Source organism: Thunnus maccoyii, chromosome 1 (genome assembly GCF_910596095.1).
Source record: "Thunnus maccoyii chromosome 1, fThuMac1.1, whole genome shotgun sequence".
NCBI lineage: Eukaryota > Metazoa > Chordata > Actinopteri > Scombriformes > Scombridae > Thunnus > Thunnus maccoyii.
In genome coordinates, this window is record NC_056533.1 from 35,502,742 (window position 1) to 35,556,663 (window position 53,922).

At 38.8% G+C, this 53,922-nt stretch overlaps 7 protein-coding genes across 9 annotated transcripts; 2 read left to right on the forward strand and 5 right to left on the reverse strand.

Moving 5' to 3' along the window:
- Positions 1-1,981: 1,981 nt before the first annotated feature.
- On the reverse strand, positions 1,982-6,240 carry ndufs3 (NADH:ubiquinone oxidoreductase core subunit S3). Its single transcript, XM_042411787.1, has 7 exons — positions 6,106-6,240; positions 4,765-4,830; positions 4,293-4,390; positions 3,751-3,900; positions 3,184-3,309; positions 2,927-3,046; positions 1,982-2,287 (listed from the first exon to the last, which is right to left on the reverse strand). Exons 1-7 carry the CDS (start codon positions 6,158-6,160, stop codon positions 2,117-2,119), a joined length of 786 nt encoding a protein of 261 aa, XP_042267721.1. The 5' UTR covers positions 6,161-6,240; the 3' UTR covers positions 1,982-2,116.
- A 2,617-nt stretch (positions 6,241-8,857) lies between these two features.
- Positions 8,858-13,625, reverse strand: ptpmt1 (protein tyrosine phosphatase mitochondrial 1). Its single transcript, XM_042411525.1, has 4 exons — positions 13,286-13,625; positions 11,593-11,673; positions 10,783-10,974; positions 8,858-10,109 (listed from the first exon to the last, which is right to left on the reverse strand). Exons 1-4 carry the CDS (start codon positions 13,454-13,456, stop codon positions 9,981-9,983), a joined length of 573 nt encoding a protein of 190 aa, XP_042267459.1. The 5' UTR covers positions 13,457-13,625; the 3' UTR covers positions 8,858-9,980.
- A 1,435-nt stretch (positions 13,626-15,060) lies between these two features.
- On the reverse strand, positions 15,061-25,178 carry prc1b (protein regulator of cytokinesis 1b). Of its 3 annotated transcripts, XM_042405497.1 has the most exons (15): positions 25,050-25,178; positions 24,303-24,435; positions 22,617-22,739; positions 22,121-22,354; positions 21,788-21,958; positions 21,456-21,605; positions 21,221-21,368; positions 20,994-21,130; positions 20,588-20,683; positions 20,334-20,480; positions 20,135-20,248; positions 19,907-20,020; positions 19,125-19,301; positions 18,952-18,986; positions 15,061-15,908 (listed from the first exon to the last, which is right to left on the reverse strand). In XM_042405497.1, the coding sequence occupies exons 1-15, from the start codon at positions 25,058-25,060 to the stop codon at positions 15,860-15,862; spliced, it is 1,839 nt and encodes a 612-aa protein (XP_042261431.1). In that variant the 5' UTR covers positions 25,061-25,178; the 3' UTR covers positions 15,061-15,859. The 3 variants fall into 3 exon arrangements, with proteins under 3 accessions (XP_042261431.1, XP_042261444.1, XP_042261439.1); XM_042405510.1 differs by lacking the exon at positions 18,952-18,986 and having other exon boundaries at positions 19,202-19,301; XM_042405505.1 differs by lacking the exon at positions 18,952-18,986 and having other exon boundaries at positions 25,050-25,177.
- A 515-nt stretch (positions 25,179-25,693) lies between these two features.
- Positions 25,694-34,629, reverse strand: vps33b (VPS33B late endosome and lysosome associated). The gene is made up of 24 exons (XM_042405525.1): positions 34,538-34,629; positions 34,121-34,239; positions 33,012-33,092; positions 32,835-32,896; positions 32,606-32,655; positions 31,793-31,860; positions 31,657-31,702; positions 31,476-31,570; positions 29,926-30,030; positions 29,724-29,814; positions 29,323-29,400; positions 29,174-29,247; positions 28,999-29,085; positions 28,826-28,916; positions 28,653-28,727; positions 28,483-28,547; positions 28,324-28,378; positions 28,194-28,240; positions 27,428-27,560; positions 27,216-27,289; positions 26,997-27,098; positions 26,808-26,883; positions 26,590-26,709; positions 25,694-25,943 (listed from the first exon to the last, which is right to left on the reverse strand). The coding sequence occupies exons 2-24, from the start codon at positions 34,214-34,216 to the stop codon at positions 25,864-25,866; spliced, it is 1,851 nt and encodes a 616-aa protein (XP_042261459.1). The 5' UTR covers positions 34,217-34,239; positions 34,538-34,629; the 3' UTR covers positions 25,694-25,863.
- On the forward strand, positions 34,578-36,158 carry hddc3 (HD domain containing 3). The gene is made up of 4 exons (XM_042405550.1): positions 34,578-34,792; positions 35,394-35,449; positions 35,542-35,782; positions 35,937-36,158. Exons 1-4 carry the CDS (start codon positions 34,681-34,683, stop codon positions 36,065-36,067), a joined length of 540 nt encoding a protein of 179 aa, XP_042261484.1. The 5' UTR covers positions 34,578-34,680; the 3' UTR covers positions 36,068-36,158.
- An 839-nt stretch (positions 36,159-36,997) lies between these two features.
- On the forward strand, positions 36,998-42,600 carry mfap1 (microfibril associated protein 1). Its single transcript, XM_042405541.1, has 8 exons — positions 36,998-37,204; positions 37,878-38,094; positions 38,215-38,353; positions 38,480-38,667; positions 39,645-39,914; positions 40,020-40,179; positions 40,994-41,083; positions 41,976-42,600. Exons 1-8 carry the CDS (start codon positions 37,123-37,125, stop codon positions 42,153-42,155), a joined length of 1,326 nt encoding a protein of 441 aa, XP_042261475.1. The 5' UTR covers positions 36,998-37,122; the 3' UTR covers positions 42,156-42,600.
- A 39-nt stretch (positions 42,601-42,639) lies between these two features.
- Positions 42,640-45,518, reverse strand: hypk (huntingtin interacting protein K). The gene is made up of 4 exons (XM_042405563.1): positions 45,288-45,518; positions 43,847-43,902; positions 43,611-43,662; positions 42,640-42,875 (listed from the first exon to the last, which is right to left on the reverse strand). Exons 1-4 carry the CDS (start codon positions 45,447-45,449, stop codon positions 42,780-42,782), a joined length of 366 nt encoding a protein of 121 aa, XP_042261497.1. The 5' UTR covers positions 45,450-45,518; the 3' UTR covers positions 42,640-42,779.
- Positions 45,519-53,922: the final 8,404 nt, after the last annotated feature.

Genomic DNA, 53,922 nt, shown 5'->3' on the forward strand with positions numbered 1-53,922 from the left:
TGCAAGATATATTTTTTAAATTAATCTAAAGACCCTGCAAACATCTCGATCAGCTTCTTATTGTGATAACATTTATTTATTTATTGCCAAAGTTGAACAGTTTTTGTTATTTCACATGAGAGATTAGTCACCTTTGTCTCTATTTTTCTCACTGGTGTGAAGTGTATAATAAAAATAATAATAGTAATATTAATAATAATAATAATAAACTTTATTTATAGAGCACGTTCATGACATAGAATGAAGCTCAAAGTGCTTTACAAAAGAAATATTAAAAGGAAAAAAAATAGACAAATATAATGTGATGTGATGTCACAACTTTCTTTCAGGATTTAGCAATATTTGAGTATTAGTTGGTTAGTTATGGGGCTGTTTGCCTATGTTGCCAGGCAACTGCCAATCAAATGTAATCAAACACCCATTACTAGGTCCTGATGAAGCAGATTAGCTGAGTTTATGAGTCTTAAAAGACACATTCATAATTTAAAACCCTCAACATGAAGCTGCCACCGATCCAGTCCACGGCCGGAGCCGTTCCAGTCCGGAACGAGAAAGGTGAGCCGTTAGTTAGCAAGCTAATGCTAACAGTAGTTTAGCGTAACCTCAACTTTAAATACAATTAGTGACACGATAAATGAGTCTGTAATCATGTAGAGAGATTAGCTACTTATGCTAGCTGCTTTATGCTGATATAGTATTTAGTATTTCCATTTTATGCTACTGCATACTTCTACTTAATTGCATGTCAGAGGGAAATGTGTTTTTTACTTCACTTCATTAAAGTCTTAAAACAGCCGTTAGGAGCCCGAATGAACATTGAAACGTTTTTTTTGGTGTATTCCGGTTCATACTGACCATTATAAGATACATTCATAATGTGCTTATAACGTAAGTGATGGGGGACAAAATCCGCAGTCGTCCTTCTGTGCAAAAATGTATTAAAAAGTTTATCTGAAGCTAATATGAAGCTTCATATCAAGTAGATATCTTTCAACGTTGCAGTCTTTTTAGTGCCAAAGTTCCTCGGGGAAACACTGTCCGAGGAAACACAAAGAGGGAATTTGATGCTAAAAAAGACTGTAAATGTGGCAGATATCCACTTGATATGACTAACTCAGACTTCTAAGCTTCATATGGTCGAGGCAGATGGCCGCCCACCCGGAGCCCGGCTCTGCTCGAGGTTCCTTCCTGTTAAAGGGGAGTTTTTCCTTTGCTGCTGTTGCCAAGTGCTGCTCCTGGGGGGGGGGGGGGGGATGTTGGGTCTCTGTAAATTAGAGAGTGCAGTCTAGACCTGCTCTAGGTGAAAAGTGCAGAGAGATAACTTCTGTTGTGATTTGGCGTTAAATAAATAAAATTGACTTGACTTGATGCAGACACCTGATTGTTGTTTTCAGACAGGCTTGAACGCATCCTTTCATTATCTGAGTGAAAGTTGTTTGATTCCAACATTGAAATCAGGAAAGCATAAAATGTTTCAAAAGGTATATTTAGACAGCAATTACTTGGACACCGCTTCTCTGGGTTTTCATGGTTTGGAGGACTTTAGTTCCAAACAAATCTTGTCAGAAAAGAAAATGTTCTTCGGGCACGCAGGCAGAGCGAGGAAGAAGTTATATTAAAAGCCTTTATTTAGTCGAGCATATTTGTTCAAACTCTGACTGGTTTCCAGCTCACAGGATCGGGGAAACAGTGAAAATGAGTGTTATATCACAGCATACAATGATATTTTAGTTTTATAACTGTGTGGCAACAGTCTGCACAAAGCCAGCTCCATAAAAAGTCGGTTTTCCCGGTTTGGTTTGAAAGAACTTGGCTCCGACCTCAACTCCATCCATCACCTTCAGGATGAACTGAACACTGACTCTGACATTGGGGCGTAATGTTTGGATGTCCACATACTTTTGGACATATAATGCACCCAAATTAGAACCATTCCATCCTGTAGTATTAAGAGCTGCTTCAAAGAAAACCTCCACAAAAATCATTTTAAGCTTGTTTTAATAGTATTGTTATTTACATAAATATTTCAGTTGGGTTTCTCGAAGGGGTTGGTACTCCCGGAACACAAACAGACAGAACATGATGATGATGTGTGTGTAGACTAAACAGAGGAAGATCACTTCTTCTCAGGAGCCTTGTCACCGGCCTCCAGTTTGGGTGCGGCCTCTTTGGGCTCTCGGTAGGCGGGGAAAACCTCCCAGGGTGTGTTGAGGTCAAACTTCCTGAACTCCTGCGACAGCTCCACGGGCTCGGCCACCACACGCTTCACCTCATCGTCGTAACGCACCTGCAAAGGAAAACACACACACACACACTTCAGTCTGCAAGCATTTTAAAGTCCATTTATTGTAGTATAGTATTTTTATGTCTGTAGGGGGAAATTATTTAAATGTTTTTCACGATTGGGACAAAAGAATGGCAGGTATGTTAGAAAATAACAGCAATCAAAGCTTCACATAAAAAGAAAAACCTTTCTTGTCTAGACAGCCTGATGAAATTATTCTAATCCTCAGGATGTGAAGTGTTCTTCCTCAGATAGACAGGAGTAAGGCAGAGGGGATGAATTTGACTGTGTTGAAATAAATAATTCATTTTTTTTTTCAAAGAAATCTATTTCATTTCAAAGTCTGCAGGACATATATTATTCTTTCTCAAGTCACAGGCTGTCAAGGTCTGTGGGAGCCCTGGATTTATGATAATGAACTCTAAAAAAAAAACAACAAAAAAAACAAAAAATCACAGGATCCAGCAGAGTTTGAGATCCAAAGCGTCTGGGCACAGCTTCCATCCTGTCTGTCTCACAGACTTCCTGCCAATACTACTACTACGTTCATATCTTAGAATTAAAAAAACAAACAAATGAATCACACGGAGCTGAATTAAGCCAGCTCTCGTACCGAGTGGACGTGCTGCTGGCAGAACTCACCTCCACGTATCCTGACAGAGGGAAGTCCTTCCTGAAGGGGTGACCCTCGAAGCCGTAGTCTGTCAGGATGCGCCTCAGGTCTGGGTGGTTGGCAAAGAACACGCCAAACATGTCCCATATCTGTAAAAAAAAAAAAAACACACTTTACTCTCAGTCTGCCTGCCAGTGAAAACACTACGACAGCTTGAAAGTTATGTGACATCACTGATTGAGCGTTGTTGTGAATTTAATATAGTAGCCTGCAGGTTGTGACTCACCTCCCTCTCGTACCAGTTGGCAGCCATGTGGACGGGAACGGCGGAGTCCACCGGTGTTAACTCGTCTGTGTACGTCTTGACGCGCATACGAGTGTTGTAGCGCAGCGACAGCAGGTTGTACACGATCTGTAAACCAGCACACATACACACACACACACACACACACACACACACACACACATCATCATCATCACTGTAAAATCACATACTATGAATTATTAATGACAGCCTATGCACAAAAATGTTAATTCTAACCATAAAGCATTTGGTTTTAGGGGAGAGCGTGAGTCCTAATATCGATACTGGAATACTTTCTTTTTCCTTCTGTTTTATTAATGAAGTGGCACACAAGTGGAAGCAGCCACAACAGTAAGTGTCGAGCATGGACTTCACTACACCTGGAACTATCTTCTAAGAACTCATTTTTGTCCCTGATTCCTCTGGTGAAAACACTGGTTTAGTTCCTGAGTTACTGTGACTATGACTGTAACAACACTATTACGATTACACTCATTCACTCTCATAGAAGCAATTTCTAGCAACAACAACGAAAAAAAAAGTTTGTACCTCAAAGCGGTTCTGCCGTGTTGGGATGTCGACAGCAGTCAGGTCGATCATGTTCCTGAACTGAGCGTTGGTGTGGTCCCTCAGGAACGTCAGCACGGGGACCACCCCGTCAGGATGGATCATCACCTCCAGCTCGTTGTAACAGGTCACCTACACACACACACACACAAACGAAATGTAATCACTCTAACTGGTCTCAGGAGATGAATTCAAGACCAAGTTATGTAAATCAGCAAAACAGGAGAAAGCAGACAGTTCCTAGTGGATTGAAGCAGGACTCTCTGCAGGTCTCTGCAGGTCTGCCTACATGCTGCTTTATGCATCACAACTATGTGCACCTGCAGGATTTCTTATTTACTTACTTTTTTCCCTCTAATATATTTGTATGTATGAATGAATTTAAGTAGGGCTGAAATTAATGATTATTTTCATTATTGATATTATTATAAATGCTCTGACACGAACTGAACATTTGAAGTCTCTCGGTCATTTCCATCGAGGCGAGGATGAGCTCAGAACTGGTTACAGGCACATGAACTGACCTGGACCTGCTGGATATATTTGGGCATCATCTCAGCCACGTATTCCCCAAACGCTGACAGCTGGTTGTGAGTGACAGCATCCTTGGGCCTGACGGTGGCTGTAGGAAGGACAAGAGAGGCAAGAGGTTTAAAAGTATTCAACCACACAGTGATCAAGACCTGTCCTGTCAAGTCTGACCTGACTTTTTTTTAACACTAACAATTCATTATTAAAATTGCAAAACAGGTTAGGAACATTCAGGCAGTTCACTGAAATGTTTTATAGAAATGCTGTTAAGTGACCTATTGAGATTTTAAAGATCATCTTAAAAACAGATTTATAACTCTGTGACTCAAATGTAATGATAATACATGGCACTAACTGCTATTTGTGTCCACTGATCAGCAGTCAAATAGGAGACAAAACAGCTCATCATATTTGACTGCTTATCAATCAACAAGCATCTTCTGTCAGCAGTCTGTCTGTACTCACGGCTGGTTTCTGTGGTGGAGCTCTGCAGTCTGCTCTGCTGCTGGAGGAGACATGAGGTCCTTGCAACTGGAAAAAGCAGAAGAGAGGGTCAAAAAATCTGTATAAACACTTTACAGATTACCAGTGTTGGAAGAAGTAAAGTTACTCAGACACTTTAAGTAAAAGTACCAATACAGCAATGTAGAAATACTCCATTACAAGTAAAAGTCCTGCATGAAGAATCCTACTACAGTAAAAGTATATAAGTATTATGAGCTTAATGTAGTTAAAGTATTGCAGTAAAAGTAATTGTTTAGTCCCTCTATCTGTGATATAATTATATATGACATCATTGGATTATTAATACTGAAGCATCAGTATTTTATATACAGTTAGCTAGTTTAGTCCAGTGGTTCCCAACCTAGGGGTCGGGCCCCTCCAAAGGGTCAGCAGATAAGTCTGAGGGGTCGTGAGATGATTAATGGGAGAGGAAAGAAGAAAAAACAAAGTTCTGATACACAAATCTGTTTTCAGTTTTTGGACTTTTTCTCTAATCTTTGATTTTTGCTGAAATATTGGATCATTTGAACATTTATTGAAATGAAAGCATGTGAGAAGTTTAGAGGGAAAAATCACTATTTGGTGGAGCTGTTAACGACTCATAGACATGTGAAATATGACCCCGACTACACACTGCTTTTTGTAAGACATCAAAAGCCAAAAAGGTTGGAAACCACTGGTTTCATCTTTAACAATGTGTTGTATTTTAAAAGCTTGTTATATTATCCATTGTGTCAAATCTTCATCTGAAAAGTAACTAAAGCTGTCAAATAAATGTAGTGGAGTAGAAAGTACAATATTTCGTGGAGTGGAAGTATAAAGTAGCCTCACATGAAAATACTCAAGTAAAGTACAAGTACTTTAAAATTGTACTTAGGCACAGTACTTGAGTAACTAAAATGTACCTAGTTACTTAACACCACTGTTGATTGCTGAATATACAGATCTGCAGAGGAACTGACAAAATGTTCACTAAATAGATGCTAACCGACAACATGAAGAAACGGCTAATCCTACATCCACTCTGAACACTTCTACACGATATATGTTAACAAAACAAACCATGAATGTATGAAGAAATAAAGCTGTCACAAAAACAATACAGACTCACTCTCCTGTCTGCTGTTCAGCTCCGTGCAGGCTAACACTAGCATTAGCTTAGCTAGAAGGTCAAACCGGAGACGTTTGACCGTTAAAATCGGACCGTGTCGTTTTCAGCAGCATGCAAAGACCCACCTTTTATAACGGACCATCGCAGCAACCAGCCTGTACAAGCAAAAAAAGTGTTTCGAATTAACTTACTGTTGAAGCTCTTTCCAAGACCTCCGCGGACAAACCGTACCAACGATGCCGCCATGTTTGCTCTGTTATGTTAGCCGGTTTTCTTCGGGTAGAAAGGCGCCTGTTGGCGGTCTATCGACTCCTGCAGGACCGGAGGAGAAACAACAACCTCTTCTTCTTTTCTTCTTTCTTTCTTTTTCTTTCTTTCTTTCTTTCTTTCTTTCTTTCTTTCTTTCTTTCTTTCTTTCTTTTTCCCTCTTCTTCTTCTTCTTCTTCTTCTTCATAATGTGCTTACAATTTAAGTGATGGGGGACAAAATCCACAGTCCTCCATCTGTGCAAAAATGTATTTAAAAGTTTATTTGAAGCTAATATGAAGCTTCAGTCGTCCAAATGAGTCAAATCAAGTATATATCTTTCAACCCTACAGTCATTTTAGTGCCAAAGTCCCTCTTTTTGTTACTATACTTCCACATACTGTGGATTTGGCCTCCATCATTTACGTTGAAAGCACATTTGAAGGGGATCTTTTAATATCCAGTATGAACAGGAGGAATGATTACAGCGAGGAAGAACTCTTTCACTGTTTATATGGACACCTGACATGTTTTAAGAGTAGCTATATAAAACACTCTACTTTGAATCATAATAATAATTTCTGGTGTGTTTTTTCCAAAAAAAAAAAAAGTTAAATTACAAAATTAGTTTATTTGCTGTTGATGAAATTTTATTTCTTAGGGACCCAGCCTGATCTCTTACTAAATTACAAGGTCTTCTTGACAATTATAGCATAACATCTATAAGGTGAACTGTGAAGAGATTGAAATACTCCCTGTTGTGGATATTTTGAGCGATGGTCAGCAGTGGAGAAAGGCGCACACAAGACTTTTGATGTCTTAATGCTGAAAATGTTTATTGAAAGCACTTGGCCAAGTGGAGAACCAAAAACAGTACACAGACAGCTGAAGTCTCAAGGAGAAGATATCTTAATCTCTGATTAAGAATTACAGTGTGACCTCAAAGCCAAGCTTGACCCAATGTAACACAATTTGTAACCTCTAAAGATGGAAAATTCCATAACAGTCCCTCCGTCTAAAACTGATCGCAGAGACCTGTGCCAGCCAGACTCCTTCAAGTGGGCTCCAGAAGGGTTTACATATCTGGGTATCCATGTGGATAACAACGTGAAAAAGGTATTTAAACTCAACTACCCCATGCTAATTCAAAAAATAGAGAGTGATCTAAACAGGAGGACAGATCTACCCCTGACCTTATTTGGCAGAGCCGACTATATAAAGATGAACATTTTGCCAAGGATAATGCACTTATTTCCATAGCTCCCGATCCCCCTTCCCAATAGTATTTTTAAATCTCTTTAAAAAACTGTAAGTGAAGAGAGATTATCATGGGACTACATGATGGATGGCCTCCAACTCCAACTAATTTCAAAGTGTACTTTTGGGCAGCACAAACGAGATTTCTGTCATCTTTGCTTGAACATGACTCTGCCCCCTCATGGACACAAATTGGATTACAAGGCCTTAATGAAGAGGTGGGAAGTGACTTTATTTATAAGTAGAATCCAGAAAGTATTACTAGCAAAACCAAAAAACCCACTTACTGTTCACTTTGTTAGATCATGGTATGAAGTCCATAACATTCTTGGAGTGAGGAATGATTTGCCACCTTTATTTTTATGGAAAAACAAACTCATACCAATGATCTCTGATAATAAAATGTTTAAGCTTTGGTATGATAGTGGGATAAGATACCAGGAGCAGTTATATTGATGGCATCTTCATGTCCTATGAACAGCTAAAAGAGAAATATTAATTATTCACCAAACACTTTTTTTGTTATTTGCAACTGAGAGCCTAAAAAGTTTGGGTGATCAGCTGATTCTACCTGACCTGACGAAAGTGGAGGTGCTTCACAGTAACAAAGGCTTAGGGCATTTTATTAGCAGGATATATTCAACAATGATGGATCACCGCCCAAAACAAAACATACATCGGTCAAGAGAGAGGTGGGAATCTGACCTGAGCATGACTATAGATGAGACTAAGGTCTGATCTATGTCAGAACAGCATGTTCGCTACTGTAAATGCCAGATTTAAGCTTGTCAACAACAACTTTCATCAGCCTTACATCACCTCCCCTCAGAAATTGCACCAGTACAAACCTACAATCTCAAATATGTGTTTCAGATGCAGCGTTACTGAGGACACGATGTTACACTGAACATCGCAATGTGCCAAAGTCACAACATTCTGGTGTGACTTATGTGACTAAAGTTACGGACACACCAGTCCCATTAGACCCAGAACTGCGTCTCCTAGGAGACGTAATAAACGTGAAACTTAAGTCAGAGTTCCAGATAATTCATTGATAAAGCTCTCACTGTTTTCAGAACATGTATTACACTAACTTGGAAGTCAGATTCCTGTATATCCTTAGAGAAAATGACATGTCCTGAAAAACAGATATGATGTTTTCTTAAAGATCTGGCAGCCTTTTATTGAATACATGGACACATCTGTCAACTGCAGATTCAATGTAACCTTTGAACTGGTCCCAGTGTTGGCCAGTACTAATGTCCAGGTACAATGGTTGAGGTGTCTCAGTGATAAGTATGTCATGGTATTCTGTTACCTGTGTATTGTATTATTGAGTAATTGAGTTTTTAATGGGAATAAGTTGTACTGTTTTTTGCCCCCCCCCTCTCAAAAAAAACCCATCTCCTCCTTCTTCCTCATTAAAAAAAACAGAATCTATAAATATGCAAATATATTTAATTTCAATAAAGGTTGACACTTTGAAGATGAACAAAATGATCACTTTAATAATAATAATAATACAAATTATCCCCGGTGCAAAAATGAATAAAAATGATAAATGAACATTATGATTTTATCTCATGAATGTGACTTTCCATCACTCTGCAAAGCAGCTACAGCCGTCAGATCAATACAGTAGAGTACAAACGTCAACATTGCAATCTGAAATATGGAGGAACAGTATCAAGTTTCCTCTCAATGGCTAAAGCTAACAACAGTTTTGAAATATGAGTACTTCACTGTGGCTGAAAAGCTTGTTTTACATCAAATATCTTGTGAGACAGAACAGCGTTTAGTCAGAGAGTAACTTGTGTTTTCATGCAATCACATCACATTACTAACTGTATGCACACATATACATACATACATGTATTTGACAGTAACATCACAGCATTTGCAAACACTATCAGCCTGCATTCATCAACAATTAACTGTCAATATGTTTTCATGCTGTGAGGCACAATAGGAAAGTTTTCCACTGAGCACAGTAAACGCTTCGATGCTGAATTTTGCTGTAAAACGTCCTCATCGTATTGTGACACTGCAATCCAAAGGCAAGTCAAATGCTTGGAGTGTTTTTTATGATTAAACCACAAGAAAACATGACTGCAACGTTGGAATATGGAAGTAATTTTTGCTGAAAAAAGGAGGGATTGTTTATATATTTTAAAAGTTACATTTCTTTTAATATAATTCTGAGCTTCAATAATTCCAGATATTTTTTTTTTGTTTTAGCCACAATCAGGAAATTAAAGGAAAAAATGATGAGGGTGACAAAACCTTCATGATAATGTAAAAATATACATTTCTGCTTACTGATCCGTTGTGAATTAACAACTAAAAACCTTCCATTTCCCAGTAAAACTCAAGAGAATCTGATTTAAAAAGAACAATTATTTCAGCATTTACTCTTCGGTGGGTGTACAGTATGATATGGAGGATTTTTCTGAAAAGAAAACAGCTTTGTTTCACGTCAGCGTGACTTCAAATAAAGCTCTGAGTCCAGTCTTCCCGCTGCTGCAGGAACAGGATGAGGTCCGACCCGCCGCTCCGCGCTCTCTTAGCCGGACTGTCCGCACACCTGCTGGTGATACTTCCTCAGCATCTCCAGCTGAGCCGAGCGAACCAGGATGTGCGGCCGGACAGACGCCAGCTTCTCACAGGCTTCCTCTGGAGTCCAACTGTGTAACTGTCAGCAGAGAAACACGACGTCAACATCGACATACCTGCTGCTCACTGACTGACTGACTGACTGAACAGACGGTAAGTTTAACAGGTTTTGTAGATTGTTGTGTTGCAGAAGTCAGAATCGAGACTTTCAGTGTAAATTTAAGTGTGTTTACATCGATACTGGGTGATCAGTGTTTGACTTTTAGCCCTTTTTATAGATATATTATATATTATAGATTATAAAGTTCCCACCAGTTTTTAACAGTACAGCAGGACAAAGACACAACAACAAATCCGACACCATTCACCTAAATCTGGACGTGAACACCCTGAGATTAAAGTCAACAGTCAGCACCATAGCTGTTGTTTCTAATCACTAATTGATTAATTTATAACTTGCTAATCACTTAAATGTCTCACACAACAAACCCACAAAGTACAGAACTCAGTATTGTAGTATCAAACGAGGATTGGCAAAATATGTGAAGAATCAGCAAACCAATAATTTGCTGACTTTTCCTGGAGGAATTTAATCAGCTTCTTTATCAGGACTAAGATAAAGAATAAATACTTGAACAAGGGATGTTGCATTGCATTACACTGATAAGGTTTCTGTTTTCTGTCACTTAAAATGACGTGTAGGTTTGAGTGCAAACAGCAGAGTAATGATATGACAGCGTTTATGTACTGACCCGTATGAGGTACGCAGCGACCAGCGTGGCGCTGCGGGAGCGTCCGGCCTTACAGTGGACGTAAACGCTGGTCCCTCGCTCTCTGTGCTGCAGGGCGAACTCGACGCCTCGGTGCAGGTTCTCCAGGCTGGGGACGCCGGTGAGGTCGATGGTGCTCAGCCTCAGCTGCTCCACGCCGACGGCCCGCCACTCCTGCAGCCAAACGCATCCGATTAACCGTTTAGCATGGACACACCTTCAGCTCTTCTTACTTTAAGAAGAAGCCGGTGGTTTGCAGATCTATTATTGTGTGTCTTTTATATTTTGTCTTGATGCCTTTTATGTTTTAATCACTTATTGTTGTTGAAATGTTCTATATAAATTAACTTGTCTCGCTGTCATATGACAGAAAAGCAGCACAGTTAAGAAGCAGGAAGCAGGAAATGTTTGGAATTTTTGCTTGAAAATGACTTAATCAATTAAGCAGCTACTGAAACGGCTGCCTGTCAATCAACTAATCGATTAATCAGCTAATCATTTCAGTTTTAAACTAATTAACAGCATTTTAACTGATTTACATCATCGGGACAGAAAATAAAAACAAACTCTTGAGGAGATTTAAGCTCATAAAATGTGGAAACTGTGAAAATTTCAAAACTGGTTGATTTCTTGTCTTTCAATTCATCAATACATTTTTAATTTAACTTCCAGTTTGCCATATAAAAAAATAAATGAACCTTTTGCTGCAGTGTTGCTGGGTCACTTTATTATTTTCTGTTTACACAAACTAAATATCTTAAACTTAGAGAAGAAGTCGTGGCGTTTACTCACCTCGGCTGAGTTGCAGAAATATTTGGTCTCATACTTCTCGTTCATGGTGACGACCCCTCGGACGTTTTCTGTTTCTACCAGCTGTAACGCACAAAAAAAAACAACAACAACCGTGTTCAGACGGTCACATGACCCTTGAGAAACGAGAATCAAATGGTTATTTGTTAAATGTTGCTATTTAAACACAACCTGCAGCACAATATAGAGACTTTTTTCATTTTGGATTTTTCAATACCAAACCCGAAATATTAAGAATTCACAACATTTCCCAACTTTAAGTTTTTACTATTTTACAACAAGCAACTTATATTATAAACTAGAAGCAGAATATCATGCAGCCTGAGCAGCTGCGGTACCAACACCTACATTTCTTTAAAATTTATTGCCTTAATTTACAGATATGTATGTTAAATACTCAGAGAATTATGGCTGCAACTAATTATTATCTTTCATCATCAATTAATCTGTCCATTTTTTTTTATCTCATCACTTTTACTTAACCACTATCTCAAAATTATGACTTAATATGTCATAATGTTGATTTAGCATCACTATTACTTATTTATTTATTACTAGTGTAATAGTAAGTATTTATTACTTTAAACCCATTTTTTCTTCCATAATAATTGTTTCCCTGATAGTTTTGTTTCTGACGGCAAATCTAATCAAAATGGGATTAACTTGATAGCAAATACAAAGAGAGCAGCAATAAATTAAAGTTAAAGCCAACATTGTCTTCATCAACCCTCAGTGCATGTTAGTGTAACAGCTGATCAGTGATAGAAGTAAAAGTACCAATACAACAATGTAAAAATACTCCATTACAAGTAAAAGTCCTGCATGAAAAATCCTACTACAGTAAAAGTACATAAGTATTATGAGCTTGGTGTAGTTAAAGTATTGCAGTAAAAGTAGTGGTTTGGTCCCTCTGACTGATATATTATTATATATGACATCATTAGATTATTAATAGTGAAGCATCAGTGTTAGAGCAGCATGTTACTGTTGTAGCTGCTGGAGGTGGAGCTAGTTTACACTACTTTATATACAGTTTTCCAGTTAAGTCCAGTGGGTCCCAACCTAGGGGTCGGGCCCCTCTAAAGGGTCAGCAGATAAATCTGAGGGGTTGTGAGATGATTAATGGGAGAGGAAAGAAGAAAAAACAAAGTTCTGATACACAAATCTGTTTTCAGTTTTTGGACTTTTTCTCTAATCTTTGATTTTTGCTGAAATATTGGATCATTTGAACATTTATTGAAATGAAAGCATGTGAGAAGTTTAGAGGGAAAAATCACTATTTGGTGGAGCTGTTAACAACTCATAGACATGTGAAATGTGACCCCGACTACACACTGCTTTTTGCTTTTTGTATTTTAAAAGCTTGTTATATTATCCATTGTGTCAAATCTTCATCTGAAAAGTAACTAGAACTGTCAAATAAATGTAGTGGAGTAGAAAGTACAATATTTCCTTCTGAAATGTAGTGGAGTTGAAGTATAAAGTAGCATCACATGGAAATACTCAAGTAAAGTACAAGTACCTTAAAATTGTACAACAGTGCAGTAACGTTACTTTAGTAAATGTACTTAGTTACTTTCCACCACTCTAACGGGTTTAAAGTTTGTAACCAACTAGCAAGTGTTAGCTGTAGGCTTAGATATGAGACAGAGAGGCTGGTGTTTGGAGGTCTGACCTGTTTTGTCATGGATCTGAACGGCAGCGCTCCGAGGATCACGGTCCGGTCCACTCGGTCGAACCACCGCCTCGACGACACCTTCTCCATGACAACATTGTAGGCTAAAGTCGGGTAGAAGAGCAGCCTTGCTAACGCTCCCGACATGGCTGAGTTCTTGAACCAAAACATATACAAAACTCAGCTTTCAAACTCGCTCAGCGTCTCATTACCACACACAGTTGTTGTCGTGCTCAGTGTCAGAAGCACAGATGTCACGGCAGTCCGATCTGAAGCTCATGTTAACCGGTTAGCATGTGTCCCTCCCCCAGCAGGGATAGTTTTTCCTAGGGTGGCGAAGTCAAGTTGCGCGAAGTCCCGCCCCTTCTCTACCTCTGATTGGCTCTGACCCCCAACATGCTTAAATCTGACCAATCTAACCAACGGAGGAAACGAGTACTAGCCAATCAGAGGGAGTGTGGCAGAGGAGGACGGGTCATTCCGTCGCCATCCTAAGAAAAAAAAAATTGCCCTCCGCCAGCCTGTTCCTCTAGCTATAAACTTCCGGCGTGAACCCATGCTTCCAATAAATTCCGCGACCTTCATGAAATCTTAAATCCATCTTAAAACAATATAAAGTTTAATGGTGGAAAGTAACTAAGTAAATTTACTCAAATACTTGTACTTTACTTGAATATTTCCATTTGATGCTACTTTATACTATACTACTATGGAAATACTCTTAAGTACAAATACCTCAAAATTACAGTTACTTACCACCGCTGCACTTTGTATTTACTTTATTTTTGACTAACAATTCACAGAATATGTCAAAATATTCCCTTTACTTTAGCACCACTGGCATCTTAGACAGATTACAGTGTTTTTTGTGGTAAATTGTTGTTGAATACTAACAAAATATCTTTATTAAATGATGAGGTGATCATATTCTACAAATATTAACATTAATATATGAGCAGAAAACCACATTAACAAGTTTTAGCGGTTCAGAAAGACCAGTGAAAGAAAAGACAAATATTCAAAAATACACTGGAAACAAAGACTAATGAAAGCTAGAATTACACTGAATGACATCTGGATGATATATCACAACAAATTCAAAGACCCTTCTGAGACAAAGTCAGATAACAACAGCTAATGTCAACTGATGTTTAATCAACGCTGATTAAATTAAACAAGCAGAGTTAACAATTTGCCAGATAGATATTGATTAACATTAGCTGATCTTAAACTAATCCTTAAATCAACATCGAGCTATTTGTTACTACAGTTAGTGTCAAAGTTTCATTTTCAGTTATCTGTCCTGATAAAAGAGTTTGAAGGTAAAAGTAGAGCTGCAATCAATTGATTAGCTACCAACTATTAAATTAACTGCCAATTATTTTGATAATTGATTAATCATTTTGAATTTTCTGGTTTCTTTAGTTCTCTGTGACAGTAAACTGAACATCTGTTACTTTAGGAAACAGTGATCAACATTTTCTGATATTTTACAGACTAAACAACTAATTGATTAATTGAGAAAATAATCCATAATGAAAAAAAAAATTAGTTGAAGCCCTGGTTAAGTTTTTTTTTAATAAACTTTATATCAAAAAACTGCGCAAAAGTTTATGTTATACTGCATTAGCTTATTATCTGTGGTAAAATGATAATTACAAACTATAATTTACATGTGAAAACACAAGCTTTGGTCTGGTATTAAAAAAAAAAAAAAAAAAAAGAGGAAAACTGAGTACTTGTCCCCCATCTTCAGAAATAAAACCAGTCTGTGCTTTTCAAGTGAAAATGAATTTATTTTATTTTGACAAGCTTTTCCAAATCAGCCATGATAGTGTATTGAATCCATATGATTTATAACTGTATTAAACTATTACACAGCACCAATATATGATATGTTAATAACAGTCTTAACGGCCTGTTTAAACATCTATTAGCTTTGTCAGACAGAGATGCTATAAAGAGAATAGCAGATTCAGAAATATATACATTACATACATACATGTATAAAAACAAATATAGGTGAAAGATTTGGATGGAACAGTGTAAGCGTGAATAAAACTACACAATGCACTGTAATATATTTTCCAGAAAGTGCAAATATTTATAATACATTTGGTCTGTAACCCCAGATTGCATAACTTCAGAAAGTTAACCTTTCTTTTGTCTCTTTTTTTTATAAAAACATGTGCAGTACAGGATGCAAAAAAAAAACATTTATTACATCTTAATAACTGGCAAAATCAGAGAGGCAAAATAGTGTTAGTTTAACTTATGATACAATCATATTTTTCCTTTTACAGACAGTGATAGACCGGGAAAATGTTCAGTAACACGCTGAAGACAACATGTTCAGCAACTGGCGACAGATCGACAAGACGTCCTTGTTTGACAGGAAGCTGCTAAGAGTTTATCACCGAATCGACACTTAATATATTATTACCTTCATTTCCATATAAAAGCAGATAGCAGTGAAGGGTAGTGATGCGTTCTGGGGGGAGATCAGAACAACGATATCATAGCTGACACAGTCAACATCGGAGCGCAGAGGTCAAATGTTGGTGGTGGTGGAGTTCAGGATGTCGTGCTCGATCTTGGCGTTAGAGGCCTTGGACAGGTCTCGCTGTGGAAGAAGGAAAAAAAACAGGCGTAAGGTTGATTTCTCAGATGTGACATGACAATATGAGGAAGAGATTGAAGCAAAACATCATCACTTACACTTTTGTAACCATTAAAGGACGAGTTCACAATTCTTCAAGTGCGTCTTAAAACAACAGTCAGGAACCCAAATGAGCAGTGAAACAAGTTTTTCTTGCTGTAATCATTCCTCCTGTTCATACTGACCATTAGAAGATCCCTTCATAATGACCTTACAATGGAAGTGATGGAAAAATGTGCAAAGTTTATCTGAAGCTAATATGAGTCAAATCAAGTAGATATCTTTCAACGTTACAGTCTTTTTAGTGTCAAAGTCCCTCTTTTTGTTACTACAACAGGGAAACACTGTCCGAGGAAACACAAAGAGGGAATTTGATGCTAAAAAGACTGTAAATGTGTCAGATATCCACTTGATATGACTAACTCAGACTGCTGAAGCCTCATATAAGCTTCACATCTACTTTTAAATGCATTTTAGCACAAAATTACTGTTGTGGACACACTTGCGAGCACATTTGAAGGGGATCTTTTAATAGCCGGTATGAACAGGAGGAATGATTACTGTTCATATGGACAGCTGACTGTTGTTTTAAAACACCCAGGAAAAATTGTGAAGCTGCCCTTTAGGAATGACACACTGAAGGTTGTTAGTGGGAGTTAGAGAGTAGCCGGTCACACAGATGGACAATCAATGTAAAAATGAATAGGGAGTTGATGCAGGGAGGCTAAAATATGAGTTATATGATCTTGTTTTCTTGAACCAGTGTGAAGAGCATTACAATAACAAGAAAAAAATAAAGGCGGGAAAACTCTGTGTAAGTCCTCAAAAGATAAGAAGGATTTAATTTTTGCAATTAAGATGAAAGAAACAACCGTCTTATCTTGGTCATCAAAACAAAGACCAGAATAAAAATTAAAAAAAAAAAAAACACCCAAATTTCTTGCAGTTGGCTTAATGTTATGTGATCAGGTTCCCAGACTGCAACTATCTGACTGAAAGAGTCAGTTGTGGCAAATGGAAACTCAAAAAAGAACAATTCTTTGTCTCAGAGTTTGACGGACTGATACTAAACATGTCGTCTGCTATCAAGCTCCATGTTAAACCTGCAGTGTGGAACTTTTACATATAAATGAACGTTCGTTACATTCAAGCTCTTCCCACACAAGTTCACAAAATGCTGATTAAGCTAATCACCGCCAGGTAAATCTCTCTGTATTATACAGTACACCAGTATGTTCTATGGGCAGAGCATGCACAGTAGAAACTTCCGCCGGCTGGGTGGCTAACTTCCAGTTAGCTCTCTGCTAACTTGAATGGGGATAAAATAATTTAATCGTGCGGCTCCTCTAGACCAGCCGTTCTCAACCAGTGGACCTGTTGCCTTTTACCACCACCTGTTTAAGTGAGTCAGGGGTTTTCCATTGTGACGCTCACAAAATCAAAGGCAAGGAACAAAGTGAAAGCAACTTGGAATTCTACAACGCACATCAGCCTCTCACCAGTCTCACCAATCCCACCACAACTTGATCTCATTATTTCTCAGAAGTAAGCCCAAGTATCTCACTGAGGGTATGCAGAGTATTTATTTTGGTCATTACAACTGACAGTGGCATGACACATATTTACAGCCCAGTTTTTTTGTCATGTTTTTTTTTTCTTCATTTATTTGCGAAGGTGGTCCTCGGGAATACAATCTGAAGTGGGCCTTAAGTTACAAAAGGTTGAGAACCTCTGCTCTAGACTTTACAAAATTATTTTATCATAAATTATTTTAATCAGCTCAAAATAATTTATCCAGCATTTTACAGCTGCAACAGTAGCAACAGAGTTGAATACAGAGGAGCCTGTGACGTTAGCACATGTGGTGTCAACAGTGTTTTGTAATTACTCTCACTGCCACAAGGGGGAGACAAAAGTCCCGCACTCCACCTTTAACTGCTGGTAGCGTCTGCACATGACATGTATCTTCTATTTGGTGAACTATCCGTGAAATTTAGAAAAATAGAGCATACGACAAATAAATCCAGACATCATTATTCATAGATAAGTACATCACCTGTAGCGGTTTTGTAAATTTTTCACCAAAATTCAGTGAGTAAAACAGGAAACCTGGTTACTGTAATCCAGGTAGGGGATTTGAGAACACGGTTCCTCAGATTGATTTCTCCAGGAAAACACTAATTTCTTGGTCATGTATGCACAAAACTGGGTTTCTAATCAGCTTTTTTTTAACAAGTATGTACTTGCATGACAATACTTCACATGGGGAAAGTGACAACGGAGCGGCTGAATAAAGCGGAGATCATCACACGGAGCGATGCGTTGTTATATTTAAGTAATTCCATCCAAAGTCACACAAACATTGAAACTAACACAAAGCAGCCTGTAGACGTCTAAATAAGATGGTTCTCACTGCTGAGCATTTGACTGTTTGTTAAAGTAACAAACTTTTGCACAGGGATTAAGATGAGTCCTTTGTCTGCCTGCCATTCATCTCTGCAACATCAGTCCCTGACGCAGATATTCAAAAAACAAAACAAAACAAACAAGAAACAAGAAGAATCGTCTTCTGTCATTACAGTTAAAATCAGTCGCTGTAAAAGAAGGTGGAGGTTTGGGGAGAAATCTAGTCACTAATCTGCTGCAAGTATATCCGGCTTTACAGTAACCAGGTTAGTACAGTGCAGATTACCTGCGTAACCTTGTTATTTAAGTAATTGAATAAGATACTTTGGATTGCATTGTAATGTGAGCCGGTGTAGACAGCTGTAACCATTCAAACTGAAGCACAACTGTTGGAAAACAGTCACACGAGAAACGGACGACTGTCGGGTGTAGACGGCGTGTTAGATGGAGAGACTGATGGGATGGTCAGTAGCTGAGGGTTAATCCTGCAGTTCAAGCTAAACTAGTGTGTTACATTGCTGTTTGAAGATATTTATTCCATTACAGGCATGCAATTAAGTGAAAGAGGATTAGTCAGAAGGTTTTAGGATTCCAAACACACCTTGATTGAACTGATTCAGTGTTGACCAAGTCCCTCTAAAATATAAATGTACATCATTAGAACTTGTACATCATCAGAAACCCCATCGATATACACTTAAATGTGTTAAATGTGCACCGAAATGAGGAAAAACATGCAGAGCAAAGAAAATTAGAGACAAAAGTGTAAATTACCACAAACTCTGAATATGTGCTGGCAACAGAGGTTATGCTGAAGTTACGCTGTGGACCAGTGGGGGTCAGCAACGCACCACTCAGAGGGCTCCCCTTCAACTGGGCCTCGTTCTCCTTGTTACAGCCCTGCAGTCTTGGGTGGGGAGGTTTTCCTCCGCCTGTCCGCGCTGTTGAACCCTGAAGGACGCAAACCAGGAGAGACTATCAGGTCAGACTTTTGTTTTTAATGCTTTTAAATAAAAACTGAATGAAAGTAGGATTCCCTCCTCCCCTCAATCGTTTTAATGTGCTGCTGAATCACATTTTAATTGGAAAATCAATCAGTACAGCCATAGAAATTACACATTGATTAGTTCACATTCAGTAGACATTTCTGCTGAACAGTTAGATTGAGGTTATGGAGAAAAATTTAAGTCTGAAAGCACCTGTATGTAGTTTTTGCCCAGTTAAATCAAGTCAAGTTTATTTGTAGAGCACAGTATCCTACAGCAGAAATTCAAAGGGCTTCACAGCAGGCAGACACACACACATACAACTCGTTAAAAGCTAAACTAAAGCAAGAATTTCTTCAGTTTATTCTTAAGATACAATTCTGTGCGAACAGGTCATATTTTACAACAAAGCATGTCCGATAAAAAAATGCTGTTTCATTGTCTGACTGAGATCAAGTCAACTAGTCAAATGCTGTTTTCTAGTAAATTTGCAGGGTGTTTATATTACATGTGCAGGATATTTTGTGTTGCCTGTTATATTTCTTGTTATTCTTTCAAAATTAAACCAACCTTATTTGCTGAGAGAGGTGGGCGGGGCACAGGTGAGCGACAGACAGTTCCGCCGTAGACGGAGCGCATGGTGCTGTTAGAGGCGACGCTAGAGATGCTGGAGGTGGTGTTACCCTGACAGGAAAGAGAGAGAGGGAGAGTTAGTGCTGACAGAGCCAGACAGCTGAATCAAGAACTTATATCATGAGAACAAATGCGAGGCATGCATTGCAAGCAACATGATTTTACCATCTTCCGTGATTTATTTGGGGTGGTGGTGCCGAGGAATCTGCGTTTGGTTGGGGTTCGTACCGCTGTTCCGTACAGCATGTCCTCTTCGGTCTGTTTGCTCTTCTTGAGGTGCTGTTAAGAGTTTGTACGGAGAAGCGTCAACACGTGTCTCAAACTTACAAGCAAAGCCGGTAATACGACAAGGCGACTAGCTTACCCTTTCTTGTTTCTCCTTTTCTTTCTCTATCCAATGCAGCTCCCACTGTTCCTCCACGTACTGCAGGAACTTCTGACCGTTCACGAAAAACTCACGACCCTGCTCACCTTCCCACGCCTCGATCTGGGCTTTTAGTTTCTTTTCAAGCTTAAAAAAAGAAAAAAGACACGGGTGATGTCAAATTACTGTAAAACACTTAAGAATCACTACATGTTTAACCATTTAGAAAATCAACGGTGACCTTCACGTCTTACCTTTGGCAGACTTTTATGCAGCTCAGACCTCTGTTTCTCCTCTTTGAGAAGGTTTCCTCCTCTGTTGGTGAATCTGGACGGATCTGTGGCTTTTTTCTGGGAATAAAAAAAGATTCTTCATTGTTTCTGAAAACATTTTATTCAAACTCTGACAGAAATGTAACAAAAGGCACAAATCTGTGTGTGAAAAGTTTTTTGTTTTTACATTTTCTACTTTTTCTATTGTTATCGACAGGATTTTATAGGGTTGAAATCTGAGTTTATATCAACTGAATGTATTTGCAATTTCAAAAGACTTATATTGAGTAACTGTATCTGTAAAATCCAACTGGCTCTGGTTTAGTCGCACCAGCACAGCTTCAGATTACTCTTGTTAGTTTCATTTTTCCTGATCAAGTGAACTCACCTCCAGCTCCAGGAAGAGTCTCCAGCTTTCTTCCCATTGGTTAACTCCGTCAAAAAGCTCTTTGTGATCTTCGTAATGCAGCTTCAAACGCTGGATCTCAGCATCGTGCATCCCCAACAGCTCTTCAGTAAAATCCTCTGAAACAGTCAAATTATAGTATAAGCAAAAAAAAAAAACCTCCTATAAATGTGATTAAAACAGCTAAAATATCAAACAAGTGAACTCACCGCTAAAATACGGTGAAAAGGCCTGCCGCTGGTCAGTGCTGAAGAAGCATTTTTCCCAAAACACGGCGATCTCGGAGCGGATGGCGTCTGTGACGTTACGAATGTTTAGCAGTTTGAGCTCCTCCAGACGCTGGACCTCTGCTTTTAACTGAAAAAAAAGAAGAAGAAGTGAATACATGAATACAAACCTAAAATTGTCCAATCAGCAGCACACAGGATGCTTAAGTCTTCTCACCGCTTCCAGGTTCCTCTTCCTGGATGTGACCATGTGCTCGTTGAAGGCCTCTCTCTCCTCCTGCGGCACCTGCAGTCTGTCCCACAGCTGCTGGATCTTCTCTCGATGACTCTCACACATCGCCTCGTTCTCTGCCTTGCGTTCCTCCAGCTGCAGCATCAACAAGACAGAAAGTAGCATCAGTTAACAGCTTGGACAGTGACTATATATCATATCTGGGTTTTGAACTAAGGCCACAGACAACATTCAAGGCCTGATTATAATTTATGGGACCCATAAAAAAGGGTTTCACTTCAAGTTTCACCAAGTCTGATGTTATTAAACCATCTTACCTGACAAAGCAGCAGTTTGAGTGATGTAATATTGTCTCTGGAAAGGCAGAAAGAGTCCTCATCCTCACAGACTACATCCTTCTCAAAACTGGTCTCAGGGATGTGGTCCAGCACTTCCATGTGCAAGATGATCTCCTTTTTGATGTCCATAAACTCAGCGTACCGCTTCGCCTGAACACATGAGAGCAGCACATCAAAATCAAAACATTAAAATTGCCGAAATGAGGCTTCCTGGCAGTGACTTTCAGCTTTTCTATTCATGCAGTAAAAGCAACTGAACAGGACAGCATGTACACAGTACACAGAAGTGTATGTACACAAACAATCTCGCACCTTCTCTGCGTTCTGGTCGGAGATGTGTTGGCGGAAGCTCTCCAGTTGCTCCACTGAAGGGACAGAGTCTGGAGAGATACCGTAAGGCATAGAGCACAGGATGTCGCACAGGTCCTGGTCCTGCTCCAGCAGAAACTTCAGCTGCTGCATTCTCAGAGTCTTCTCCTTTATCAGAACCTCCACCTGAGTGCGGATGTTCTTCTCCTGCTGGAGCATGCTGATCCCGACCTCCTCCTGAATATACAGAGAGGACGGCGATGACAAATCCACTGTACAACATGTGGTTTGTCTTAAGTCTTTAAAAACAAGAAACTGAACTGTGCATACTGAGAATGCAGTAATAGGATATGTAGGAATCTAATGTTAGCATCCTCAATCAGCCACTGGTGGAGTATAGGAGACTGAATGATCCAGTCAAGAGAAACATGTGACCAAAGTAAAATTATTCTTTGACACAAAATCAGTCCAACGCTGAAAATATTGCAGTTATTATTACCTCAAACACAGGTAGCTGAAGCTCCAGGCAGAGTTTCTCCATGTCTGTCCTGCATGTCTGAATGCTGCTTATAAGCCTCGTCTTCAGAGACTCTTCTTCTTTGATCATCATATCTAGTAATCCCTGGTGGACAAACAAATAAAACCAGTTTATTCAGACTGGATGATGGAGCAGAGACAAACAAGAATCTCCAGTAACTGATCATTTGACTGATATGCATCTTGACAAAAATCCCAAATAGTCTTTCAATATCAGAATATATCTACTTTCAACAACTGGAGTTTACTGATCACACAGTAATGCTGCTCCTTCTGTAGATACAGATAAAGATACAGTCTAAAAAATGACAGGAAATTAACTGCCAACTGTTCTGATAACTGTTTAATCATTTTGAATCATTTTTTAAGAAAGAAATATGTGTCTCAAATGTGAATATTTTCTGGATTATTATACTATGACAGTAAACTGAATATCTTTGGGTTACGTATTGCTGGTCAGGACAAAACAAGACATTCAAGGACATATCCTTGTGCTTTGGGTGACAGTGATTGACACTTTTCACCATTTTCTGGTATTTTATGGACTAAACAACCAATCGATTAATCAAGAAAATAATTAACAGATTAATTAATAATGAAAATAAACATTAGTTTGCAGCTCTATTACACAGTAATACTGGTCCTTGTTGGTGCAGATAAAGTCTAGTTCTGTCTAGCAGATGAGCAAAGTAGTTCAACTCAAATGTAGAAAAATGATGAAATGATAACTGATGCATAACACGATCAAACATCTGTTTTCTATCAGTTTTTCTCCAGCCAGTGGATACTGGAAGCTTCCCAATAAGACACTTAAAACCACAGAGTATCTTCAAGTGAAAACAGATTTTAGTCAATATTAAATGTGAGGAAGTCTTCTTCCTTCAGTCACCACGAAAACTTAGAAACAGGCAGAAAGTGTTCCTCATCTAACATCCGCTTGTGTTTGCAACAGGAACAGGTTAAACAGAAATAGCCTTCTGTGGCTGTAGTAATGAAACCACAAACTTGTACACTCGTAGTAAACTGATGAATCATCCACCGTTCATTATCATTAGGTATAATCAAGTATATTTTTAAATTATCAGCTGATATAACAGTAGCAGATTTTTAAAACTTCTGAATATAAACATTGGTATCGGCCTAAAAAAATCTAGTATCAGTGGGGCTCTCATGCATATAAATACTTGCAGTTCTAATCTTAAAACTCTACTGTGTTGACCAATGTGATCATTCAAGATGTGTTGTGCAGTGTGTTCATGACATCATTAAGGCTTTGAATTCTTTCCAGTGGCCTAGTTTCGCCCATAATGATTGTCCTGTTCTTGTAGACCCCCACCCCCATCTTTCACTCTCTCTCTCACTTACACTACTAGTCATATTCTCTGTGTCCAGACATTTGACTGGTACTGCACCCAAACAACACACAAACTCATGACTTAAAAAAACAACAACACATGACTAACTGGTTAAAACCTCTGTTGACACCGTTCTAAGCCAAGTGCACCCAGTCTGATCTGATAAAGCAGCAGGTTTAGAAACATCAGAGTCAAAATTATCTTTTTTGTCCACCAGCCACTTGCATATTTTACCAGCATATTATTACAGGTTTACAGTATATATACATACATGATGCTGGTCAGTGTCTTACCTTAATGTGGTTCTTGACAACATTAGTTCTCTGTAGTCTCTGGTCCTCTGGTATACCAATCTCCTCCCAGATGTCCTTCAGGTGGCATAGTGCTTTATTCAGGCACGACACAGACTCAGCTGCGAGCACCTCACTGCATACAGTGAAGGGCAAACACGGTCAGTTCACTATCAATATATCACTAAAACTCACTCCAGTACCCAGTGGTGGAAAGTAACTTTACATTAACTCAAGGTACTTGTACCTCACATGAGTATTTCCATTTGATGCTACTTTCTACTTCCACTACATTTCAGAGGGAAATATTGTACTTTCTACTCCACTACATTTATTTGACAGCTTTAGTTACTTTTCAGATGAAGATTTGACACAATGGATAATATAACAAGCTTTTAAAATACAACACATTGTTAAAGATGAAACCAGTGTTATGTAACAACGTTACTTTTATTTAAGTAGGATTTTTCGTACAGGACTTTTCCTTGTAATTGAGTATTTTTACATTGCTGTATTGGTACTTTTAAATTAAGTAAAGGATCTGAATACTTCTTCCACTTTTGATAATAACCAAATAGCTGCTGACGTTTAAACCGCAGAGACAAACCGCAACTCATCTGATGGAACTAACCGACGTCAGTTTAGCTAGCGTGCTTAAAAACGTATCTCATCTAGCTAAAACCAGCTAAATAACGGTTATTTTACACTTTAAAAACTCTGACCTTATCGCAAAAAAAAATTTGACCTTACCTTTTTCTCATTGTTGTTCCAAACTCTGTTGTGATTCCCAGTGAACAGCCTTAAACAACCAAAACTTGTCAGGGAGACAGGTCGCCTGTCTGCTCTCGGTGCTTCGGCCGTTTGTACACAGTTCAAAATACGCATACAGCACCGCTCTGCCCTCTGATTGGCTCGTTCTGCAGGAGCGCGTGCTGCGTAACACCGCCGCCGGCCGTTAGTAGTATCTGTAGTTAATGCTTAAAGGGAACCGCCCATCACCGAATCACTCGTTCACTAAAACAAATGCACCAGTTTCATGCCGGGTGCGGCGACGTAGCAGCATTCCGTCACCACGCAACAATGAGCTTCTGTTAGTGACCACGACAAAGTTATAGATAGATACACGAATAATGTACATAATTAAACGTGATAATTAATATATTTTTACATTAAAGGACAGGAGCCCAAATGAATACTGAAACATGTTTTTCTTGCTGTAATCATTCCTCTTGTTCATACTGGCTGAAGATCCCTTCTTAATGCACTCACAATGTCAAATTCCTGTGCAAACCTACTTGGCAATAAACCCGTTTCTGAAAAACGATCCTATCAGTTAATAGCTGACTAAACCAGAACTTGTACACATAAATACTTAAAGGAAAATAAGCAACAACTGTGTTAAAAACATTTATTTACTTTATACATCTTTACAGTTCTTTCGATGTCAGACACAGACCATAAGAGTCAACATTTTTCCATCAGATAATGGCAGGACCGGAGGGAATGCATGACAAGTGGCTGCAGGAATGTGTCAGGTTCCTGTCCATCGATGTGTCGACAGGCTTCATACGTGGTTGTCCAGCAAAGCCTCGAGGAGTCTCGAACTGTTTGTAATCGCAGTTGTTACCACAATAAATTTATAACCTGGAAGAAAAAAAAACAGTAATGTGTGTTAATATAATTTGGTTTCAGGTTTTTGGATTTTCATAAATAAACCACATGCAGCAACAGGAGAAAATGCTTCATTTTACAGGTCTGTAATTGTTGAATAATTTCAAAGCAGTTTCATGGAAAGAAGACATTAATTACTGGAAATGAGTGTTCAATATATACATTTCCAGTTTATTAATTCAAATGAACTGTTAACTGTGTAACCTTGGAGTCTTTTAGTCAATATCCTCTACACTACTGATAATATTAAAAATGGAAAAATATCTGACCTCAAATACTTTTAATTGACATATTTGTGTGCCATGACAACTACATAACTGAACAGAGAGCATGACAGCTTTTGTGGACATGATGCCCTTTCTCTGCTAATTATTGTGAATCAGCAGCAGGTATTTTTTTGTGTGGAGGACATGTTTAAACCATTTCAAGAGACAAAAGGACTTCACTACGTCTTCCATAAAGCACATCAATAAGGAGAAGGTCAGAAAACAACAAGGCTCCTACCTGTTAGATGACTAATCAGGACAGCAGAAGTGAAACTAAACTACAAACAGGAGCAACACTAGCAAGAAGAAAGGAGGAACCTAAACGTTAGCCTCAGCGTTCGGGTCATCTTTACCTTTCTCTCTGCCGAGAAAACGTAAAGCCGAAATCTCAGAGAAGGTGCAGCCGCCAAGGAACATGACCAGGATGATGCGCTGAGCGTCGTTCCTTGCTTTTGAATCGGCTCCGCTGCCGCCTGATGAGAGACAGAAAACCTTCAGCACTCGTCAATTCAACGCAACTGCATGTAGATTCACTCTTGCTGTTTAAAGTGTGACTTCCTGCTGATCTAACCTGTAACAGCAAACTCATGTCCGTTCAGCAGCCTGGTGACTTCATCGAGCCCCGTCCAGCCATCTCGCTCCAACACCTACAGATGACATACACAGCAGGAATGAGAGAGAACAGTTTCATCATGATACCAATCATCTCTCATTGATTCTCTGCACAGAGAACAAACATCCTGTTGAATAAAAGAATCACCTGCTCAATGAGTTTGCAGCTCAGAGGGACGTAGGCGCCGCTGAAGATGTACGCCATGTCTCGTGGGACACGCAGGTCGTATTCTTCATCCGACTTTGGCACCTTTACACAAAATATGATAATAGGCTTACGACCATACAGCATTTTCAGTTAAAATACCATCTGCATGACCTGCTGTAACATGATGAAAGAGCTATCAGAAAGCTGTTGATAGTTTACCAGGTTCAGTTTTCTGCTCAAGGCTCTGAAATTGCTCTTCTTTGCCAGAGAGGAGAAGGCGTCTGTCAGCTTTCCTGGAAAATAAATAATATCAAAAATCATCAGGACAGTTTGGTGCCAATTTTAAGATTTCTACATTAACATAAGCAAAAATAATTCAGCTATTTCTTCGAAATGAGAGACATAGAGAGATATCGAGGAGCCTGTTTCACCTGCGGTTTTATCGTTGACCAGTTTGCCCACTTTGGTCTCCATAACAGTGAGTGTTTCCCCTGGTTGCTGCTCCACCAGCAGCCCCAACTGCCTCAGGTTGGCAAATGTGAGCAGGTGGTCAATCCCGTAGCTCTGATGAGATCAATCAGAGACAATGTTATACAGTAGACCAGTGGCTTCAACAGGGGTTAAGGGACCAGCAGGGGTCCAGTTTAAAATGAGGACTTTGGGTTGTACATCTCCCTGGTCAAGACGTTCTTCCAAATATATGTGTGTGTGTTGCATTTCCCTTCACATGTACAATTTTCCTAAGTCAATTCTCTCCCAGTGCATGGAGAAGTGGGTAAGAAATCAAACTTTAAACCTGCAATAACCTATTTTTTAGTTACTTGGATATGGTATGCTTTCATAAACTTTTCAGTGGATATGGTGAACATGTTAGCAAATAGCTTTACAGAGCAACATTATCATTCATTTGGTGTCATGTTTCTGTCCACCCGGTGAATCTAAGTCCAATATTCACTCTTTTAGCTCTGTTTTTGTTCTCCACCAACTCCTGAGGGAAATATCTGGCTGTTACTTATTTTTGGGAGAATGAAATAGTTGTTTCTGTTGTGCTAATGCAGTCCAGTAAAATCATACAGCATGAGAAACATCGAGTTTGGACAATATTTGACAGGAAATCTCAGTAATTTCTTAAAGTAAATGACTGCTGCTGCACATTTTCACAAACGTTAACTTTGTCAGACAGATGTTGAATCTCACCTGCAGGTACTGTGCTTTTAATGAGCGGTAATCTTTTGGCAGGAGTCCTGTGAGAAAATACAATCACATACTGTTGATAGATGATGAGAATAACGTGATTCTGTCTTAATTATACATTGAGACAACTCACCGTTTTCTGTGATTGACAGCAGACAAAGCAGTCTCAGACTTTCTATCATGGAGACCTTGAGAAAAAGAAAAAAAGTAAACAGGAATCAGATGTTTTTTAGCTTGTTGTTGCTATTCTACTTGTTCATATATTAGACTGACTCTCTTTAGACAAACCCACCTGTCTGTTGATGTGCTCCTCTATGAAAGAAATGCATTCACGGATTTCGAATCCTTCAAGTAAAGCTGGAAGAAAACAAGAAATGTAGATGTTAACGTTAATTAGCAAAGGCCGTAACTGATCTAAATCCTGATGTAACAAACATACAGGGTGAAGCAGAGAAATCTTACAGTGTTCTGTCTTCAGCAGCTCCTGGAAATCCTGCTTTGTCTTCTTCTTCATTATTGATTCACTGGCGCCGATGTCTGAAAGAGAACGAGCTCTTCAGCGAAGCTGCTTTGCAAATATTATGTAAAATACACGACAATCGTTCCGATGTACATCACTCTGCTGAAACACTCACGAAGGCTCAGGAGCCGATGTTCCTGTTTTAACCCTTTTAGTTCCTCCGACACAAACGTCTTCATCTGCTTTATGTCCATCCCCCGACGCTTCTGTGGAGTTGAAAAGAAAGAAAACTCAGAAACCAGTATCGGTTGCTTGAACCTTAGTTTCAACGATGGATGATTTACTCACATCGTAAGCAGTCTGGAGGTTCCTGGCTTTCTGACTGAGAAAGCTGAAGACGTTGGAGAAATGCTCGTTTCTGATTTCATTGAAGACCTGAAAGAGTTCAGAGAGACGTTTTAAAAGTAAAATCACGATGAAGAGATTCCGCAGCGGACAACTCGTCTCTTATAATAAACCCTACCTTGTCCTGAGAGTTCAGCATGACTTTTAAACTTTTTTCAGAGGAAGTAACTTCAGGTCCAAACTCCACACAACCTGCAGGACAAACGCTGTGATGAGACACTCGAGCATCCTGAACATTTACTCTCCACAGGTTGCACTGATACTCACCACATTTGATTCTAAATATATCATCCACAAGTCCTTCATACACCACTTGTGAGCACAGAGGAGTGACGAAATCCACATCTGCAAAGATAACGACAGTAGGAAACAGTTATGGAGTAGATCTGCAACCATTGGTCAGTCAAAGGAACATTAATCGGCAACTATTTTGATAATCAATAACGCTTGTTTTGGTCTTATACAATAATGAATTGAATATTTTAGGGTTGGGATTGTGTGTCAGACAAAAGACTCTAGTCTCTAGGACACTATGATGGACCTTTTCCCTGTTTTCTGATGTTTTATTGACTAAATGATAAAATGATGATGAAAATAATGGTTATTTGCATCTCTAATAGGGAGGAAAAGCATGTCCTCCACTGATAGAAGGGTACGTGGTTCCTCACCTCTATCAATAAGAAAAACATTTCCTATTTCAGCATGCTGAGGTTTTTGTTCTCCCTCTTCTATCTGCTCCCTCCACGACTCGTACGCCATCTGATGTCAGACAAACAGACAGAATCAATGGCAGTTCAAGCCTTCATTGTGCACATACTTATCGCAGTGGATCTAAGGGTTAAACATGACATAACAGTCTTTGGTCTTTACCTTTGAATATCGTCCGATCCCGTAGACCTTTGAGAACGGGCCGTAAAGGGAGTGAAGGAGGTGCAGAGCGCTGCCGGCTGTCCTCACCCAGCGCTGGTCGCCTGCCTGCAAAAACACATGTGGAATAATTTGGTTAAACTTTGTCTACTGAGGTTTATTACACATTGATAACACTGCATGAACAGGCTCCAGATGAGCTCAAAGCTTCAGATATGTAAAATCAATTTTAGAGGCATTAGTAAACATTGATACCAGCAGTTTCACTCATGATACTTTGGCTTCTTGAGTGGTGATTTTAAAGGTGTTTGTGATGTTTTAGATGAAATAAAAAATATAGTTTTGATCAGTAAAAGTAATAAGCTGTTGAAATGTTTTCTGTGTGATGAAATTGACTCTGATGGTACATAGCTGCTGCAGTACGAGCAACTTTTAGATTTTACTCACTTATACAGTAGTTCACACATCATCACATGATCAATTACATTAGTGCTGAAACAATTAGTCTATTTTGGTAACATAATTATCACTTAAGTCATTTATGAATCAAAAATTCTCTGGTTCCAGCTTCTCAAAAGTGAAGCTTTTCTGCTTTTCTCTGTTTTATCTGATTGTAAATTGAATGTGTTTCAGTTTCAGACAGAAAAAATAATTTGAAGAGTAAATTTAAAACCCCTGAACATGTTGTCTTTGCTGACCTCTAGTGGTTAAACTTCTCTCCCTGCTGCAGTGATGTATAGATGTACTCCAGGACCCCACGACATCGCTAGCGGATGTGATTACAGGTGCAGCGATGCACATTTCTGACCACACAAACACAACCACACCCATGAGAGGTGCAGGGTGAGGTCAGAGGGGAGACAGACTTCACACTTTCAGACAGAAAGTGCAGCAAAACACTGATATCCAGCCTGGTGGTAAGTTAGCCTTCTCTTTGTTATTTGCAGCTCTAATTAGCATCATCATAGAGAGTGTGAATGTTTGAGAACAGGCAAAGATGCACCGATATCCAGTATGTAGGGTACTATCATGTTTCTTTTTTAAATATCAAGTTTTAGAGGGCAATTAGAGCTGCAATGATCAGTTATTTAATCCAATGACGAATCATTCAGCAACTGTTTTGATAACCGATTCATCGTTTTAGTCACTTTTCAAACAAAAATGCAGAAATACTCTGGTTTCAGCTTCTGAAATGTGAAGATTTGCTGCTTTTCTTTGTCATATATGACAATGAACTAAATATCTTTGAATTTTGGACTGTTGGTCGAACAAAACAAGAAGATGTATGATTGAAGACGTCGCCTTGAGCTGTGGAAAATTATAACAGGCATTTTTTTAAACACTATTTTCTGACAATTCACAGACGAAACGATTGAATAAATAACCTGCATGTTAACCGATAATAGCAGCTCTAAGCTCAATATTATTTTTCTGTTTAATAGCTGGCTGCCGTTTTGTGATCTTGTCTTCTGACTCTTACTGAGTTTTTAATTGAATTGCAGACATTTGGCACTTGATCGGTGGGATTTTCAGACACAACGTGCATCATTTACCAGAAAGTTGTCTCGAAAGAATTCTGGGAGCTCCAGACTGATGATGTCATCGTCTAGTGGAAGGAGGTAGAAAGCCCATTCGTCTGTCGTCACATCTGAGAAAACACAAAAACAAGGTTCACGTCTCCTCTGATCATCAGCCTCTAAAAAACAAAGTGAAGTAAAAAAAACAAGCACCTACCGCCGTAGATCCCCTGCTCCTCCAGCACCGCCTCACATGCATAGAACTGGATGACAGAAGAGGGTCGGCAGGTTAAGTATCAATAACTAGTATCAATAACTTGATCCAAAACAAATCAGAGCAGAGCAGTAATTACCTTCTGAGGGGTAAATATTATCTTGTATCTTCTAAATTTCCCTGCTGCTTTGTCTGCATTGGCCACATCTGGAATAAGAAGGAAAACAGAATGAAATACACCTGAAATTACCTGAAGGATCCACCTGGAATGATCTAGTGGGTTAACTGTACTACATGTAGGTAAAGCAGTGTATTGTTTTCATGCAAGTGCCAATACAACGCCTGAATTTCAGTGAGAAATATATAAACATACTTCTCAAAAATGTGTTTAAAATTGTGGTAGTTTTGATTCAAATCTGAAACTGTCTGATCAAAAATTAAGTAAACAAGATGAACTGTTGCTCTGATAACACTGATACAGCACTGTGACAAAAATGAAGCTATGTGATATGACAAAAAAATCATAATAAAAAAAATCTAACTGTAATTAGTATTAAAATATTTAGATGTATATTTACATCTCTGCTGTTAGAAGCAACTGTAACTCTGTCATTTTGAGTTTAATTTGTTTTCATTTTTAATTTTGAGTCAATTAGAGTTTAAGAAATGTACCAATAATAGATAAGTTAAAAAAAGTTATTTTTCTTAAGTTCCTAAATACTAAATATGTGCATACTTGTGGTACGTAAAACTGTGTTTTTAATAATCAAATCAAACTGATGACAACAAGAACTCAGACTCTTCTGACTCCTCACATGTTTTAAACGGAGAACAGACATGCAACTTTATTTAAGCATTTACAGTATTAAATTAAGAGATATTAAATGATAATATTAAGCTTTAACTGAAACTTTAATTAAAAAAAAACAAAAAAAACTCCAGCTCTACTCACCACATATCCACTTCACAGTTTTTATTCTTGGCCGGATCAGAAAACAAAGCCTGTAAGACATTAATGTCACAATGTCAAGCAGTCATATCAGGTGTGTGTGTGTGTGTGTGTGTGTGTGTGTGTGTGTGTGTGTGTGTGTGTGTGTGTGTGTGTGTGTGTGTGTGTGTGTGTGTGTGTGTGTGTGCGTTATATATTTATATATTAGGAGTGTGATGGCTGCAGGACTCACTGATCTGAGGTGCTGATTATTGGTTTATATTCCACTTTGTAGAGTTTGTCGACTTCATGTTGCTGTTAAAAAACAAACAAACAAACAAACAAGACAAAAAATTTGAAAAAAAGAAAAACATTAGAATTGTAGTTTTTCACAACAGGAGCCAGAAAAGTGACATTTGATGAGATTCACCTTTAGTGTTGAAACGTTAGCGATACGATCCAGCGGGCTCATCAAGTCCGCCTCGATGAAGAGATCCTTCTTACCGGGAAGCTGTGTGATGAAGAGCGGAGGATGAAGAGGAAATCACTCAAAAACACTCACAAAGAAGATTCTGTATCTACTAAATGGAAATATTTGGCAAATGTTGCAGAGTAAAAACATGCATTTTCAGTCTTAAACAAACATGAAGTACAAAGAAGAGTCTACAAAATAAAGTGCTCATTAAATGTGGGAATTTTTCTGTACTTGTGACACTATCACAGTAAAAATATCCCTTATTTTTTTCTTTTTGGGAACTGACAGGTGTGTTTTAATTTGATAATGCAGGTTCTGCTTGGTACAGTGGTTTGACGGCTACATTTAGGAACAAACTACAGGTGATGCAAAATAATATTATTCTCTAATTATTGAATTCATCCCCTCGAACTCAGAAGGGTAGGACTACTGCCAGTATAGTGCAGAGTAGAACAACAGAAGCTGCATCATAATAATAATTAATTATTAATATTATCAATGGTTATGCTCTTCAATACTCAGATAACAGGAGTCCATACTCAGCATAACTATGATACCAGGGCGTGTTCATGTAAAGTGCCTCCAGGGAAAAATATAGCCAGAGGTTCCTTTTTTTAAACTGCTGACATGTTGTGGTTCAATCCTCCGCTACACATCCAGTTTTTAAAAAATGAGAGGAGCTAATAGAGGTTAGGTTATGACTTATTTATGGATCAGGCTCAAGTATTTATAATGAAATCTGCAATTAGTTACTTTAGTTGTCCTTGTATTTTGATGTAAGAGTTATTATCTTTTATATCTTAAAGTGTCTTTTGGATTTCATGATTGTATTGTTTAGTTTTTATGTTAAATGTCTTGTGCTTCTTTGTCTTTTAATATCTTGGGATCATGTTTAAAATAAGTGTTTTCACTTTAACATGTGGATTTTTTTGTTTGTGTGTCTATTAATCCATAAATAAAAATCAGTCAATCGATCAATTTCCTGTAATAAAACACCAATAAATACATGATGACATGCCGGTGACATCCCTGGTGGTGCGTCTGTATAACCGGCTTGTTCCTACCTGTTCCAGCAGGTAGATGAGCTGATCTCTGGCCAGCCTCTTGAGCAGAGAGAAGTCAGGGAGCTCCGGGGAATCTCTCCTGGCACTGTGAGCCATGCTGGAGCACAATCACTCACCCACTGAACACATAAAAAATACACTAACTCTAAGAAATGTAATGACAGGCTAGAGAGAGGCTACAACCATCAGAGACACGTAGAAGTGCAGCGGTTATCAGATCAGCTAGCTAAATTAGCTTGTAGGCTAAAAACACACCCTTCACATCTCACGTACTTTCAAGACTAAAACTAGCGTCAAACATTCTGACATTAAAGTGGAAATAATCTCGCAGCAATATGAAGTAAATGTTCGAAACCGGAAGGTGAGCATTAGGTCGAAACATCAATAAAGATGCGTTTAGTTGAGATTAACCGTTACCTGCTTCCGTAGCGACATAAGCGGAACTGATCAATCGTCAGCTGTTTCTGTCCGAACACCTCAATAAACGGACTGCTACACTGTTGGTTTGTAGGAGAGACGCAGGAGCAGCTGTTTGTTGTCGCTATATGTAATTTTTCACAATGAGTACAGACGCGGCTTTACTGTTAGAAACGGTTAATTTTGCTGCAGAGAAACATCGTAACCAGCGACGTAAAGACGTAGATGCGACGCCGTACATCAATCATCCAATCGGTAGGCTTGTTGCTGCTGCCGAATGTTTACATAAATCGACTCGGAAGTAAGAACACCGCAGAGCCGCAACGATTAGTAGATTAATTGATTAAGTTCCAACTGTTAAATATATTGCTGACTATTTTGATAATCAATTAATCGTTTAGAGTCATTTAAAAAAAAAGAAAATATCCAAAGTATTATGAGCTTGATGTAGGTAAAGTATTGCAGTAAAAGTACATAAGTATTATGAGCTTGATGTAGTTAAAGTATTGCAGTAAAAGTACATAAGTATTATGAGCTTGATGTAGTTAAAGTATTGCAGTAAAAGTAGTGGTTTGGTCCCTCTGACTGATATATTATTATATATGACATCATTAGATTATTAATAGTGAAGCATCAGTGTTAGAGCAGCATGTTACTGTTGTAGCTGCTGGAGGTGGAGCTAGTTTCAACTACTTTATATACAGTTAGCTGGTTTAGTCCAGGTTGGAAAGGTTGGAAACCACTGGTTTCATCTTTAACTATGTGTTGTATTTTAAAAGCTTTTTATATTATCCATTGTGTCAAAAAAATCATTTTACAGTACAATAGATTGATTTCTCTCTCTGATACTTTTAAGGAGTAGCAAGAATCCTCAGCCATGAAGGAGGCGTCACAGAAATCGAGGTTTTGCAAGTACGTCATCAGTTCTTATCAGTTCATTCATTCAAGTCATCTCTTACAGTGTTTTTGTATTACTAAGCCTGTGTATTGTTCTGTTCCTGCAGGCCGCTCTGCTCCACGACACCGTGGAGGACACCGACACTACTCCTGCTGAGCTGGAAGCAAAGTTTGGGCCGATCGTGGCTCGCATCGTAGAGGAAGTGACAGACGACAAAAGTCTGTCCAAACAGGAGAGGAAGCGTCTGCAGGTGGAGCACGCGCCCCACCGCAGCCACCAAGCCAAACTGGTCAAACTGGCTGACAAACTGTATAACCTGAGGGACCTGAACCGCTGCACGCCTGTCGGTCAGCATCTCTCTGTCACTGTTTTTATAACTGAGTCACTTACGGGGTGGATTTTTATCTTTTTCAGGATTTCAATCAATCTATTGTTAGTTTAATTTCATTTTATTCTTATCATCATGTCATGTACTCTCCCTCCTCTGTGTGTGTTTGGCAGGTTGGACGGCAGAGAGGGTCCAGGAGTATTTCGAGTGGGCCTGTGCGGTGGTGAAAGGCCTGAAAGGAACCAACTCAGCTCTGGAGGAGAAGCTGGAGGAACTGTTCAGACAGAGAGGAGTTCAGCTCTGATGACACAGCAGCACTACAAGAAGAGTCTATTTAAGTTCCATATTTCCATTTATAAATGTATAACATATAAATAAATCATATTTCATATACATTTTGGTGATGATGGTGTTAATTATTCATGGTGTTTCCAAACCTAAAACATGAAAAACTGATAAGGAGAAAAAAGTAGAAACTATTTATATTTTTTAAGGATGCAACGCATAATCAAATTAAATACACAAATTCCATATCATATACTGTTATTTACTATATACTGTTGGCATATACTGCTGTTTCTCTGCTGAACTGTAATAAACTAACAAATGGAACTATTTATCCAAAACCATAATACTATATATTACATACTGCATCACTGCACAACTGTATATCTTTGTAAGCTCCTCACAGTTAATTCATATCCTGTACATAACTATTTATAATTCATATATAGCCATTCCATACCATACTGTTAATTTATAAGATGTATATATATTAGAATAGAATGGATTTTTAGTGGAGTAGGAGACATCTTGTGTCCAGCGGGTAAACTTGTGAGATGAACTATATTTACACGTTTATAGATTCTGGATTTTTTAAATGAGGGACAAGAAGGTGTAGATATAATTTAAGGATTTTCAACTTATATGTGTGGAAAAACCATACAGACACACATGATTAGTCAAAGTAGAGTGTTTCATATACATATACTCGGGACCTTTAACTCGATTCAGCTGTTTTATTTATTTTATGTATTTATTTGTTTTATTCGTACTTTATTTAATTTTCTTTCTGTTTCTAATGTGTTGTTTGTGAACCCCCCAAACCGCCTGGCATTTTGTTCCCAAGTATGTACCTCATTTTCATTCATGTACTCAATAAACAAACATAATAAACACAGGTGGAGTGTGTTCCAGGTCGGGAGGAAACGTCTGTCGGAACAAACCCGCTTCCGGTCCGCTCACGCTTTACAGAGCTAAACTTCCGGTTGTTGGAAGAAGCAACAACGAGCTCGTTTCTTGTACAAGTGAAATACTAGTTTTTACTGATATTTAGGTGATATCGTCGACCAGGCAGACATGTCTAGTCGCGAAGCCCTCAACATGAAGCTGCCACCGATCCAGTCCACGGCCGGAGCCGTTCCGGTCCGGAACGAGAAAGGTGAGCCGTTAATTAGCGAGCTAATGCTAACAGTAGCTTAGCGTAACCTCAACTCTATATACAAATAGTAACACGATAAATGAGTCTCAAATCATGAGAAGAGATTAGCTACTTATGTTAGCTGCTTTATGCTGATATAGTATTAAGTATTTACATATTATGCTACTTCATACTTCTACTTAATTGTATGTCAGAGGGAAATGTGTTTTTACTTCACTACATTAAAGCACAGGTTCACAATTTTTCAAGTCTGTCTTAAAACAGCCTTAAACAGTCAGGAGACCGAATCAACGTTGAAACGTTTTTCTTGCCGTATTCCTGTTCATACTGACCATTATAAGATCCCTTTATAACGCACTTACAATGGAAGTGGAAGCATATTATTTTTCTACCGTTAATGTATTGACCAATTGTTTAAGCTCTTGTATCAGCTTTAAAAAACAAATTAGTGGAATTAGCTGGAAAAGAATAAAGTAGTTAATTAATAATGACCCAACAAAAAAAGTGTCACCATAAATAATGACATTAATTAACTTTTTGCAGAGTTGTTGTACTGATCAGTTGTGTTTTATGAAGGTGTCATGATGACAGGAAAACCTCTCTATAATTAGGCAACAGGGACGGGAATGCCTCACTTTAATAAGCTAGTAATCAATAATGTGTCATCTCCTAGGTGAGCTCTCCATGGAGAAGGTGAAAGTGAAGCGATATGTGTCGGGTAAACGTCCCGACTACGCCCCGATGGAGTCGTCGGATGAGGAGGAAGAGGACTTCCAGTTTGTGAAGAAGGGAAAGGAGATGGAGCCAGAGCTGGAAGTGGAGGAAGAAGAAGTCTCTGACCCACGTCTCAAACGTTTGCTCAACCGCGTCTCTGAGGACGTAGAGGAGAGGTATCACACTGAAGATTTGATTCAAGAGGTTTTAGCCTCTTCAGAATGACATGATTTGATATAAACACTAAATTTTGTGAAGCTCATCGATCTCATTGCTTTCTGTTTCTTTCTGTTCAGGCTTGCGAGACACAGACAGATCGCAGAGCCTGAAGTTGTGGTTGAGAGCAGCGAGGACTCTGACGAAGGAACGTGGCACCCAGAACGTGAAGAGAGTAGCGAGGAGGAAGAGGAAGAAGAAGAAGAAGTCGATGATGAGGTTCATATCTGTGCTTCAGTTTATAACTGTTTTATGCGTGTTTTTTCTCAGTTATTTGACTCAGTTGTTTTTAAGAATTATATTAAGAAACTAAGTCTTTAACGTGAACTTTGTCACCCTCCGCAGGAAATCGAGAGGAGACGAGCGATGATGCGGCAGCGAGCCGTAGAGCGAAAGAACGAAGAGATGGAGCTCATGGAGCTGGAGGAGGAAGGGAAGTCTGGGGAGGAGTCTGAGTCTGAGTCTGAATATGAAGAATACACAGACAGCGAGGACGAAGCAGAGCCGCGACTCAAACCCGTTTTCATCCGCAAGTAAGAGCTGAAGAGAAAGTTTCTGTAAACAAACGTCAAATCATAATCCATAAACGTTCAAACAGCTTTCTGTGTAAGATTCTCATGCTGTTATATACACAGCAGCAGAAGATATGCATTGTTGATTAAATATGTATCAGGCACATTAAAATAGCAGCTGTAGCTTAACTTTAGCAGGCCTTATTTTTTAGAAAGCGACTCCTGAAATCGTCATCACATAGAGAGAAGACGTATCACTCTGTCAGAGTCGTTGAAACTGCAGAAACACTCACGATCGTGCACTGACGTTACAGAGCGGAACATCTTCCCTCACAAACAATCTTTGGTCTGGAGCGCAGACACCGGCTGCAGACAAACACACAAACCAAGCCAAGTTGAATTTGGGCACGTTGTCAAGTTAATTAGTCAATTAGAGACAGCTGATGACCTGCCGCCAGCGACGTCTTTTTAAGGAAAGCGACAGTCAGCGTTGGCTGAAAAATGAGAAGCTGCTACCTGAAGGAAGAGAGAGGAGAGATAACAGGTTTTGGCATCGGACTAGAACAAATCCACTGTACTTTCCTGGTGTCACTTCCTCCGACGCGCCCAAGTGGCCTAATCACATTCACACACTTTCATATGCAGCAGGTCGAGGTTAACAAGACAAGTACAGGACAGTAAAGAAAAGATTGGCTTTGGAGCAGCTTTATTTTAGCTGATTGGATCCATTTACCTATAACTGGATTGATTGGAAGGCTTGGGACGTCTCCACTGTTCATTAATCGGAAGTTTTTATTTACTGCATGATGTTAAGTGAGAAATAATTACAGTAAAGGGTGCGTTTTTTAAAATAAAACCACTCAAATCAGTCTTTTATTTGCTTATACTTGGCATATAATGATAAAACCAGGGATATAAGGCAACACCATGGAAATGACATTTTTCTCGTCACGTGATGTTTAATCGGCGTCGTCTCTATGTGTGTTTTTGTGACACAGGAAGGACAGAATAACGGTGGCGGAGCGCGAAGCAGAGGAGCAGAAGCAGAAAGAGCTGGAGGCGGAGGCCAAGAGGCAGGCGGAGGAGCGACGGCGCTACACCCTCAAGATCGTGGAGGAGGAGGCCAAGAAGGAGTTCGAGGAGAACCGGCGCACGCTGGCCGCTCTGGACGCTCTGGACACTGACGGAGAGAATGAGGAGGAGGAGTATGAAGCCTGGAAAGTCCGCGAGCTGAAACGCATCAAGAGGGACAGAGAGGCCCGAGAAACGTGAGTAAACACAGATTTTAAAGGACTTACTTTATGATGATGATGATGTCAGTAAACACAGCGCTGGTGTCACTGAGGGTTGTAACTAGCGGTGTTTGTCCGCAGCATGGAGAAGGAGAAGGCTGAAATCGACAGATTCCACAACTTGACGGAGGAGGAGCGCCGGGCCGAGCTCCGCAACAACGGCAAACTCATCACCAACAAAGCCAGCAAAGGCAAATACAAGTTCCTCCAGAAGTATTACCACAGAGGAGCCTTCTTCATGGTGAGTCATTCTTAACACGGCTGCAGTTTGGTCTGAACACATCAGCAGTAATCCAAAATCTAGTTAACTTTCAAACACAACAGAGACAAGAAAGTGTCTCAACTTCTCTTTTCTGATGTCTGAACTGATTGTTATTTATCTATTTATACTTTCCGTCTGATCTTATTTGTATTGTTCATTCTTTATTTTTTATTTTAAGTATTATTTGCAAGTTTTCTGATTTTTACATAGTAGCATGAGCTGCTCTCTTGGTCAGGACACAAAAGACATTTAGAACCTCAGTGATACATTTTCCTGGTTAAATTAAGCCTCTGATCATGTGAATGAAATCTCAGATGTATTGTTGTAGTTGAACATTCACATCAATTGGTTCTTTTTCAAGGTAAACCTAAGAGCCGGACTGATGCAGCAGCAGAGCTGATATTAGCATGTCACAGATGTATTTGTGTATTTGTTGGTTGATAATTACAGACATTGCAGTGCAGAAATGTTAAAGATATGTTTATGTTTTTATGATATTTAGTAACAGCGTCTCCATTACATCGATTCCCCACCAGAGGGCACCGAAGAGTTTTTCTCTTTAATCATTTTAAAGTCTCAATTATCAGTCTCAGATCGGCTTCAGAAACCCAAATCAGTTGTTTACTGTGACATTTTTATTACTGTTTATGTTATTTATGTGTTGCATTGATCCTTTAATTGTTCCTTTGTAAAGCTTGATGTGGTGCAGAGTTACAGACAGGAAGTCATCATTAGTAGTTTTGGGTTCAGGTCTCTCATTGGTCTGTAACTGTCAACATGATCTGTGTTTCAGGATGAAGAGGAGGACGTCTATAAGAGAGACTTCAGCGCTCCGACTCTGGAGGATCACTTCAACAAAACCATCTTACCCAAAGTCATGCAGGTCAGCTGCTTTCACTCACATCGCATCTGTGTTACATGTCGTTGTTTCGACTGTTCAACAGAATCATCACAGAACCAGGATCTATTCATCCTGTATGTTTGGTCTTAAGAGCAACATTTATTAAAGCTGTGTTGTGTTTTATGTGATGGTGGGAACAGCGCTGCTGTGTTAAAGGAAGAAATGTGGCTTTTTAAAATACTGTTAATATGCCACAAACAGTATGTATTAAATGTATAATTCCATGTCTTAACATTTTTTTCCTTTTTAACACACACAACCCAAGAAATCATGTTTTTTTTTAAAATTCTAACAGTTGTGCATCATTTCAATTTAGTCTGATACATTTCACATCTCTGCACATTTTCGGATCTCCACAAAACTCTAAAATAATGTTCTGTGACACTACAGAATGTTTTTGTCTTAAACTCGTGTATCAGAATCGTCTTAAATTTTTCTACTTTATCATCCACATTTTAATGTTGCTAAGGTGAAATGTCTGAGCTGTATCTGCAGTAAAGCGGCGTTCATGTCAGTCAGACGGACGGGAAAGATCCTCATGTTTACAACTCGTTAGTGTTCACGTCATATTGACAGAATGGGAGTTAGACTTGTTTATGTTGCCACTGTCACATCCAATCATATTAACCACGTTAAATGACCCCAAATCATCCACATTTCTGGTTGTTTTTTGAACAAATTAACACAGATGTGAATCATTTCATCATCGTCTTTTTTCTAGTTTATTTGTGTACGTCAGGTTTAATCACCTTGAACTGTAGCACGTGTGAAAGTGTTTCTGCTAAGTGGGAAACATCGTAGTCGTCAGATATTCCTGATACGTTCGACTCATTCTCTGATTTGACCTCTTTGTGTTTTCTTTTCCCCTCATAAGGTCAAAAACTTTGGGCGATCTGGACGCACCAAGTACACCCACCTGGTGGACCAGGACACCACGTCGTTCGACTCAGCCTGGGCTCAGGAGAGCGCTCAGAACAGCAAGTTCTTTAAGCAGAAGGCTGCAGGAGTGAGAGACGTGTTCGACCGGCCCACAGTGAAGAAGAGGAAGACTTAAGACGTGAAGCCGAGGACTCGCACGCGGCTTCAGAGGACTGAGACTTTGTTTCGTAGAAGAAAAGCAGCGAATTGACTGATTCTATCGTTGGGATGATGAGTTTTATTCACCGGGAAAAAGCGCCGTCGTTTAAAAGACTTGATTCCATGTTGACTTAAGATAATAATCTACGATACAGTTACAACTTTTCTTTTTTACAAGTTAAGATTTCTGCATTTTCAGAAGGAGATACAGGGAAAATGAGTGAAATCATCTTTATTGTCCTTTTCAGTTTTAAACCCTCAGAAAGTAAAGCAGCGGGTTGTGATGTTATTTTGTAAATATCACCTTCAGTAAGCAGATTCTTGTATCGATTTCCTGCATTTCCCCTTTTTTTCTCTTCCATATTTGTGAAAGTACATGTTGTAACTTGATTTGTATGTGAATAAAACTTGTATTTTCACCATTTTCTAAACTTTTCTGAAGAATGAAAGGAAAAGACATGCCCGGTGTTAACTTTTATTTAAAAAAAAAAAAAAAACAGAGTAAGTTAGAGCAACAACAGTTTAACCGCCGAGTTCTTCTGACTTGATGAGTTCTTCAAAACAAAGACGTGAAGCAGTCCAGAGTGTGAATGTAGTTTGTTCAGTTGGTCAGAGCCACCAGAGCTTCCACCACGTTCCCCATGTGTTCCCTCAGACTGCGCTCCGCCACGTTCCTGGAAATCTCCATCTCTGACATCTGCAGAGCAAACATCACAACATCAACCAAACGATAAACTGAGACAAATGTTTAACTAAATTGGAAATAGTTAAACAATTAACAAGTGTGATGCATTAAGGTGTCTGCAAATGTTTTGTTTTTGTGTGATCGACAGTTCAGAATCCAAAGATATTAAGTTTACTGTCTGATTCTTTAGTTCCAGTGAAGGGAAATCTTAATGATATTTTAGACAATAGTTTGCACTAAGTCAGCTCCGTAAAGAAATGCTTTTCCCAATTTGGCCTGCAGAGCACCGACCTCGACCCCACCCAACATGTCTGTGATGAACTGGAACACATGATGCGAATCGGGGGTCTGTTTCAACAAATTTGTTTCATGTGAGCTGCAACTTGCAACATGAGATCATTTCTTAATTTTGTCACATTTATCCAAATCACCAAATCCAAAAGGAACACCATATTATCTGCAATCTGCGAGTGATAATTTGTGAGACGGGACGTCGGCTCCGTTTGTGATCTGTGTGTCAGCAGCGCTCGTGAAAAGCTTTCATGAAACGGACCCCAGACCTCATCACCCAGCGTCAGTGATGGACCTCATTAATGCTCATCCTGCTGAAAGCCTCATCAGAAGAATGAAGGCAGCAGATTGATGCCCAGAAATACAGATGTAATGTTCTGGTGTCTACATACATTTGTCCATTCTTGTGCACTTTAAAAAAAAAAAACATTTACAGATGTGTGATCCCAAACTTACAATTAGCTCAACGTCCTCTTTCTTGATGGTGACTTTGGCCAACTCTTTTTCTCTGCAAGCACAAAAAAAAAAACAAGACAAACAGTGAGAACAATCAATGTATTGTGTTTTCTGCAGCATCAGCATCAGGTTCAAAATCTGGTGAAAAAACCCTCAAACTACAGATTAGAAATGTCACTTTACTTCTAATAGATGAAGAAGCAACATATAAAGGCTGTGAGGGTCACTGATCTCACCTTTCCTGTTTGGCTTTCTGTTCTCGTGACCTTCTGTCTCCGATCACTGACATGGCCTGAAAGAAGAGATGTTGTTATTCACACAACTGTCAGAACACAGAACATGTGATGAGCATCAAAATCCTTTGATTATTAAAGAGAACATAGACAGGACATGTTTTTCAGGTAAATTTTATTCAACTTTAAGGATCTGAAATGTAAAATTATTAATTTTTAAATAAAGCACAAACAGGCTGCTTGTATGTTTGTATGACATGTATCCAGTATCACAGTATTATAAATATGGTTGCTTCAAAGACTGGTATCTTATATTTTATGAGTATGAATTGACTCCTGGATAAGAAACAGCACAGCTGGGAAACATACTGATATTTACATTTTATCATCAGCTATTAATTTATTGTTTTTTTACCGTAATTCTAATCATACATACATTTTTTGTCCAAGTTAACAATACAACCATTTACTAATTGAGATTTTTCCTGTAGTTATTTGTGAAATATTTGAGGATGCCAGCTGAAAACCCAACAGGTGACTTTCCATTTCTGAACAGGTATCATGATGAGTGATTTAATAAAGACATCTAGACTTGTCTCAAAATTTTAAGTGGAAAAGCAGCACAGATTACTCTCTGTTCTTACACAATACAATATACCTTAACACGTATTTTTCTAGGGCTGCAACTAATGATTATTTTCATTGTCAATTAACAGTTTTACTGTCAATCATTTTACAATAGATTCGTTTTTTGGTCTGTAAAAAGTAAGAAAATGGTGAAAAAAGCAGAAATTAATCATCTCACGACCTCTCAGATTTATCTGCTGACCTTTAAAGGTGCCCCACCCCTAGGTTGGGAACCACTGGACTAAACTAGCTAACTGTATATAAAGTAGTGTAAACTAGCTCCACCTCCAGCAGCTACAACAGTAACATGCTGCTCTAACACTGATGCTTCACTTAATAATCTGATGATGTCATATATAATAATATATCAGTCAGAGAAACAAAACCACTACTTTTACTGCAATACTTTAACTACATAAAGCTCATAATACTTATGTACTTTTACTGTAATAGGGTTTTTCATGCAGGACTTTTGCTTCGAATAGAGTATTTTTACATTGTTGTATTGATGTTTTTATTTAAGTAAATAATCTTAATACTTAATACAGAAAACTGTCAATGTTGGTTCAATAAAGCAAAGAAAAAAAAGTTGAACAGATTAGCAATTAGCCGCTAAGTCAACTGTCAACTGTGCTATTAACAAGCAAACGCTAACTGCCAATTAGCCCGCAATTATCAAGCAAAATCAAAATAGAACTATAAGGAAAATGTACACTTAAAGCAAAAAACTAAATAAAAGCACATGGTTTGGTTTGAGTGAAGCCAGCAGTGGCCGCATGTCTGCCGGCTAACGTTAACGTTAGCTCGCAGCTCTCACCGTCTCTAAATCAGAGCTGGATATTTCTTTCTCCTCCGCGTAGTCCGTGACCCTCTCCAGGTCCGCGGCTCCGCTGTCATGTTTCCGAGGTTTTTCTGCCGGTTTTCCAGTGCAGTTTTCATCGGCTTCCAGGTCCAAATCAACGTCTCCCTCTGCCGCCATGTTTGCTACAGTGAGGCCGGAACAAAGAGGAAGGTTCCTCTCAAACGTCGGAGGGACAATTGTGTAGTACCGGATGTGAAGAGCTATTTAAACAATACGCAGATTTTTTTAGAGAGCATGTTGTATTTTAACCAACTACTTAAAAGAACCGAGTATAGCGGAGATCATTTAGTTGTTTTTTTGTTTGTTTTGTTTTTTTCCTACCAATCTACTGCTTCACACTGTAGTCCGATAGGTGGCGGTAAGGAGCCGTTGAGCTGTTTGCCAAACGCCAATAAAACCACAGAAGAAGAACAGGTGAATTTAGTATGATTCTGAACCAGTCCTGGCCAATGTGAAATCAATAATTAGCAATGTAACACATAAATAATCCCATCCAAAATATTTTATAAAATAAAATTATAAACTGTCTGTTTGATGTCAGTAGGACTCTGCTCTGCCACACTGAAAAGAAGTAAAATATAAAGTCAAATCTAAAACCCACTTTTTGTCAAAAACTACAGAGCCTGGGTGGGGCCACGGAGAAACAAAACAAAGCAAATTTATGCTCTCTGCTCTCAAATTAATAATTTGTGCTTTAAATTTAGAAATCTTTGCTCTAAATTTAATAATTTGTGCTCTCGTTTTTCACCTTAATGGCATTTTCTCATCCTGCGTACACCCTCATTATCGATTTCTTGGATTTAATATGTTTTTATTTTGATCTAGGACTAGATATGTGGATATACTTAAAGCACAACACTGTGTTATCTCTTAGATCCCTTATAATATTATCATTATTAAATTATTACAAAGAAAATAATCAACAGACTAATCATTTTTGAAAATAGTTGTCAGTTGCAGCCCTACTCAGTGTAGTAAAATCATTTGACCTTAATCATTGTAGTGGTTTAATTTGTGAGATCACAAATGATTAAATCAAGATCATGAATTATTAAATCAAGAGCATGAATTAATTATTTTTTGGCCTCCCATGGCCTCCGTAAAAAAAAACTCATTACGCTTCTTCAGTAGCCATATTAGACACTATTTCATTTTATTCATTTTATTCATACATACACACCAGTTTACTTAGTAATTATACTTTCTTCATATTATTTATTTTCCTATAATTTTTATATTTCTACTATTCTTCTATTTTAGTTTGCTTTATGTGCTTTTACATGTTTCTCTATAGATTCATTCATTGTCAGTGTACTCCTGTGGTCTGCAGTTTGGGTTTAATGTCCACCTGAAAATCAAACTTTGGGATAATACTGAAATAGATTAATATTTACGTTAATAAAATCTGTCAAAAGTCAGCAGGTTGCCTTGCAGGTTGTTTCACGACAGCAGAACAACAAATACTCAAACTCACACCTGACAAATTCATTTATTTCATTCATGGAATTTATCTGAAGTTGATGAGCTCATAATATTTTGACTATGACAAGTTTCACTTTGTTCAGCTTTGGATTTATGTGTTTCAGAAGGTTACAGAATATATTTTAGGTTTTAAATCATTTTAGAACAGTACAGCAGGGCTTTATGAGGATGTTTAAGTCACAATTTATATTCACATACACAAAAATGACAACATAAGAATTTAAAAAAAAAAAAGATTACAGTGGGCAGTTACCCTGCATATATCACATCCTGGACTTTTATTACATTCAGTATTCAGTGTTGGACCTGTTAAATACTGAGCTCATGTCAAGTTCGACTCACATGAAAGGATCATTTATATGAATTTTTTACATTAACATTATGATGAAGTAATAGTAGCTCAGGCAGAAAACCAAACATTTAGTTAATTCATTGCAACTGAGTGACTCATGTTTTTCATTTTTGATTTAAATTCTGATTTGATCAAATATTAATCAAAAGTTAAAGATAATATATTAATTTGTGATCTGATTTACCTGATCTAATCATTGCCTGAGAGATAGAGAGAATACACAATAACAGGATTATGTGGACGTTTAATTGTCTGGATTACTGAATCACTCCTCGTTTCTATTCCTGTCTGTGATAAGAGGTTTACTTGTACTGTAATAGAAATAGTCCTTCATTGAACTGTAACAGATTTCCTGCGTCTCCAGACTTTTCCAGCCCTTTCGTGTGCTTGAGCTTTTTCAATCCGCCAACCTTAATCAGATTAAGGAAAGAGAAACCTGCTCGTGTCTTCACCCCGAGCAGGACTGAAAACCACATCAGTGTTTTCTGGTGTTCCTGGTTCATTCTTGAGGAAATATGTGTGGCGGCGAGAGGCCGGAGGGATGGCATCAGTGAGACACCGCTGTCATCACACCAACCCCTTCATCCTGCTCTATGACTGATGGTCGTCTTGACTGCGGACGTTTAAAGCCCTCCTCATCTCAGACCTCAGCGACGTGATGTCAAGACGCTTCTGTCGAGCCCAGGTGAGACACTGCAGCATGCGACGCTTTGTGGTGGTCGAACAAAAAGCTAAGAGGATGAAAGCATGACAGAAAGCTCTCAGTGTGGGAAAACATAAACAACAGGTAATGCCAGCCAATCACACGACACGATCACACAACACACACACATGTGTGTGTGAAAATGGTCTGTAACATTTTGGGAAAAATACCTTCATGTGTGATTCCTACATGAAGGTTTAAGAATAAAAGACTTAAATGAAAGAGCAGTTTACATGAATCTACATCTGCAGGACAAATACTGAATACACAAATTTTCTTTATCTGCTAATGTTTAAAAATTAAAAATGATTCAGTCGCCCCCAAATTAATCTTTGTTATACACAAATATATACATCTTTATTCCCCATAACATACAATTGACAGGGTGTTATGATTAAAAAGCTTCTATAATTATATAATTTGCTATGAAGACACATTTATTTAATGTTAACATGCAGACAAACTGCTAATAAGTTAATGGAAACAAATACACCCAGAATACTGTGAGACTTAGTAACATGTTGTTGCATTTGTGGGTCATAACTGAGAAAAACTATCAAAAAGGAAATACACAATATCATCAACATCAGAATATTCCACCCATATATTACATGTGATAGTTGAACTTATAAAACCATGAGCATTAATGTGCTGCTATAACAGCCTTAAGAGCATTAGAGAGGTCAAACACTGATGGGGGGTAATAAGGTCTGGTTCCAGTTCATCCCAGAGGTGTTGGTTGGGGTCAGAGGTCAGAGCTCTGTATGGAGCTGGCTTTGTGCACGGGATCGTTGTCATGTTGAAACATGAAAGAGACACTAAGTTTGAAGCACACTGTCGTCTAAAATAGTGGCTCCCAACTTTGTACTTTTTCTTGTGAAACACTGGATACTTTTACCTCCTCAAGCCTCTAAAAAATCCTACATTTAAGACAAATTTGCTCACAGTTCATGTTCACACCAAGGTCCAGTCTGTAATGAGGAGGTCTCAAGTAAATATTGGTTCATTTTACAAGGTATCAAGCCCCAAAAGTCAGGAAGCACTGGTCCAGAATATCCTCCAGACATGTTTTAAGATGTATATAAAATACTCTACTTTGAATAGAATCCTTAAAGTTACATCTACTCCTTCTCCATCATTAAAAATTCAAGAATATATGAATATGCAAACATCTTTCAATTCAGAAGTTTAACTGCTGGACACAAGATGTTTCCTCCTTCACTGTAAAGTCTATTCTCAGTGTTTCAAGTTTCCACATCACACCTGTGTAAGTTGAAATTGATCGGCTTCCAAACTAACTGTAATGTCACAAATCATGCTCGTAAGCAAAATCAGATTTTCACTGAGCTCAGAGAAACTTAGAGAAGTTCAAACATCCAACTGAAGAAACAAGAGGAAAAACATATTTTTGAATTGAGGAGGACTTTAAGACCAAACTTACGTAATAGTATGAAGACACCAGTGTCCACATACTTTTGGCCATGTAGTGTAAAACATACAATAACTGGTCAGTATAAAAAAATATTTGTATCTAAAAATATCACTGTTTAAAATCAGGTCTTGACCTTCTTTGCATTTTTCACCGCATGTCAATAATTTCAATCAATATCTGAGTTTAGGAATGCTGCACAGATTAAATATCTTTCTGGAATCTATTAATAATCTGCCATCAACCTAATTCCTGTGCACTCAGTCATGTCACAGTTTTATGAATGGGTACATTGTATTTCTATGTGAAGCCTGCGCTTCTCGCCTGCAGCTGCAGCATGTGAATCATTTACAACTTTTTATTTACCTAAAACAAGATTAAAAAAAAAAACAACACTGGTCAAAAACCGTCGGCCTGAATTTTTGTAGATCATCGTAGATGAATAATGAATAGATTATTTTTCTCGTCTTTTTTTTGTAAACAAGGCCTGGATTTCAGCCAACTGTTATTGCGCAAGCCTATTGAAACCATAGATTGAACGCTTTCACTCAAGCGGCGATTTGCATCCTCTAATTTGCTTTTGTTTGTTCTCTCTGGCACTTCCTCCTCTCCCACAAGGCAGCAGCAATTATCTGAGAGTGAAAGGGGCCCCCAGGAATGCCGGACCGCGGCTGACTGGACCGTTCAGAGCAACATGTGTTTATCACGGGGACTAACTGCTGTACAACCGCTCATGTTGGAGGGAATTATCCAAAGTGAGACTGAGGGTGTTGTGTGAAGAACAATGAAAAACAAAATGATGCTTGTTTTTAAGCCAATGGGGACGTTATTGGTAAAAAAAAAAAAATCATACAGTATACACTCACTGAGCACTTTATTGGGAACCTGTGCAGTTGTTGCTTTTATGAAAAATCTGCATTATGTTTATCATTGAGGTTTTAGTGGGTAGTGGTGTACTGGAGTGCATTATATTGAAAAATGTTCCTAATATTTTGCCCCCATCATGTATGTTAATGAGGGGGCAGGGGGGACAAAATATTAGGAACACCCCTAGATGAAAGGTCAGCGGTCCACCAAAGTTATTTTTAATTGATCTTGTGTTGCACATGAATGTTTGCACCAAATTTCACGACAACCCATCCAATACTTGTGGAGATATTTCATTTAAAACCACAGATGTGTGTTTCCAGATACAGATGAAGTCAAATGAGTCACCAACATGTGAAGGATTCATCTTCTGGAAACTCTGAATGTCTGTAAAAAATGTCACTGCAATCCATCAAACAGGTGCTGCTGTATTTCAGTCTGGACCAAAGAACCAAACCAAATCTCTAGACATAAACCTTATCTAAATTAAAAATGAAGTGGCTACAGACTTGAACAACACTCAGCTGGCTGGATGAATAAAGATGTTTTTTGCTGTGCATGCTAGTTGTTCCTCCTCCTCGTATTTAGACGCTCCCCTGCTGTCATCGCCTCCTCTGACCAATAATCCTACAACATGTTGCTTTGCTGGAAGGTTTTGCGAGTCTTCATTCATTGCGTTTGTAAGTCCAAGCCTCTTAGCTCTTAGAGACTGAACCACGCTAACCGCTGAGGCTTCTTCTTAACCTCTTGTTATTGTTATTCACTTCCTAGAAAGCGAACCTGGACAGATAGTTTGCTCTGTTCTGGCTCTTCTGAAGAATTACTGTACAAGATTTTGGCTCGAGCAGCTTTTTTCCAACATGCCTGTTAAAAACAACTTCCTGTTCCGTGAAGCAGTTACACAGCGAGATAAACATGACAGCAGCCGTCCTCATGGATCATTTCTGTCCTCATTACAATCATGAAACATCCCTTCCGAGTGAGAAATTTTGTAACATGTAATATTTTACAGTTTCATATGAATTAATTTTTTGATTCTGGTAATATTGAAGATAATTATATAAACATACCGCAAACAACCATGAGTATATTGCACAAAATGAATAAAATTGCACATCACAGGATAAAAGCAGTTACTAGACCAGCACAGTCTGAGTGTGTGTGTGTGTGTGTGTGTGTGTGTGTGTGTGTCCAGGTATTCCTCACATTGTGGGGACGTATATCTGTTTACATAGTCATGTTGTGGGGACTTATGGGGACAAAAAGCAAGTCCCCTTAGCGTAAATCATTAATTTTAGGGTTATGTTAAGGTTAGGATAAGACTCCAGGAAATTAATGTAAGTCAGTATAATGTCCTCTGAAGTCATGAAAACATGACTGTGTGTGTGTGTGTGTGGGAAGGGGGGTTACTGGGAGTTAAGGAGTCTGATGGCTCAGGGGAAGAAGCTTCTGCAGAATCTGGCAGTTCTGCACTGCAGGCCCTTCTGCCATCCTGCTGGAGGGTTGAAGGACAAACAGTCCATGATAAGGATGAGTGGCGTCCTCAGCAATGCTGATGGCCTTGGTCAAGCAGCGTTTGTGTGATACGTCCTGAATGGATGTGAGTGAAGTCCCAATGATTTTCTCAGCTGACCTCACCCCTCTCTGCAGGGACTTCCGGTCTGAAGCATTGCAGTCTGCACACCAGATACCGATGCAGCTGGTCTGTAGACTCTCTATGGAGCCTCTGTAGAGTGTGGTGATGATGGGAGGGCAGGAAGTGCAACCACTGCTGGGCTCTCTTGGCTACAGATGAGGCGTTCAGGGTCAAGGTCAGGTTGTCCGTGATGTGCCGCTGATGTACAGTGGAGCGTGATTAGGACGGTTGATCTCTTCGGTTTTGTCGACATTCAGGGACAGATTGTTTGTGTTGTAACAGCCCGCTAGTCATGTCACCTCCTCCCTGTGGAGCAGATCCCCGTCGTCCCGCATGAGGCCGACTACCATCGTGACATCTGCGTACTTTATGACGTGGTTCATGCTGAACTTGGCACAACAGTTGTTGGGTCATCAGGGTAAACAGCAGTGGACTCAGGACGCAGCACTGAGGGGAACCGGTGCTCAGTGACATAGTGTTGGAAGAGTTGTTTGTCTGTCTGTGATGAAGACCAGTAGCCAGTAAGAGGGGGGACGGTCAGGCCCAGTTTGCCCAGTTTGCTTACCAAGTGTTGGGGGATGATTGTGTGTATTTCTGTATGTATGAGACGGGTAAAAGAATTGATGAGAGTGATGAATCATAATTTGTTTCAGTTTTCTGCCTCATCAATAACTTCTGTCAGCCCAGATGACTTATGGGTAATGTAGTTTGGTCATTTTTGACAGTTATAAGGAACCATTTAGGCAAAGATTATAAAGATATTAAAAAGAGGTATTGGCAACTTTTAGAGCCTTGACTTCTGTTTTGAGGGGTTTTTTGTGGAGTGATGTGAAATTACTACGTCAAAGTAGTTATACATGTTTGTAGTTTATGGTTTTGCTGGAAAACAGTGAGAATGTACACTTAGTTTTGCCAAATTAGTAAGAGTTTGGAAGGGTGTTTGCTATTTTGAGAGCTCTATTTTCAAAGATGTGGATCATTTGCTGAAGTGAAAGATTTAAATTCAGCAGTTTAGACTGGGAAAGAGGTTGTTGTGCAGGAACAATAGGCCTTTATCATCTGGCAGAAACAGCATTAATTAAAGTTCTATGTACGATAAAGTGTGTTTTGCAGGTTTAGATGCAGTTCGGTGACAAATCACTGCTCAGTGAAGCCGGTATGTGGCGACGCCGCAGCTACTAATGTCCTGTTTGGATTGGTGAAGGTCATCCTGACTGAGAGGAGGGCTGAACAATGACGGGATTATCCCGGCGCCCCGCCCTGAACACTAACCCAAATCTAATCTGACTTTCTCCTCATGCACTCAGCGCTTTTTAACAGCAACCACACACATTGTTTCACTTCACGGCTGCAGAAAACAACCTCTGGATTTCTACTGTCTGTCATGGACCTTTAACATATTTCCAGCTCCAATTGTGACCAACAATGAGTTCCTTATTTCAACAAAAAGCTATACATTCAGTGTTCTCACACACAAATGTAAACAAAATCCTGCATTGAGTGTTTTTATGATTACAGTAAACTCGGATGATGCTGACAATGAGTGCAAAACAAAAAAAAGCAATGACTGAATCTTAAAAGCAAACATCAAGCTTATGTTTTCAATATTATAATAGACATATCTGATATCTGAGCATTTAAAACGATCCTCTATCTTTCTATGATTTATTTTTATTTGCACAGAAAAGGGATGAAAACAGAAAGAACAAAGAAAGAAATTGCACAGTGTAGATAGAAAAAACATCAGAAGACACTAAAAAAATAAAAATAAAAATCCTATAAAGGCCTGTCGAGTTGTTCTCCTCATGTCAGACTTACATTAAGAATGAGAATTACATATAAAAGCACACAAACAGCAGGAAAGTTTGCAAGGAATAAGTCATGTTGTCAAAAAGCTTATTACAGCTTTTCATGTACTTATGCTGAACTAATGGACCTCTAAATGTAATTGAAAGTTGTGCAGATCATCTGAAATCACTTAAAAGCTAAAATATTAGCCGCAGCTCAATATTATAATATTTCTTTGCCAGATGCCTTTTCGGCCTTCCATTAGAGCCCCCAAAAAATCCATCAGCATGTTTATTATTAACCTGTGAGCACATTTAATGCATCTAATGCAGC

Excerpts from the sequence above, each read along its gene's own strand:
- ptpmt1 (XM_042411525.1), bottom strand. The coding sequence starts at position 13,456 with ATGTTTTGGTTCAAGAACTCAGCCATGTCGGGAGCGTTAGCAAGGCTG. Across the intron at positions 11,674-13,285 it reads TCAGATCCATGACAAAACAG|CTGGTAGAAACAGAAAACGT; the intron begins GTCAGACCTCCA and ends TGTGCGTTACAG. Across the intron at positions 10,975-11,592 it reads ATTTCTGCAACTCAGCCGAG|GAGTGGCGGGCCGTCGGCGT; the intron begins GTGAGTAAACGC and ends GTTTGGCTGCAG.
- hddc3 (XM_042405550.1), top strand. The coding sequence starts at position 34,681 with ATGAGTACAGACGCGGCTTTACTGTTAGAAACGGTTAATTTTGCTGCA. Across the intron at positions 35,450-35,541 it reads CAGAAATCGAGGTTTTGCAA|GCCGCTCTGCTCCACGACAC; the intron begins GTACGTCATCAG and ends CTGTTCCTGCAG. Across the intron at positions 35,783-35,936 it reads GAACCGCTGCACGCCTGTCG|GTTGGACGGCAGAGAGGGTC; the intron begins GTCAGCATCTCT and ends TGTGTTTGGCAG.
- prc1b (XM_042405497.1), bottom strand. Across the intron at positions 20,684-20,993 it reads GACTCTTCCTGGAGCTGGAG|AAAAAAGCCACAGATCCGTC; the intron begins GTGAGTTCACTT and ends TTTTATTCCCAG. Across the intron at positions 19,302-19,906 it reads CACCTCTCTCAGCAAATAAG|GGTTCAACAGCGCGGACAGG; the intron begins GTTGGTTTAATT and ends TGCGTCCTTCAG.
- mfap1 (XM_042405541.1), top strand. The coding sequence starts at position 37,123 with ATGTCTAGTCGCGAAGCCCTCAACATGAAGCTGCCACCGATCCAGTCC. Across the intron at positions 38,095-38,214 it reads TCTGAGGACGTAGAGGAGAG|GCTTGCGAGACACAGACAGA; the intron begins GTATCACACTGA and ends CTTTCTGTTCAG. Across the intron at positions 38,354-38,479 it reads AAGAAGAAGTCGATGATGAG|GAAATCGAGAGGAGACGAGC; the intron begins GTTCATATCTGT and ends CACCCTCCGCAG.
- ndufs3 (XM_042411787.1), bottom strand. The coding sequence starts at position 6,160 with ATGGCGGCATCGTTGGTACGGTTTGTCCGCGGAGGTCTTGGAAAGAGC. Across the intron at positions 4,391-4,764 it reads CTCCACCACAGAAACCAGCC|CCACCGTCAGGCCCAAGGAT; the intron begins GTGAGTACAGAC and ends TCCTTCCTACAG. Across the intron at positions 3,047-3,183 it reads CCAACTGGTACGAGAGGGAG|ATATGGGACATGTTTGGCGT; the intron begins GTGAGTCACAAC and ends TTTTTTTTACAG.
- hypk (XM_042405563.1), bottom strand. The coding sequence starts at position 45,449 with ATGGCGGCAGAGGGAGACGTTGATTTGGACCTGGAAGCCGATGAAAAC. Across the intron at positions 43,903-45,287 it reads CCAGCTCTGATTTAGAGACG|GCCATGTCAGTGATCGGAGA; the intron begins GTGAGAGCTGCG and ends CTCTTCTTTCAG. Across the intron at positions 43,663-43,846 it reads CAGAAAGCCAAACAGGAAAG|AGAAAAAGAGTTGGCCAAAG; the intron begins GTGAGATCAGTG and ends TTGTGCTTGCAG.
- vps33b (XM_042405525.1), bottom strand. The coding sequence starts at position 34,216 with ATGGCTCACAGTGCCAGGAGAGATTCCCCGGAGCTCCCTGACTTCTCT. Across the intron at positions 30,031-31,475 it reads TCTTTCGAGACAACTTTCTG|GCAGGCGACCAGCGCTGGGT; the intron begins GTAAATGATGCA and ends GTGTTTTTGCAG. Across the intron at positions 29,401-29,723 it reads TGTTTTTCTTATTGATAGAG|ATGTGGATTTCGTCACTCCT; the intron begins GTGAGGAACCAC and ends TTATCTTTGCAG.